The following is a 57,602-nucleotide window of genomic DNA, read 5'->3' as shown; positions in this document are numbered from 1 at the left end:
ATTGAGGTTTCAGCAGTCCTACATTCCAATCCACTTTCTCCAGGCCTGTTGCTGTCTTCACATCTTAAGTATTGCAAGATCAGCCCTCTTTTCAGTTCTCCGAGAGCCCTCCCTTGCCATTCATGGATGATTCATGCTGCAAGTTGTTGTTGCCGTAAGAGGGAATGACAGCAAGCAGAAATACCGGTGCTGTTGACATTATAACCCATGTTCAGGTAGGATCCCTCCCTCTCAAATGACTTAATATTTCAAAACAAAATAAATAAATTCCTTCCAGTAGCACCTTAGAGAACAACTAAGTTTGTCATTGGTATGAGCTTTTGTGTGCATGCACACTTCCTCAGATATTCAAATTCTCTTAACATTTCAAATATTTCAAATTCTCTTAACAGGGGAGTCCCCTGTGATGAATGTCTAACCACCACCCCACACCCTAGCTTGGGAGAAACTATCCAGGAGTTTCTGGAGACATGTTAGAACTTGGTGCTCTGGCTAGGCTACCAAAGCACTATTGTGACCAAACTTGGTATAGTTTGTTACTTAGAGGAAGGTGCTTAACTTGAAGGAAACACTTTTCCTTTTTTAGGTGCTCATGATGGCAGCTTAAGAAGCTGCATGATGACTACTGTACATTCTTTTCAAAATACTGGATTTCTAACCATTGCATGCAGCTACAATCAACACTCGAGCAACGTTGAAACCATCATTAATACTCTTTGCACACGTCAGGACACCAAATTCTGAAGCACTGGGCCAACTGAACACTTAAAACAGTCTGCCACAAGAAGCCCCTAGTGGTGATTGCTACTGCTACCCAAAAACCCAATTTTGCTTAATCCAGGAATAAGGGCAGTGTGTTGCAGATCCTAGTCTATTTCTGGACATGTCTTGCCTTACAGGCTAGCAGGGGTAGTAGTACTGTATTACAAAACTCCAGTGCAACATTATTTTCTGAGTTCTTGGTTAGTATAGCATTATGTAGTAACATGCTTTCATTTTATTCATATAAATAGGGCATTTTTCATAATTTGTTACGGTTAACTTTGCATGCTCTGACAATCACTAGCACTTGTCATGCTGCCATGTTTTAAACACTATATGGAAGCAAAGGGAGTATTTTCACAAAGCCCTCCAATTACATTTACCAATAGCATTTGGAATAACCAATACACTTAAGGGTTTCCTTATATAAGGCAGATATTCTAGAAAATGTTGGTATCCCTTAAGCTAGGTGTTGCCTCATACAACCCTGACTTACTTCTAATACACAAATGTTAATTCAAATCTCACTGAATTCAGTCAAATTTACTTCCACATAGAAACATTGTGGTAGAAACATAGTCCTATTAAACATGTAGTAGCCAGGAAAAGGTCATGGTGCTAAACAGTATTTTCTGCTCTATATACGGCATTCAGTGGCTTCCAACCATGCTTTGGGAGATTTCATTACTGAAATATTTCCAGTTGTCATCCAGGTGGCTTTCAGCAGGTATCAGTCGCATCTGGTCTGTGCTATTTCTGCAGCGAGCTCCTCGCTCACCCTGGGGATGTCTCAGAGAAAGAGCTGAGCCTGTCTTCAGGACATTTACTTTCTGGCTGTACACTTACTGCACCATCTGGAGAAACGTCCCTCCCAATCCCCCCAAAATCTATTTCCCACCCTTATAAACCCTTAGTGCCCTTGCACAAACAACAGGGACAAGAGGCTATTATATATCATGCTTTTAATACAAACTTAAAAAAATCTGGAACAATAGAAACTGTACAGATTTGATCAACCTTTGTTGTTTTTTAACTAAATCTCTAGACACGCCAATGTCCTGTTCCAAAATATTGCACAACATTCTGAATACAAAACTCTGATTGTATTCCTCCTTCGCTAGAGAAAAAAGAAAGAATAAGAACTAAAAACCCCTCAGGATTCCCTACTCAATGGCCCCCTGCATGTAAGAACCAAAAAACCAAACAAGAACAGCATGGACCTCTGCATTAAAAAACATACATAATTCTGTCCTCTTTGTGTCCATCCATACTCCAAGATCACACGTTGCTGATTCGCTCTTCAAAAAGGGTCAGGAAGGAGGGAAGCGAGGGGAGAAAAGGAGCTTTCACTGCTGCTTTTTTAAATTTTTCCTGAAAAAATATTTTTTTCTCTCTCCTCTAAGAAAAAATCTTGAAAAGAAAAAAGTTCAATTTTTTTACGTTAGAAATATACATATATTATATATACCTCTTACATTTTACAAATGTAGCAAATTATTCAATATAAACGGACAACAAAAAAATTAACACAAACCCATAAAAATAAAAGTTAAAAAAAATCTCTTCTTCTTCCTAAGAAACCAGGTAAATTAGTGCAGGTTTTAAAAATAAAATTGAAGCTGAACGTCTAACTCTTGAGACAACAAGACCAAAAAAGAGGCCGTGAGTTTCATTGTCGCCAGCACTGGAAATGCTTCTGAAGCACGGTATGTGTTCCTTTAGGAAATACAGAAGTTGGTCCTTCCCCTTTTCCTCCTTGTGAACGCAGACTTCTTTTCAAAAAGCAGTTAACAGGCTAAAGCAGTGTGAAACATCACATGTTGCAGGTGCTAGTGAGGTTCTCTCTCTCCCTCCCTTCAATATACTTAAGCCTGAGAAGGGTGCACAACCCCACCCAAGGCAGTGGCTCAGGGCAGCTTTCTGCTGCACGTGGAAGTTCTCAGCGGAGATTATGCTGGGCAGATAGGGAGCCAGCAGCTCTCCTAGGGAGGAAGTCCAGTGTAAAAGCATGGCAGTCTACAGTACATGTTGAGGAGAAAGAAGTGGGTGGCAGTGGTAATGTTGGGAGTGGGGGTGGGGGAAGACAAACAAATGTATTTGCTGAAGAGGTCTAACGTGTCTTGTTCAGGTTTAGGACTTCTAGCTTCATGAAACTTCACCACATTACTGCCCAACAGTATCTTCCCTCCTCACCCCCTTAGTGGCTCACAGAAAATAGGCAGAATGCAAATAAGTTTTTTCTTTTTTAGTGTCCTTTTCCTCACCCCAGCAAAGAGGCAGGGGTAAGAAGGGGTACAAAGAAACAAAAAAGGGTCAACTTGGGGATACCTAGAGAAGATCTCATGCATAAGCCACATCAATGTGGCCTGAGCAGGAGACATTTCCCATCAATTTCACCGAATGATCTCTAGTGCATCAGAGTTAGGCATCCTTCACAAGAGGACAGATGCTTGTGGCAGTTAAGGCTCATATACAGTCCTGCAGGGAATTCTCAGTTTAGCTTAAGTGGAAACGCAAGTCTCCAGGTCAAATCACTGGAGAGCTCTAGAATTGTAGCTTATTTATTCAATATGACTTTGCCAGAGAAGGTGCAAAAGCAACACTTTATACACGGTCCAAACCATGCTCTGTGTGTGTGGGGGGGGGAGCAGATAGTGATGGTAGAGAGAATATGCCTAGAGTACGTAATTCACAGCCACATCTATGTTATCTCCCCTGAAGCTCTCTCTCACTCCTTATCGCCAAAGATAAGTAAACTTTGGGAACCAGTAATTATCTCACAAGGCATAGATGGGGAAAGGTTTGCCAATCATCTGCCAAAAGAAGAAGAAGGAAAAAAACTCACTCTTGAAGGCCACTACTGTCCCTGTCTTCCAGGCTGTCCTCTCATGACAGAAAAGGGAGATGCAGGGAATACCATTAGGATTCCTAGTTCAATAGCAACAATAAGGAAGGAGAAACTACATTCTTATCAGAGAACACTTTCTTCTCACCACATGTTGAGCAACATTCTACAGCAAGCCCACTTCATTCCTCATGCAGAGTCTCGAAATGGAACAAGTCCAGACTGGACCTGATATGTGGGGCGCTCTTCCATACAGGAATGCCTGCTTCCTTTCAAATGAAAAATCATAAGGTTTTTGGTCAGAAGTCTTAAGAGACATGAGATTCAAAGTGCAAACCCTCATGCTTTTCATCCAGAAAGCAGTCTGCACTGTAACTCCCTCTTCCCTGCCCAAAAGTAGTGCTATCATAGTCAAGAGCAGGAAACCATTCTTTCCATGAGAATTAGTAACCAAATGCTCAGCTGTCAACAGAAGAGCTCAGAACCCCATAAACCAAGGCAATTGGTCCAGAGGAACATCAATGGGGGCTGCTCAGGCACAAAAAAACCCTGGAAGGCCAGCTCTCACTCCTACCCTTGAAAGAGAGTGCAATATACATGGATCAATTTTTCTCACAAGTCAGAAGTGTTTGCATCTAGAGTCCTATTTATACATCATAGCATTAGCAGCTGATCTAAGCTTCCCAAAGAGTACATCTAACTCCAGACTCTTAAGGGGGCTAAGGGGAGAGGAGGTGCTTACAATGGAAAACTGTAGGGGGGGGGGAAACCTGTCCAGATGCTACAATGCTGCCCCTTCCAGCATTCCCCTGAAGCTAGAGGGGCTAAGGCCTTGCCATCACCAGTTAGCGCAGGAAGAAACAGAAGCTGAGAACTTTGTTCTACTCCCATTTTGCAATAGGAATACAAAAACTGAGTTATGAGAAATGAATACATTTGCTCCACTGTCTGGGCCTCTCATTACACATTGAGAAGCCCAGGCCTACCCTAGGAAGTGCTTGAGACTTCACACATCCAGAAGCCATCTAAATCATCCCCCATCACTCCAAAACAGGGAGGGAGGGAATCAAGGTATCTGGCTGCAAGGGACACGACAGCACCCTGAAAAATGCCATCCTTGCAGTAAGCATATTTGAGAACCAGTTCCATGAAGCAGCATGGGACATAATATAAAGTGGCTCTGGCTCCCATCACTGCTGGGCTGGAACAATAACCTTCCTCATTAAGTGTACAACAACGGATAGGAAAGAGCACAGGAAACAAGTTTAAAAAAATAATCAGTGCTTCAGCAGCGCTTCCTGGCATGACACAACGAATCAGGATTTGTCTCTTTCCAAGAAGCTATATTTATAAGATTTCAAATATTTCTAATTATTTTTTCTCTTTTTTTGGAAGTTATTTTCCCCAGAATACTCTCATGGTGGTCAGTTGGCCAAAACCACTGGCTGGAACGACTGGCTGGGATACTGCATGGCGTTCAGATTGTAGCTGAGTCCTTCCACGAAGGGTGTCTTCTCCAGAAAGAGGCTGTTGGTGCTGCCCCCAAAGACCTGAGCCATGTCAAAATTGCCACCACCGCCACTGGCACTGAATTGGGATGCAGGAGGCATGCCGCCAGCCTGGTTTTCGGTGGCTACACCATCAAAGAAGAGGCTGCTAGCTCCTGGCGATCCACCATTGTAAACAAACTCCTTGGCATTGGGGGAGAGCTGAGATTGAGGGGCCGTACTGCCCCCAATGAAGTTCAGAGAATGCATAGAGAGGGAGAGACCTTTGTGCTTCAGCAGGCCATTGGTGGGCGACCTGGCCAGGCGCTGCTGCTGCTGTGGTGGAACCCCTGTGCCACTGGTGGCTGCTCCAGCTCCTCCGCCTTTCTTCATCTTAGTTGAGCCAAACTTAGTGGCAGCAAAAGTGGCAGTGGTGAAGGTAATGGGCTGGGCAGAGCGGGGGATGAACGTGGGGCTGGGTGACTGGCCAAACGATGGGGATGGAGAATTGGACAAGGAGTTGTCCTGGCTGCCAATGGGGACGAACACCTGAGCGTCAGGATTGAAGCTGCTCTTGATCTCCTTGTCCAACTCAGCTGCACTGCAGCCCTCGCTGTCATCTAGATATAGGACCTTGACAGACCCTTTCTCACCAATCTGATAGGAGACCTCAAATGGGTCAATCCAGACACTCAGTTCTTCAGGAACATTGGCTCGCACATCCTCCACAGCCAGCCCACTCCGCTTGGCTGCCATCTCGACTACGGGGTCCACCGTCTCCCCAATGTGAACACAGCGGTAGCCAGAACCCTTCAGGGGCTTCTCTGGGTACCAATGGCCTTCATATTTTTTCTTCAGCAGCCGCTCTAGCTCTTCACCAAACAAGTCGGCCCGCCTCCGTGGAAGCTTGTTGTACAGATATGAGATGATGAAGTTCAGAGCAACTTTGATCTCCAGATGCATACTCCCTTCACAGCAAGCAAGGTAGGGCAGTATATTAAAAATAGACAGCGGACACAAACATAGACGGATTTTGGCTCCAAACAATTCTGAAAAAGACAAAGAGAAATTAAATGTAAGGTGGAAATATTGTATCTTTAATACTGTTGCAGCACAATAGTTATACTTTTAGTTGCAGAAACTTATTCCTGAGAATTCATCATAACTGGCCATAATAAATCAAAGACTGTGCAAAGTACATTTGCACCTTGACAACTGTAAAGAAGAATATCCCTTTATACTTTTAACACATACACATTTCTTCGGTTCTTTGTATGTTGTCAAACATTATTATTTATTAGTTTATCTCTAGACCACCCACCATCCAAAGATTGCAAGGTGATATAAAACATAAACAGCTGTAAAACTACACAATAAAAAATATTATAGATCCTTTAAAAATCACAGTAAGTTAAATGTTATAAAGTAAATCAAACCAGCAAAATATATACACCCCTGGAGTGCTTGAACTTCAAGAGCCTCAATAAATAAATACGTATTTTTTAAAGTGCCTAAAATTGCTAAGGAGACCAACTGCACCTCTAATGGGAAGGATTATCATAACTGGGGTGCCACTAAAGAGAGGTGTTGCTATCTGGACAATGCCATTGATAGCACCACTAGCAGAGCTTTCAGGTAGTTGCTACTGTCTTAATGAGTCAAAGTTTCATTTTAAGACATTGGAGCAAGGCAGATCAATACATTTCAAAAGACTAGTTTTGTGAGAAACTAGTTTTGTGAGAATCTATTACGTGTTGCAGGTGGTGATTCATCCCACTGTGGTAACACCAGCCATCCTTGACATTGACATTGTAATGTTAAATAGATAACAAAAAGCTGAAAAGGTGTTTCTTCTGAAAATAGCTTCAACTCAGCTATAAACTCAGGTCAACTCAGATAAACAGAAGATAATCCTGGATGGAACTAACAGTAGCTTCTGATCCCAAGTGATATAAAAACAAGACATACGTTCATCAGGAAGACTCAGGAAGGTTAGCACAGTACTATGTGGCCTGGAAGAGTACTTTAGGTCAGACTTTCCCAACGTGCTGACCTCTAATGTTTTGGTGTACAACTCCCATCATCACTGACCACTGGCCAGCGATGAAACCCAAAACACCTGAAGACTGAAGACATATGGAAGACTGACTTAGGTTCCCAAACACCAACTTTTCTTCTTTATCCCCCCCTCCCCATTCTAGGAGACCTCCAATCATCACTGTTTCACTCATTCTATTAAATACAACTCTAAATGCCCCAGAAGAAGAAAGAAGAAAATGAAGGATATTTAAAATGAAAGCTTAGCAGGATAGAGACTAGCTTTTTGCTTCCTTAGGATCACCTATAACAAGTGCCTACTAAAAAGCAAGGGCAAAGGATACACTGCAAACTTCTGGCATATACCGTATGTCAAACTGCTTCTTCTGGTGTGGTGTTTGGAGCTAAGAAGAAATCTAGGCTTATCCTGAAGAAGGAACAAAGAGACCTCTAACTACAGCATTAGGAACAACAAAGGAAGCTACTGGATAAGTTTCCACCTTACATGCTGTTTCTGAACATTTGTGGCAGCTTATCTGCCTACAATGTTTGAGACTGCCCTGGTGTACAAACAGCTGGAATTAGACAAAACTGTGTGAAAGAAGGAATTAGCACACAATGACTGTACAAACTGTACACAGGTAAGATGCTGAATTTGCTACCCAAAAATGTGGTGATTAAAGCTGCTGATTCCTTAAAACCAGGGTTGCAGTCGCCAAAAAGAATGCCTATTTGCTTGAAAGTTGTATTTTTCAAAATGACTTTTTGGTTCCCGAAATTCATTCTGATTGTGCAAGAAAAATATAACAGATAGAATTCTACAGGATGTATTGCAAATGTGTGAAAACATTCAAGATCCAAGGATTCCCAGGCATACATCTCCAGATGGTAAAAATGTCAGGCACCATCCTGGCGCCCGGGCATCTTCACCTGGCTGCAAGTGGCTGGTAGCCAGCTGCAAAATGCACCTGGCAAATTTCAACACTGGCCACCACCAGTATTTGAGAGAGTAGACATTCATGGAGTAGCCCTATCAATGGCTAGTAGTCATGATGGCTGTACGCTATTCTCCAGGATCAGAAGCAACATGCTTCTGAAAGTTCCTGGGGAACAAGAGCAGGCTATTGGGCTTATGGCCTTATGCTGTATTTGTTCTCATAAGCATCTGGTTGGCCACTGTAGGAAACAAACTGGATTTGATGGGACTTTGGTTTGAACCAGCAGGACTTTGTGTTATTGTGTTTCACTAGTGTTAAAAAAACTAAAAAACTAAACTCTGCATTAAGTATGTCCCCAAAACCTGCCGATTCTATGCCTGCTATATTATCAAGTTGCAGCAAATAACAGAAGAGCACTCTAAAAAAATTCCTCTGAATGCAGTCTTACATAGTGGACCATGGCCTGACTGCTAACAGCACAGCCCAAGACCTTGGAGCTTGTTTTTCAGGAGTTAATAAACCGTGAGAAGTTTTTTCACAGCTATTTGAATGTGCTTCTTAAAATGGAAATTGCCACAGGAGAAATTTGAGTAAGGCAAATTTCTGAAAGGTCAACTAGAAGCAGAACATTTTCAAGCTAGGCAGTCAAACAAACTCTTTAAGACGGAGCCTTCCAATGGATTTCTGGCTAAAGAACTATTGTTAAAGCAATGATCCCCAACCCCCCCCCCGAGCTCTTGAGGGTCAATTATTTGTAATTTTATTATTATCATTATTTATTACATTTGCATACTGCCATTCATGCAAAGATTACAGGGCAGTTCACAACAGAATGCACAGTGCTAAATACTGTCTGATTTTTAATTGTATTTTTATTGCTTCTTTTCTTATATTGTTATTTTGTTGTACTAAAATTTGAATTTCATAGAAATCTATAGAATTCCTTCACCAGCATGCTGTGGAACACCTGAATGATATTCAATTTGTGAACCCCTACCATAAAGCACACAATCAGCTTGGAACAGAAGTGCAAGTTCAGCCCACACCTGCCTCAGTAAACAAATAGGCTTACTTCTGCGTTTATTCCACATATAGCAAAGTTTCAGTCTGCTGTACTGAAAGCCTAGCAAGCTTGAGAGGGTAATACATGACTGGCATTAAGAGACCTTATATTTCTATAAGGATGCCACATTTTGGAAACTAGCTACTATAATTCAGATCTGAAAGTATTTCTTTATAATGGGAGACAGAGCTGTCTACAAGTATGTTTTCAGGGGGGGGGAACAGTTTTTTTGCTTACTGCCTTGGTCAGAATATTAACTTACAGCTCACTTCAGAGTAATTATGCACAGGAGTAAATACCACAAAGTTGAAAGGGACATACTTGCAGATAAGTGTACAAAGGATTGCAACCTTCAGACCTAAATACCATTGTCCTGATTGAGGGGTGCTCTTTCATAGTATAGCTTTAAGACAGGCATCTACAGCTGGAGAATGGAAAGACTGTCTCTCACAGGAGTTCCCTTGTCCACCTGGCTCTCTCTCTCAGGGAAATAAAAGGAATGTATTATTTTTCTTCAAGCAGAACTTTGATGGTTGTCAAGTCTTCAAAGATAGTACGAAAAACTACAGATATCTCATTTTCTACTCTTTGGATATACCATGCTGCATTTATCACTACAGTGTTAAATGTTTGTGTTATAGCATCTATACCAGGCATCCCCAAACTTCGGCCCTCCAGATGTTTTGGACTACAATTCCCAACTTCCCTGACCACTGGTCCTGTTAGCTAGGGATCATGGGAATTATAACCCAAAACATCTGGAGAGCCGCAGTTTGGGGATGCATGATCTATACAAATAATAATAATACAGTAATAATAATAATAATAATAATAATAATAATAATAACAAAACACTAGCTGACCCCACATAATTTAGCACAACAGTCTAAATTGTTTTAGAAAAAAGGTCCACAAAGGAATATAAATCTAGCTTACATATCAACAAAATAAGCTTTATATCCATTAGGATTCAGTAATCCCTAGGCGTTAACATGGCAACCTACACAGGGGACAACTGCAGGTGGCAAACCACAACAGTCAATACAGAATCCCTGGTTTTCTTTGCAGAACTTCATCAATAAAGATGCACATTACCTCAGGAAAGCCTACGGTTCTGAAAATGTCAGAGGCAAGTAGCAATTTATTTTGCACAAGACAATTACAAGCACATGACACAATGTGGAATAATGAGCTACACAACATTTGCCTATGATTCGATACAAGAACAATCTCCGGCATTGGGGCATAATGTCTCAGTAATACTGTACAGCATTGTCAAGGTACATCACTTGCACATGAGGAAATTCTACAGTGGTTCGGTCATATTAAGTAAATACTTCAAATAATGACCTTGTCAACCAGGTTTCTGACCCTTACAAACAACAATTATTGGGGGGAGGAAAGCAGTACAATGCTGGCTTCATAAAGCCATCATTGCTTTATACCAATATAAGTCAGAATCTCAGAATAGTCTCCTAACATTTGCTTGCAAGCCACACCCAAGCGAAACAGCAACCTTTGATTTAGTTGACGCCACCTCACCAATGCACCCGATTTCAGAGGATAATCTGAATTAAGTACAGATGCATTACAAAGCGACGGTGCATGGGGAGGGGCAAGCCTGAGGAAGACACATTCTCGATCCACGATTGCACAACCCACTCCCTCTTCTCCTGCCAAAACCTCCTGCGTCTGTGGACGTTATTTGCACAGGGCACCTCCCTCCCAGGCCTCCTCGCGCACGCAAAACTGGCATTACCGTCCCGCACGGGGACCTGCTCTCTGCTCGCCTCCTGCCCCCACAACTAATAATCGCCTCCGCCAAGGTCCACGGATGAATGACCCAGCCAAGGAAGCCTCAACACCCATTAAGGCCTCCGCTCCCCCCCCCGCTCTGTCTGGACTGGGGTGTCCCGGGAGTTGTACTACGTAGCGAGCCCTGCTTCTCCTACACAAGATGCAGCGCCTGGGCGAGTGACCTACTTTGCCTTTTAACTACCCTTCTCAATATGCTTTGCGCCAAAGCTGGCCCAGACAGCGAGCGCCTGCTCAGTGGAGCACGGCAGAAAATTTTCCAAGGCGCATGCGCTCTCTGTGCTCGATTGCTCAACGCTCCCCCTACCCCCACCCCGGCCTCAACATGCCATCTTGCATTGTTGGATTTCTATGTGGAATAACTAATTTCTCGGCCTCTTTCTCCCCCGCGCGGAGAGGCGGCTTGCGGGGCGGGAGATGGATTAAGCGGAGGAAATTTCAATCAGGGCTTATTGTTACGGTTGCAACTCACATCTGCTCCTGCTGGGTAGCTCAGAAGTAGACATCCCCCTCCAAAACACACACACACGCAGAGCTGCTAGGCCTACGAAACAGAGACTTGGCCAGGCGACCCTGCAGTCCTTGCAATACTCGGAAGCAAATCCCCGCTAGTCCAAGTGCGCCTTGAGACTGACAGCCAAGGCAACAAGCTGGGAGATGCGGCCCGCACTGGGGGGGGGGGGAGGAGGAAAGGCCGCTTCCCCTTTTCCCTCCCCAGCCAGCAGCCGGCCTCCACCTCCCCTTCTCGAGGGATGCACGCGTCAAAGAACCGCCTGCAGCCTCCTCTTCCTAAAGTAAGGCCCGCAGCAGCCCCCCCCCCCCAAAGATGGGCGTAGGCCGAGGAGAAGCGTAGGCCGAGCGAAGGTGATCTGGCCCTGACCTTTACCTCCAGGCTCTGGCTCTCCCTTCAGGGCCACCCAAGCTTCTGGGTCACAGGAGCCCCCGCCCCATAGCTGAGCCTTCCCTCTCGAAAACCCCCCTTCTCAATAATGGAGGGCGGAGGTGACACCCCAAAATTAAATTCGAGGGCAGTGCAAAAATGTGAAGCGTTGGTTGGTTTTGGGCTCCGAGATGCCCCAGGCCCGCACCTGCAGGGCCCTCCGAGGCAGATCCCTGGGCCTAATTTACCTCACAGGGTGGCTGTCGCGTTGAATGAGAGGAAGACGGCAAAAGGCCCTTCCGACACCGAAAACTGCTCCCAAAACCAAGTCCAGTACTGCCGTTTTATTTTCCTGAGCCTCCCCCTCCTCCATCCCATTATTAAATCACTGCGGGAAGGAGAACAAGTTCATCATCCCACTTAAGCTTTGGGGCTGCGGGAGGCTGGATTTCCTCCCCCCCCCCTTACCCCGCACTATAATATAAATATATCTATATTTGCTTTGTTTTAGGCCTGCGTTTGTGACATAAGAAATCCTAAAGAGGCCCCCGGAGCTCTATTCCGAGGAGGGAGGGGGAAAGAAAGTTCGAGCACAAAACGGGTTGGAACCATCTTTTTTCCTGACAAAAGCCGAGCTTTGAGTATTGATCCGGATTGAGCGGAATGGAGCGAAACAGAAACCATCTTCCTCGCTCGCTCGGGTCCCAAAGATCCCCCACGGCTACCCCTTTCGGTCCAGCCCTGCTGGTGTTGTTGTTGTTACCACCAGCACCGTTTACATTCTTAAAAAGGATCGACATTTTCTCCCCTAATTCACACGAACCTGGGAGGAAGGCAGAGAGGAGGGTTTTTTGCACGATAGGTGGTCCAAGGACTCGATCACCGCGAATTACCTGAGGGATCTGGGGTGGCTGTTGTTGTTTGTTTTTAATCCACTCCGGTAAAATGAGTAAAAACAAAATGGTGAACCGGGGACATTTTTCAATCGTTCAACCCAAATGACTTTCAACCTCCCTCCAGCATGAAATGAAAAACATTAATCGCTTTTCGAGTGGGGGAGAGGGAGAGAGTGCCGTGTAAGAGAGACAGCGCTATTAAGACTAAGGCAGGGATTCATTTTTTCCTCCTTTCTTTTAAAGGGCCAGAGCAGATCTGCCTACGATGATTTGACTAGAAGCCAGCCCTTCTCTCCTTGAGAGAATCAGAAGCGGAGTTGGAAGACCGGCGGCTTCTGAAAATCTTATTAGCACAATGCGATTAATTCGTTCCTTAAAGGACTATACGAGGCGCAGCAAAACCCGAACGAGATAAACCGGCGTGCGGAAGAAAAACATCGTTAAAGAAAATGATTTAAATTGTGTGACTATGGAAATCGTTCCTCTTCTTTTACCCTCATTACCCCTCAATTCTAGCAATAAGCCATCACTTACTTCTTTTTTTCAGCACCAGGTGAGATGGTTTGGTGGCTTCTTTTTCTTTCCAGGGTGTTTCTTGGGAGTTCCTTTCTCACAAAGTGCTGATATGGTGGTGGGCGTTCGATTTTTTTTATATAAAAAAATTAAATGGATGCTGTTTTAGATAACTTCTCCCCCTTCTACAGGCCCAATCAGAAGTGGGGTGGGGGGATGTTGACTGGGGCGCCCCCTACTTCCTTCCTTCCCTCCCTGCGCAGGGAACCTGAAGCCACCCTCTCCCTGGCCCAAAGTGAGCAAAGTAAATGAAAAGTTTCACCCTTAGCAACCCTGCGCAAGGATATTTCCTTCCACACCCAGGGTGACGCGTCCTGCAAAGGACAAGGAAGGGGAGGGGAGGGAGGGCAGGCTGGAACTACTTTCCCAAACACCGGCTTTAAATTAACCCGTTCTGCGCCGGGCGCGTTACATTGTTGTTTCAGAAGCTTGGAAACGCCTCCCGTAAAAAGAGTCCGTCATTTGCCACGGATATTTATTTATTTATTTGGTACGTTTTAATGAATTTCCCCTCTTCATCCTGTGACAGGCAACAACTTATATTCAACCCTTCAGAGAACCCTGCTGAGAACAAACCAAAGAAAATTTAAATAGATTGGGCCCCTTTACTTACTTCCGAGTAAACCTACATAGGCTTGGGCTCAATGGGCTGCATGAGAGATCCAGCTTTTATACTGAAGACTTTGCCCCTTGTAATCTGAGTTAATTAATCTGGAATAACTACCAACAGACATCACCTTGCCGACAAAGGTCCGTATAGTTAAAGCTATGGTTTTCCCAGTAGTGATGTATGGAAGTGAGAGCTGGACCATAAGGAAGGCTGATCGCCGAAGAATTGATGCTTTTGAATTATGGTGCTGGAGGAGACTCTTGAGAGTCCCATGGACTGCAAGAAGATCAAACCTATCCATTCTGAAGGAAATCAGCCCTGAGTGCTCCCTGGAAGGACAGATCGTGAAGCTGAGGCTCCAATACTTTGGCCACCTCATGAGAAGAGAAGAATCCTTGGAAAAGACCCTGATGTTGGGAAAGATTGAGGGCACTAGGAGAAGGGGACGACAGAGGACAAGATGGTTGGACAGTGTTCTCGAAGCTACGAACATGAGTTTGACCAAACTGCGGGAGGCAGTGCAAGACAGGAGTGCCTGGCGTGCTATGGTCCATGGGGTCACGAAGAGTCGGACACGACTAAACGACTAAACAACAAAAAACTACCAACAATCTTGCTTCCATATACATAATCATTTATGGAGACAGAAATGTCCGTTCCCCCCCCCCCCCGATGTGCTGAAAGGGTGAGGAAATTCCGTATTTCCCACCCTTAAGCCTCACTAATGGTGTGAGTGGGTGGTTAGCAACTTTTCACCACCAATTAGTGAATGTGAAAATAGAGAGACAGGGTTTGGTAATTATATTTGATTCTACTCTGCTATCTTCAGTTAGGGCTGAGAAAGATTTCAGACTAAAGCCCTGGAGAGCTGCCAGGCAGTGTGGATAATACTGAGCTAGATGGACACATAGTCTGATTGGATATAAGGCAGCTTCCTGCATCTGACATATGAAGCAAGAAATATTGTACAGCCTGATGGTATCTATGCATGTTTATTTGGAATAAATGATGTTCAACGGTGCTTCCTTCTCCAGTAAGAACCGTAGCTTTGGCCAATATACACCTATTCTGTACCTCCTACTTTACTCCATTAAATGTTGATAATGTTTGTATGCTATCATACCAACGAAGGATATTTGAATTAGACTGAAACTGAACAATCTCTCCCACTTCCTACTGAACATTTTGGTTCACCCCGTCCTGTCAGACACCAACTCCAGCCTCAGACGGCACAGCCAACAGACAGGGGTGATGTAGTCCAGCATTAGAAAAATGCTCACTGCAGGGTCAGGCCAAGACATTTTGCAACCTGAGGTGAAGCACAAGGTGGTGTACTTCCATTTGATATACACAATGCAATTGGACTGGTAGCTAGATTTTATTTCATCACTGGCAATGGGGCAGTGGCCTCTGCCACACCTGTGGGAAGCAGGTTCATTTAGGGCTGCCAGGCCATGTGACAGAAGGAGCTCTTTCATCCAACAGAGAAGAGTGGATCTTGGAGCCAGGAGGAATACCTGTGAGGCTGCCTCTGTTGCCTCACTATGGCTAGTGGTAAGCATAGGCCCTGTACAAAAATTCGGTTCTGTGCTTAGATTTTAAAAAAATAAACATGCTGCAGAAATAACAGTTTATAAAATGACAAGCTAAACATGTTTAGGGTGGATTTGTAGAGTAGGGCAACAGCACTTGTACCACAGAGTAGAACCACTATTTACAAACACATTCAGTTTAATTAAGAACTGCTTAATGTAGGTTAATTCTAATAAAATATGGCCATAATTTTAGTCCACTAAATCAAAATTGTGCTCCTTCCCTCATTTTCATAAGCGATGGGCTTTTTTCAACCAGGACTATGATGACAGTAGCAGCTGGCTTAATTATGCCATAAAAGTGTTTCTGTGAGCTGATTCAGTGAATGGAGGATTATAGTCGAAATTTTGTTCTTATCAGCTCCATTGGCTCTTAGTATCTGTTTATATTACATTTACCTCTCAGGAAAAATCCACCTGCACTTTAAACATACAATATTTTGACAGGTGAAATTGACACTCTTTAATACTTGTGTCTCTGTAAATAAAATTAAATATCCATTACTGCAGATTTCACTCATCCTTTTCCATGCATCGTTCCCACATGAAGTGGGTGCAGAATACGCTTACCAAGAGAGAAATCCTATCATGTATAGTCAAAAGCAAGCCCCATTAAGTTAGATGGGACTTACTCAAAAGTAGCGTTTTCCAGACAGGTAGCTACCGTATGTTAGCTGGTTGCTGCAAAAACATCGAAGAACCTTGTGGCACATTAAAGGTAAACACTAAACACTATGGCATGAGCTTTCGTGAAAGAGAATCCGTTTCATTAGATGCAAGTGTCCACTCCTTTGGTGTGCAACGGATGACTTGTCTATATCTAGCATTGACAAAGTGGTGTTGGTGCGTAGCTCTTCGCGGAGCCATACCCTGCTAAAATAGTCTTGTCATAGCAGGAAATTGGATCCCCGACCATAGTAGGATCTCCTTCAAAAAATGGCAGCAGTTAGTTTCTTTAAAAGGGAGAGAGAGGAGGGAGGGAAGGTTTGCCCTTGCCTGGAAACCGTGGGCTACGACTTCACAGCTCTGTGGGAAGCTTAAAACTATCTGCTTTTTGAGTGCATGAACTTTCTTAAGAAAGAGCTCGCTTAAAATGCGTGAGGTAGTCTTGGCCCCTTCCCCTTCAATCACTCAGAGGCACATTGCGCAGGCTCAGGATACGCTCTCGCTTCACAACAACCCAGACCTTTTGCCAGCACGGAAAACAGATCCTGGGGCTGAAGGATCTCTGCTATCCATTTCCCAAATACCGTCCCCCACCTCCCGTTTTCTTGGGAGTTATGTATCTGCCCGTGGTTAAACCAGACTATTGAGATCTAAAGACTCTGCGTGTGTGCGAGCGTGTCCTATTCGTCGATCGACAAGCCCAATTTTATTTTTTTCGTTGGAATCCGAGCATAGAATATATGTTATTTGTAACACGGTGGCAGAAGGGGTTGGGAGTACGCCATCAGATCTCCCCACTGGCTGCCTTGCGTTAAAGCACGCGAACTGCAGGCTGCACCTCAATTGCCCTGTTTATTTTCATCCTTCAAATGCCGGAGGGTATGCAAATCAGCTCACAGCCCCTAAACAAAACCCCACAAGGCACGGATGTCATATGGCATTTTAACTATTCATGGAGCACGTTTCCCCGCTCTCAATTACAGGTGCTACTCCGCACGATTCAGGGACTACTTTTTCATCAGTGCGCCTGTGCATTTGCCTTCGTCGACGTAACTTCAGACGCAAGCACTGAGATAGGCAGAACAACCTGCAAGGTGTAGGAGCGCAGGCTGTTCTAAAAATAACAGCACCATGCTAGCAACAGCCTTCCCATTGGCTGGAGTCGTTAGGGGGTTCTGCAGATTGGTCTGCTGCGTTAACCAGTAGGCCAAAAGCGGGGTGGGGTCGGCGTGTTTTGTGTGTAAAACTGGATAGGCAACAAGGTTGCTGGGAAATGTAGTTTTTGCCCGTAGGCTCCCTAGGCCTAAAGTTGCCACAGGAAGGTTAAAAACAAGACTTAAGGTACGATGTGAAGCTGTGCTGTTCAAAATAAGGGATGTGTTGCATTTTATCTGCTCCCATGGACAAATATGCTGTTTAGTATGTGTCTCCATAGAGCATTTATGTAGAGACACATTCTGTGCATCTAAACCCTTATTAGCGCAACTATGGAATTTATTCTGTTTTTCTCTTGCCTGTCTGCATAGCACACTAGAAGCTCCAGATATGTAAACAAGCATACAAGTACAATTTTGCCAGTCACATAACAAGTTTAATCCTAACTGCGCTTACTCGAAAGTCCACATTTCAATGTGGCTTGTTTACCCAAAAGCACAGTTCAGTATTGAGCTGTAAGGCTGCATTCTTAAATATACATGCTTGGAATTAAACCTCACTGAAATTAATGCACCCGCTGGGGACATACCATGGATGATTAATTAATATGAAATGAAATATTACTTGTATCAATAGGATAATTTGCCCTATATTATTAAAAATAAATTTTGACATGTTTTAAATCTGGATTACTATTCCTGTTCATTGTGCTGCTCACCTCCATTCCACTCAGTGGGACGTTTGTAGTTTCCTATGCATAGTAGAAAAACTTGGTGGATTGTGCCCAGAGTGAACATCAGTTAAAATAACAATGCGTTTGTCCAACAGGAAGTTAGTAAACCTGCTAATCCAGACAACAGAAAAGTATGACAGAATTAATATACAATTATACCAATTTGACTTAAATGGGACTAAATATTATGCCCCTATCCTAAACACAATTAATGCAAGTCTTTTTAAGTTCAAATCTCATTGTCCAGAAGACTAAATGGAGCGCTCAAAAGGATATGTTTTTCAGATTTCATATAGTCAACTATTTCTATACACATTTACCTGAAAGTGTCTTATTGAATTCAGTGGGGCCTCATTTCTTCCATAAAAGTAAATGGACCTTATATGTAAATGTACAGTATATTCAGTAAGGCTTGTTCCACAATACATTGAAATGCAGCATACACATCTATTCTCAGATATATCTGTCAATGATTGCATCTATATTTCCACAATCTTTTCATCATTCCTATCCATTTGGAACTACATCAGGGAGAGTTAGGAAGAAAACTGAAATAGAAAACATTTTCAGCAAAGACACACAGGTTTATTATTATTTCCAGCAATTCCTTATTTTGCTTCTAGTAAACCAGCCTTACATTAGACTGACCAGTTTCAAACTGACACTGGAATTTATGTAGATTTTCTAAGAGTGCAATATCCTATACATGTCTACTCAGAAGTAAACTCCACTGACTTCAGTGGGACTTATTCCTAGGTGAGTATAGGATTGCAGCCTAAGATCACATTTTAATTATTGATTTTAAATTTTATGAAATTGTTTTGGCACGTTTTTATTTATTTATTTCCCAGGCACATGGGCAGCCCTAATGTTATTTTATTATATTATTAATTCATTTTTTAGTATTTAGTAATTTTATTATTGATTTTTTTTATCCAATAATAAAATTACTAAGTTGCTTTGGGACTTTTTAGTGGAAACTAACACACACATTTAATACACTTTAAAAATAATCTAGAAAACTTAATATTGCTGCCGATGACTGAATAAATCCTATTCATAGGAGAAAAACATTCCTTCCCTCATACTAGCTCTGCTGTAACTTTTTAGTACCAAGAAAGACCAGTCAGTCTATAATTAGGTGTAATTAGCACTTACTCATTGCCCAGCATTCTTTACCTTCTCATCACCTGACACTTACAACCCAAGGAAATTAGTTCTTTCCTGCCTTTCAAATGAAGAAACAGTTTGACAAGGAGCAGTTACTCACCTTGAAGGTGCAAAACACAATATATACTACAAAGTCAGACTTATTCATCTCAAATCATCCTCCAATTTAGTTCTCTATATCTTAAGACTGGAAGGCGAGGTGTGTGGACTTTTGTGAGGGGCGGAACAAGCCATTCTCCTCCACCCTCTTGATTTATGGCATTAGTAGGGCACTTGTGGCCATCCAGATATTATTGGACTACAAATTCCATCCCTCATGATGATTGATCGTGCTCACTGGGGATGATGAGATGTAGGCATCCAATTCCTCATCCCTCCTTTATGCAATTTCCCTGAGCTGACTTACCAAGCTGGGAATCATGGGGGCAACTGTTTTTCAGAGTCTTTATGCCTTCCCTCAAGTGTTCACCTGACTTGGGAAAACGTGACCAGGTAAGATAATTGCTTCCTTGACAAGTATAGCTGGGATGGCAAAGTCTGAGAAGCCATGAGACAGAAAATTACTGAGTTGATCACACCCATTTTAAGATAGTTACATGTAAGACTCAGGAAGATGATCAGGCATGTGATGCACATGATTAAAACATATTCTCAACACCACAGAGCGCAATTTACACAGACCTTCTTGCAAGTTTTGTTGTGTGTGTGTTGTTGTTTTTTTAACAAATTGTATTAGCTCACATTGTAGGACCAACATAAGTACAGCATCCATACCATAAATCTTTGATTCATTATTTCAATACAATAATCTCACAAGGCAGGCTCTTGGCTCCATTTTCAGAGGAAAAGCCAGGCTGAAATATAGTGACTGGATTTGGGATTGGTAAATGCAGGTTCGAAGAGACTATTCTCCCCAGAGGCTGCACTGGTTTTTAAGTCTTTTAAAAACACTCTTTAAATTTTGTAAGTGAAGAATAAGGAGCCTATGCCATTAGTGACTACACATCAAGTGGTACAAGCTTATGAGTGCCAAGGTCGCTAAAAGTAGTGCACACTGTACGGTACCTTGGTAACATTGGTTTCCCGGGAGATTTAGTAATGCAGGCCTGCATCATTTGTAATCCCTCAAGTTGGAAATAGCCCACCAGTCACATTATTGTGGCATGCCAAGCACTCCCCCATCCCAATTCTTACAGGTCCAGGAAGGAAGTAAAATCAAGTTTATTGAGCCCCTAGATGGCTGCCACATGTGGCTAGTGGAATGCATCCAGCTTGGTGATAAGACAAAAGGTTTAGTCTCGTAACAAAAAGTTGCAAAGAAATCAGAATAAAATTCTTATCTGAGCAGCCTGCTTTACATTTTCTATTTTGCTGAATTCTTAGGCATTAAACCAGTCTCTCAAACTTGGGTCCCCAGATGTTGTTGATACCAGGACCAGTGGCCAGGGATGATGGGGGTCGTAGTCCAACAAGTTTGAGAAAGGCTACATTACACAAATACATATCAAATTTAAGATACCGTATCTGTGCCAAGTAGAAGCAAAAATTCTCATTAACAAGACAGTAGCTCACATTAAAATGAATGTCACTTCCCTTTGTATCAAATATTTTAGTCTACAACATAAACAGTAGACCAAGACAAGACAGAATCCACAAATCATGTCACAAGTCATGTTCTGAACACTTTTCATGCTCTTTCACATCTTCTTTTTCTTGCATACAGTTTTCAGCTATTCCACATCATATACCCAATGTGGGGAACCTATGGCCCAATAGTCCTCTCCATTTGGCCCATTAGGTCATTTGGGCTAAGCCAGGCCTACCTGCTTTATACCTGATATACAGTGGAACCTCGGTTTATGAACACCTCGGTTTATGAATTTTCGGTTTATGAACGCCGCGGACCCATCTGGAACGGATTAATTCACTTTCCATTACTTTTAATGGGAAAGTTCGCTTCAGTTTATGAACGCTTCAGTTTATGAACAGACTTCCGGAAACAATTACACCCATGTTTCAGTTTATGAACGCTTCAGTTTAAGTACTCCGCGGACCCGTCTGGAACGGATTAATCCACTTTCCATTACTTTCAATGGGAAAGTTCGCTTCAGTTTATGAACGCTTCAGTTTATGAACAGACTTCCGGAACCAATTGTGTTCATAAACCGAGGTACCACTGTATATGATGTCTGGTGTAGGACAGATAAAGACATGGCTGTGCCAAACTGGGGTTGCAAGCACTACCACTACCAAACCACCAACCTTCTGGTTAACAGCCAGGCACTGGTGGCTACATGCCTGGATAGATTTGCAAGAAGAAGAAGAAGAAGAAGAAGAAGAAGAAGAAGAAGAAGAAGAAGAAGAAGAAGAAGAAGAAGAAGAAGAAGAAGAAGAAGAAGAAGAGGAGGAGAAGAAGAAGAAGAGGAGAAGGAGAAGAAGAAGAAGAAGAAGAAGAAGAAGAAGAAGAAGAAGAAGAAGAAGAAGAAGAAGAAGAAGAAGAAGAAGAAGAAGAAGAAAGAAGAAGAAGAAAGAAGAAGAAGAAGAAAGAAGAAGAAGAAGAAGAAGAAGCAGCAGCTTCACCTGCATTAACAAAATAGGAAAGGCAAACCAGCTATAAAAATCAAAATTCCAAAAGTAAGCTTTTGGAGCTAGTGCAGAGTAAGTATACAGGGACCTTTTCTAGTTATAGCATTTGAGAAAGAATGTTATTCATGGCTATCTTGTAGTGGTGTGTTAATATGCTTTGCCTAACAGGCACAGTGGACTATGAAATTGAATAAGGTCAGTTAAGAGTGACCTGTTTTCAGAAACCTTGGAAGCAAAGGCTGAGGTCCAGGGTTGCGAGTATGTAGAAAGCTTGCTGCTTCTCTTGCTGAACCTGTTCTGTGGAGAGTAGCTTTCTACCATGTAGAGGCACCTTGGTGCTTAGAAGTACATGTTTATTACCACACCTTTTACCACACCAACTGTTTCCCTTCAGAGACGACAACTTGTGGACAATGTCTGGCTGTGATTTGGAATCTGGTAATCACAGCTCATAACAATGCCATTTATGGGATGGAAGAATAACCTGGGCAGGGCAACACCCATCTTTTTATAGTCTGCTTCTCATGGGTCTTTGTCTGTAGCAGCAGTAGGATGTCATTTTCCTGCTGCTGAACTAGTTCTATGTGGATAATTGCACTAGAAAAAAACCTGGGTAAATCTCAAATGGCAGCTAGACTTTTTCAACAGTAGGCAAGAATGGAGGTTTTACAGCATAAGCATTTCACAATGATGCAAGACACATGTTAAGACAATATGAACTGCTGTTCTTTAAAGCCTTTCAGTGCTGTGGACTTCAAACTTGCCACTGTTGGAGGATATCATTTTATACATATCTAACAGAAGCCCAGAAAGATTCAGAGACAGGACCCTCCCTTAGAAGACTACTATAAAACTTTATTGATGCATAATTCACAAAGATGCTGTGGCTTGGTTTACTTCAGAGAAAAATAGGCGCGGTCATAACACTAAGTGAAAGGATTCAGTCAACAGAAATTTAAGTTGCTTATCTATAAAGGGGTAGATTGGAAGTCACAGGGGCTGAAATGTAAATCCCCTTCCTCTGAGACACAGATGCAATAAAAATGCTCAACTCCCTTGGTAACATTAGGGACCACTAAGGAATGGAAGGGAAGGCAGCAACCTCCAAATTTAGTTTTACATACTAGTTTCTGCAACAAATTTTAAGGACTAAGAACAAATGAGCTGCTTTCCAGTAAGATGGTAGTCCTTTTTTTTTTTAGAATCCTTGCAGTCTCCAGCAAATGTACCATGGTGGAGATGGGATCACCTTTTCTTAAAGCCATACTTCTTTCGCTCATAGAAGAGATCTGTTTTTGAGCTGCCCAGATTGACAATCTTGGGACAGCCATCTCGCTGAAAAGGAACAGAAAAGGGATATGGTTAGAAGAAGGGTAATGCTAATAAATGTAGCACACAAGTTATCTCACAGCTCAGATAGGGTGTGCAAGAAAAAAGTAATCATCACTCAACACTAGACCCGATTCTGATACACATACAGGCTAAAGATAGTTATGCCAACCTTCCATTTGAAGTCTAACAGAGATTCTGCCACAAAGGCTGCAATTCTAGATACCCTTAATTATTTCTGAGTACAGTACACTATTTTAGGATAGTGCTGCAATTCAATTTTCTCTACCAAGGGCATATAAATTCTACATCCAGAATAAGTTGCACAAAGCTCCTTTATTTAATCTGGCCTTGGTGTTCGGGGCTTTGCAGAATTTGGAGCGTTTTTGCAAAAACAGAGGAATTAAAAGATCAAAGTCATACTTGGTAGACCCATGAAAATCAACAGATTTAAGTTAGTGATGGCTGACTTAAGTCCATTGATTTAATGGGTCTACTCTGAGTATGACATGGCTACCCAAAGAAAGCAGGCATGGACAGTGAGAAATATTAAGAGCTGTACAGAGCAAGAAGATTAAGCACTTTGCAAGCCCAACTCAAAAACTTTGCTTCAGCTTTCTGCAGATACATCAGCATATTTTCAGATTTCTCTTAACCACCATAAGATCTAGAAAATGAAAAAGCAACAGAAAGCCAATATGTGAGCTCCTCGAGGAGTCAAATAGCATGCTGCTGTTCGGCGCTACAGAATTTGATGGCTTAAGGTAGTTCCTGAAGAAAGAATTTATGTTCTGAAATGCACTGAGCTATAATGAATCTTAGTTGGCACTTTTGAGAAGTTTCTCCATTTTGCATTCTTTCTCATTTCTGTGGCACCTTACAGACTGCTACTGGCATGCAGTGTTCGAAACTCCCATTGTGACAGGGAATTTCATTAGCACGAGCAGTTTCTGAGCTCTGGGTGCAGTACTGTGCCTAAGATTTCAGATTAAAACTGCAGAGTGGAAGGAAAGGAGGACCCTTTTCTGCCTCCCCACTTCCAGCTACTCTCTGAAGTCTGGTGAAGACACCCTCTGAAAAATATTAGGAGGGTAGGCAGGGGAAGGACTAGAGCACGTGAAAAATGAACATAATATTTTAGCTGCAGTTCATTCATATTCAGCTTTGTATGCTTGTTCTTTTAAAAGCGCACCTAGATATTCTGTTGTTGCACCCATAACATAGGTTTAAGGTGCCATTTAGCTCCTAGCTTTCATATCTCAGTTTCTAACACTACTGGCATGGCAGCTACAGGGTTAGGCAGGTAGAAGATCATTGCTGTTGAATATGCCAGGATAGTTTGGATTCAGGGTAGGCAGGGACCAGCTACTATTCCAATAGCTGCTGTGAAGGGATGAAGAAACAGAACGTGGTACAGTTACAGCTAGAGGAGCCCACCTTACAGATAATTTTCAGTTACATTTAAGCTAATAGATCTGAGAGCTTTTTGCAGGGTACTGGATTCTGTTCACCAACCTACCCGCTCAGCAGATGCAATATTTTCCAGTTTACACTTTGACACAGGAAATCAATAAATACCTCCCCAGTCTGAAGTGGCACATTTTGTGCATGCCCTATGCCAGTTTTCTGGAGGGGCACTTTCATCACTGTGTGATCAGATGCAAAAGCAGACAGGGTGCCCACACACAACTGTTAAAGGTGAAGGAGCCCTGGCCTCTTTTTCACCTGGCTACCCTATTGTATTCACTGGCAAACTTCCCACAAGTATAGAAATAGCTTTAAAACCAGTTCCAACTGCACTTCATGGCCTCGCCATTTCAGCATCTGTCTGATTTGGAGAGGATCCTCTTCATAGCATCCCATCTTAACCAGGTTGCAGCAGTACTTTATGCTAAAAGAACCCATTGTTACTGACCCATTTTCTTCATACTGTGTAGCAGCCCGAGTGCCTTCTTTTCTGTCTACAGCTGAGACGAGTTTATGCACACATTCAACATGCACTCAACTGTAGAATCCAATGTCAATTTACTCATAAAGCACCTATCACACCATAGATGGCTCTAATGTCACAGCATCTCAAACAGTACTTTTAAATGGAGGTAGTCAATACACATTCAACTGCAAATCATCAAGTAATGTATATGCAAATTCAAAAAGCCCTTTCCTTTTTAAAAACCTCCTCCTACCAAGCTCTTCCTACACAGTTAGTATCAGACAGAACAAAGCCAATTGTCAGCCACTCCATTTTCAAGAGCCATGCTCTCTACTTCTGCTTATTTTTCAACTCAAATGCAAGATGGCTGGGTAGGAACAAGGTCACTTCTATTGTCCTTGTGTAGCAACCAGCAAAACAGGTGCATTTCACTTTATAGGTAAATGCACTTCTGTGGTACAATTGGAGCAGCGAAGTGAAAAAAGAGAGGACAGGAGCTCCTGCACCTTTAACAGATGTACCTTCCCTCTTCTCTACAACTATTAAAGATGCATGAGCCCTGACCTATTTTTCGCAAGGCCACTTTAGAGTCAAGGCATTTTTTTCTGTACTCATTCATTGTTAAAACAGTCTGAATCTGCTCTTACTGTAAGGGTTTCTGGTACAGAAGAACACTAGCTCTACTGTGGCAACATTGTAATACCCATCCTCAGACAAAAATATAAGGTATCCCAAATTCATAGAAGGGACCCTGAGGGTCATCTAGTCTAACCGCCTGCAATGGAGGAATCTCAACAAGTCACATTACAGTCATACCTCGGGTTGCGTCCACTGCGGGTTGCATTCTTTCAGGATACAAACGCAGCAGACCCGGAAGTGTTTACTTCCGGGTTCCCCCCCGCGTGCATGCACAGAAGCGTTCTGCGCGCTTCACGCATGCACAGGAGTGCTCTATCGCGCATGCACTCTATCGCCGCTTGGGTTGCGGACTTTTTGGGGTGTGAACACCCCGGAATGGATTGGGTCTGCAACCCAAGGTACAACTGTAGAAAGGAATTTGTAGGAGTGTGTCACTGGAGGGAAAATCTGATGCCATTGCAACTTACAAACCACCCCACCCCAAGACTGCTAACCCAGATTGCTGTTTAGAATATCAGTACACTACAACGGCTGGTAGTTGATACTAAAATTTTCTATTAAAGGTTCAACTGCCGATGCTGATTTTTATTTTTTAAACCTCTGTCCTTGATCTCTTGTAATCTAAGGCATGAATGAAATCTATCTACTGGTTTGCAGCCATACGCTATTTTAGAAGTTTGTAATTATAAATTATGTTCGTTTTAGGGCCCTTTTGAAAGAAACAACTATGAATATGCCTTTATTGAAGGTACTGGACATGAGAGCATATAGATATTAGAATATAAGTATCCCAAGCTTCAGATGTTTACCAACGCATGGGCCAACAACAATATTTAAGAACAAACGAATGCAACTTAGAGAGCGGAAAAATCCAAACCCCTGTAACAATCTTACGTCTTTCTCCTGGATGGTGCATTCTTTACAGTAGTATGCATCAGAGACACCAGGACCTCCACATATCACACAGCGCCCTTGATAAGACCCATAGTTGCACTCATCACATATGCGCACCAATGTGCAGGGCCGCACATAAGAGTCACAAATAACACACTTGCCATCACCTGCAAAATAAGTACACATATTTCAACTGAAAGAAAAGATGCAGACAAGCCACCCACAGAAAGAATATATACAGCATATTAGATTACCCACAGAACATGCTACAAAAGCAAGCCATCAATGGGGCTTGCTTCCAGGCAGATGTGTTTAAGGTGGAGTTGCCACACCCCAAATACAATGGCTTGAGTTGTTTACAGATTAAAGCCCAAGGCAATTGGCATTTGATTGAACTTCTCCATAAACCAGTCTGCCACATTTTTTGAATTTTTTAATCATATGTAATACCAAATCAGCATCTCTTTGCAGGGATGAACACAGAATGCAGCATCACAGATACATCAATCATATAATGCCAATGAAATCTTCTACACTTGAAAGGTATATTCAGTGAACTTCTTTTCTTAATTTGGCTTTAGGAAAGGCTGAAAGGGCAAGTGCACACATACATAATTGAAGCCATTATCGCTGTAGATAGCTCTTGAGGTATGGAACCAAAGTTAGCAAGTACTGGTAAGTAAATAGCCAACAGATGGCAATGACAAGCACTGCCAGCCTGGACCATATCCAAGCAAATGACCTAAAGACAAAGAGCTTCATATCCCATTACCCTTGTCCATCTAATCTTTATTCCTACTAAGGACTTGTTTAACTTGCTCTTTCTTTCGGAAGGTGAACAAATTCTTTTTAAGAATGCTGCTGATAATCTCTAGGTGACAGCTACAATAGACCATCTCATAGTCGTCGTCCCCCAGTACTGCTGTATTTCTAGTTTCGAGGATGGGGCAGGAGTAGGGAGCCATTTCATTTGTGTGGCAAGAAGCCCTAGGAAGCAGCACCTTCTACTCTCTTACTCTGCATCCCTGGGCTGAAAAAGCCATCTCTTTCCTGTCTGCAATAGCTTGTGCTGTTATCCTGTCCTTTTATGACCAGGAGTGACAGCATATGTTACCCTAACAGTGATATTAGGAAAAGCCATAATCTGCCCATAACTTCATCCTTTCTGACATCCTTTACTTCTGCCTAGTTTCACCTCAAAATGGACACTAGCTAGCCTGGTCATTGTGTGGCCTGAAATTTTGCTTTCACTTTACAGGTACCTGTGCTTTTTAAGAACCAGAGGAACAGCTGTAATAGTGCTTTCATACTTCTTCTGATCTTTGAAGAAGACCCTGGAGTGCAGGGTGTGTGGGGTGTGTGTGTGTGTCTTTTTTCAACCCCAGAGCTGTATTCCTTTCCGGGCAGCCTTCCTGGGGCTACATGCCAAAGGTGGGTGGGGTGGGGCAAAAGTGGGCATGGCACCAAATTTAAATTTTACCTTTGTAAAGTAGCCTAGTTTCTATGCATACTCAACCAACCCTCTCTATCCTCCATCCATGAGTACAAGAGGAATTATCAGAGTTCAAGGACACATTCCAGCCAGGCCAGAGCTCCTGGGTCTGTGAAACAGGGTCAGTGAGGTGTGTACTGGGGAGAGTTCCAGGGGCCAGGCAGAAAGGCCTGGAATTTGGCTCCTGAGCCTGAATTTCACTGCCCCTGATACAGTGATGAATGTGTAACTGTTACATCTTAAAATACAGTACCAGTAAAGACAGCTGCAGCATATCAGGAATGCTAGGAGTGTCTTCTGTGGGCTGGATTGGGCAAAAGTCCCAAGCATGATGTGGTGCATCAAGAATCCTGAGGCTGGTGCACACCTTCCCTCTGTTCACAGGTGCCTTGCTTTCCTGGTCTGCTTCCTTGAAGTCTTAAGTTGTCTGTGTCAAACTATGGTTTAACGCAGGCATCCCCAAACTGCAGCCCTCCAGATGTTTTGGCCTACAACTCCCATGATCCCTAGCTAACAGGAGCAGTGGTCAGGGATGATGGGAATTGTAGTCCAAAACATCTGGAGGGCCGAAGTTTGGGGATGTATGGTTTAACGTTACATCTGAAACAGCCCATGGTCTCTTCAGACATTCTAAGGTTGAGAAAAATGTAGCTACAGTAGTACTGTAGCAACACAGACATCCCTGCTTAAGACTGTAAAGCTCTTAGGAAGCATGAAGTCAAAGAGGGATTGGAGGGAACAGCTGCCATGTTTTGATACATTTTTCAACCCTTTTCTTTCTTCACTTAAACTCTTACCAACTTTTTTCACCTCTCTTACAATCTATATAGCATTGATCCACCATGACTTTATTTTTACATGATCTAAAGTAAACATATAGGTATGTTGCCAATTTTTAAATTCCATCTCTTCTCTTGGGTTTAGATTCAAAAGTGTTTCAGACATGTTTAGGTGAAAAGGTGGAGTTTCTCAAGTCAATGGCAAGTCTTGAACATTCAAACTGCAGTTCTATACTAATTTGCCTGGGAGTAAGTTTCAGTGAATTAGGGACCCAGGTGGCGCTGTGGTTAAACCACTGAGCCTAGGGCTTGCTGATCAGAAGGTCGGCGGTTCGAATCCCTGTGACGGGGTGAGCTCCCGTTGCTTGGTCCCAGCTCCTGCCAACCTAGCAGTTCGAAAGCACGTCAAAATGCAAGTAGATAAATAGAAACCGCTACAGCGGGAAGGTAAACGGCGTTTCCGTGTGCTGCTCTGGTTTGCCAGAAGCAGCTTTGTCATGCTGGCCACATGACCTGGAAGCTATACGCCGGCTCCCTCGGCCAATAATGCGAGATGAGCGCGCAACCCCCGAGTCGGTCACGACTGGACCTAATGGTCAGGGGTCCCTTTACCTTTAAGTTTCAGTGAACATAGTGGGGAAATTCTGAACATGCAGGGTTATACTATAATAAGATTATACTACATGTGTAGCTAGAATTTTAAACTTAAAATTACATTATACCCAGTGCTTGTTTTCAGGGGGTACTCAAGAGTACGCACAATCGACACCTCTTTTCGTTGTTAAAAAGTGTGGCACTTACTGTAACAGCTTCATGGTGAGTACTGGCACCTATTTTTCTAGAAAAAGGCACTGGTTATACCTATAAGTTTAACTGCATTTTAGAAGACAGACTTTACTCAGCTTGGAAGAAATCCTGATTCACAATATTGGGCTCCAAATCACAGAAGACACACAGTATGTAAAAAGCTATACTCACATTTTTCACATAGTCGTCCAATAGCTGCAATAAAAATGGAGAAAAATTAATAACATTCATTTGGAAATTCTGAAAGATCTACATTATTTCTAGAATCTGTACTACTCTTCAGGGTTAACCTCATATTCAGGTGGGGATGGGTGAACTATGAGAGAATAATAAGTTTTAAAGGCACTTAACTAAAATGTTTAATAAACACTTAACTGTTGGTATTCCATAAGAAGATCCTATCCAGACTGATATTCAGGGCTGATCCTATCCATGCTTAGTCCATGTATGGTAGTCCATGTATAGTACCATCCATGTATGGTAGGAAAATCTTGTAGCAAGTATGATTTTTTTTTAAAAAAAAATCCTTGCAACTAAGAAGCAGTTAATAAAATATCAGTTAAAAGCGGGAGTGAATGGGACATAAATGCAGGACGTTAGATGTGACTATGTGACTCACATAGGAAACATGTAAAGCTGTTACCGTGTTTCTCCAAAAATAGGACACCGTCTTATATTTATTTTTTCCTCAAAAAAACACACAGTGGCTTATTTTCAGGGGATGTCTTATTATTATTATTATTAAGTATGGTACAGTTTAACCTACAAGGTTAAAGCATGCATGCACAACAAAGCTCATACCTATGACAAACTTAGTTGGTCTCTAAGGTGCTACTGGAAGGATTTTTTTAATGTAAAGCTGTTGTACTGATACAACATTCATTCCACTTTAAGCAAGTATTTGGTTGCAAGAGGATCTCTTCTTTTGCATCCCATCTAGCTGAAATCCTTTTAATTAGAAATGTTAGGGATTGATCAGAACTTAAGTGTTCTAATATTATACAGCAGGACCTAAATGCCTCTATCTAAAAGCCACAATGATGCAGCAGATATATTTGTTTTTCCCCTCTAGGGCTGCTTATGACAGCTGCAAGGTTGGTAGACAAACACTGCACTGTGTTAAGTAGTATTTGACAAGGGGGGTGAACAGTGATGGGCTCTAGAGATGCATTTGTGTGTAATGAACCATCCTAAGGATCAGCTGGCAACTGAAGGAAGGGAGAGCCACTAAGGAGCAACAATGTTATTCTGTACAGAACTTATGCTCTGAATTCAGCTATCACGGCTAGCCCTAAAACGGACTAGACCTCGTCTGATTTAAAGCTCATTCTAAAGCCACCTAAGCCTGCGACTATCACGGCATCTGAGGGCACGGAATCCCCCGAGTTCACTGCCGCTTGCGAGATGAGGAGAAGGAGGTTTCGCCGGTCCGTTTCTGAATCTCCCGCCGATCAATTTCATTGGGCGGCTCCGACTTCAACCCCTACGAGCGAGGCCCACGCGCTCTCAGTCCACCTTCTCCGCGCCGGTTCGCAATTCCGTTTCAGACGTGAGGCGCCGCTGCGTTTTACCGTTTGGACCAGGGCAGAAGTCAGTCGAGCCTCCCGCCTCGGGGACCCGGACTGTATGGCCTTCCCGGCCGCTGCTCTCCGCCCGCCGCCCGCCGCAGCCCAGGCACCCAGAGGCTCCCGGTCCGAGTGAAAGGGGGAAGGAAGGGGGGACCTCACCCACGCCCGCCTGCTTGCGGCAGAAGATCAAATCCGGATGGTGCTTGGCCATCCCTGGAACCCTTCGCCTCGCGCCGCTGTCGTTACTGGCCTTTCACCTTTGACCCCTTCAGGTCCTGGGGTAAGCGAAGGTCCTACACACTCGCTCACCTCCACACAAACTGGCTTTTAATTTCCTTTCGCGCGCTACCGCGTCTGGTTACCACACTCGAATATCTTGCAAATAAATAACGTGTTTCTTCGTAGCTCTTAGAATATCTTTAGAAGAGGGGAAATGTCGGCAATTTACAACTCACTCTCTCTCTATAAGGACCTGGCAGAGTACCGCCCTCTCGACTGACGTCATTGGCACGCTAGAGATTGAACATTTTTTAAACGGGCATTGTAGTTAAACTTGAAATGCTTACAGAGGCCTCAACTTTCTTTTGCTTTCGCTCTCTAAGGGCGGAGGTGAGAGCTGCTCATAGAAATTTGGGAAGGAATTCACGATGCTAGCGCAGCAACCCGAGGCAGAAATTACCTAATACTCCTAATGTTGCTACTTTTTTGTTTTGTTTCTGGTGAACGCGCTGCAGCTCCTCAGTCAGCTATGCTAAACTAATAGACTTCCTCATTGATTTGTACAGGCAGCCTTATTTTCTGTACTCTTGTAGCGGGACAGAATACGTATTCCCACGTAAACCCGGAAATTTCCAATTTTTTAAAGGTGGACTTCTCTGTATTTCTCATCACTGTGTGCTATGTGCTATGATTGACGAGAAAACCGGTTTCCTGTGGAGAAGTCACGCCTCCGGAAGTACTTTTTCCCCACATGCCCGCTTCCAGGAAACGACGTCCGAGCTTTAAAAGAAGACTTGATGGGCACGGCTTAGGCCCCGCCTATGAGGCACGTCCTTTAAAAGCCCCGTGTGACGCTATCGCTCGGCGACTTCATCTTTGTCAGTGAACAAAATGGCGCCGTACTGTGTCCTAGTCAGTCGGTTACAGGTGAGTCTGATACCCGTAGACTCGGTTATGGGCAGAGCAAGCGGTAGAAGCTGAGTGTAGCTCGCGGAGTCGGTAGTGGGGGTTGAGGCCTGCGCGCCCCTCGCCGCTCTTCGGGCTCGGCATTCCGCTTCCACGTTGTAGGTCAATGTGTCCCCCATGCCGGTTCTGCCTGTGACGCCCTGCAAGCGAGGAGGGATGTTTGCTTGGCAGTACCGTAGAAAGCCCTGGCATGCCATCCCATGTGCACTAGCGATGGCTTCGTGCTGTCTCCGGGGCTGGTGGGGCCCCACTCACGAACTCAAGGTGAGGGCAAGGTTACCGGGGTTCTGCACCGCCGCTGGCTTCCCTCCACACTCGGCATTTATAAACGACGCATTGTACCGATATGCATGCAGTCGTACTGACAGATGAATTTTTACAACCTACACAAGGTAGGTGGCATAGGAATTCACTTCTCAGCAATAGGCCTCTTTCCTGTGGCTTGTTTCACACAAATGGTTCCCCAAATTTTACGCTACAAATTATGCACAGAACTTCTTTTGGGTAGGTAGGACTTAACCTCTCTAGTCCTACAATCCTGTATACACTCTTATTTGGGCGAGACACTCCATGGGGTTTCCTTCTGAGTAAAAATGTAGACAATTTGCTGTAAAACGTATGCACCAAATAGTCGAGCTGTAAATGTTAGATGTACTGTATTGTTACTTTTTGTAATGTTTTGTAATACCTTTTTGTTTTAAAAAAATTGGTTTGTTTCAATCAACCAAATAGCTGAGGCTTAGGCATGAGATGGACATGCATAACTTTTGTATGCTGCCTTTCTGTAGTTCAAACCATGTGCAGGACGGTTTGCAACATAAAAAATACATAATCACAAGCATAACAAAAGTAGACACAAACAATAAATTCCAAAAGCTCGTGAACAAATTAAACAATTTCCACATAAATAATAATATTTAAAATAAAGATACAAAAAAGTTGATTACAGCAGCAACTCCACTCAACAAAACCCCCTAAATAGTACCCCAGTCCAAGAGTCTGTTCAGCATTCTCAACTTTTGTAGCTGGAATCAGTCAGGGTCCTGCCCTCCCAGGCCAGGTGGGTAAAGGCCTGCAAGGCAGGGCGCAGGTCTTCCATGACTCACAGCCAAGATGGACACCAACACTGCAGACAGGATGAACTTGAAGCTAAGATTGCTGGCTAATAATAATAATAATAATAATAATTAATAATTAATAATAATTTATTATTTATACCCCGCTCTGGGCGGCTTCCAACAGAAAAATAAAACACAGTGATCTATTAAACATTAAAAGCCTCCCTAAACAGGGCTGCCTTCAGATGTCTTCTAAATACCGTGTTTCTCATATTATAAGACATGTCTTATATTTATTTTTTCCTCAAAAACACACACTATGGCTTATTTTCAAGGGATGTCTTATTTTTTTCCTCCTCCTCCTGCCGCGGCCGGCATTGCTGCTGCGCCTATCACTATGTCTTATTTTGGGGGTATGGCTTATATTCCTTGAATGCTTAAAAATCCTGCTATGGCTTATTTTATGGGTATGTCTTAAAATATGAGAAACAGGGTATCTGGTTGCTGTTTTTCTCTTTGACATCTGATGGGAGGGTGTTCCACAGGGTGGGCACCACTACCAAGAAGGTCCTCTGTCTAGTTCCCTGCAACTTGGCTTCTCGCAATGAGGGAACCGCCAGAAGGCCCTCGGTGCTGGACCTCAGTGTCTGGGCAGAATGATGGAGGTGGAGGTGGAGACGCTCCTTCAGGTATACTGGACCGAGGACCATTTAGGGCTTTAAAGGTCAGCACCAACACTTTGAACTGTGGGTTTATGAAAGAGATACTATGTGCGTAAGGGAATACTTACATTGGGGCCTTAATGGTGCTTGTTGATGGGTTCTGAAGACTCAAGAGATACTGTTGCTAATACCAGCCTGTATGATACCTGCCTTACATTTTCCCCAAGTATAAGTGGGAGAAATTGATTTCTCGGCACCCTACTTCATATAGCCCTCTTCATTATCTCTACTTGTTGAAAAGTCTGCTTGCTTGACCATAATAAAGAACGTTGCCCAATCCACATATGTTGAATGTTTTCCCTGAAACAGTATCTTTCAATATCTTCCATTGATAAAGTCAGGTCTTGTTAGGGACACTGAAGACCCAATATGCAGCATACTGAAAACAGTTATTTTCTTTACCAAAACTAGCTCCCTGCACAGTGATGCTTTGTTTCCCCCCACTCAATTTATCCCTTAGTCACTTACATTGAGTAAGGTTGTATGGAGGGAGCACACTCTGTGATTAAAGGTAAAGGGACCCCTGACCATTAGGTCCAGTCATAACTGACTCTGGGGTTGTGGCGCTCATCTCACATTATTGGGAGCTGGTTGCTAATACCAGCCTGTATGATATCTGTACAGCCTGTACAGCTTCCAGGTCATGTGGCCAGCATGACAAAGCCGCTTCTGGCGAACCAGAGCAGCGCACGGAAACGCCGTTTACCTTCCCGCTGTAGCAGTACCTATTTATCTACTTGCACTTTGATGTGCTTTCGAACTGCTAGGTTGGCAGGAGCTGGGACCGAGCAACGGAATGCTACTTCTGAACAGTCGGTCCTGGGGGAGGAACTTGTGCTGCATCTTCTGGCTGTTTGGTGCATCAGCTGCTAATCAAGTATAAACCCTGCTGCTGAAGATGCATATCAAGTGGTAGATCATCAATGAGCACACTTATACTGTTAATGGATACAGGCTGCGACTATGTCACATGGGGGTTCAATTCCTAGAATCCATGCACATCGGCAGAGCACATATAAGCTCAAAAGAACCTGTGTCTCAGTGATTGTGCATCAATTGGACATTTCTAAAATGGTTGCTGCCTGTAGAGTTCCCTTTAAAAGTATTGGGAAGCTGCTTGAAGCTAGCTGTATTGTGACTGTACTACACAGTCAGAAGTATACTGTGTATAGTAGCAGAGTGAGGGAAAGCATTTCTGTTCTGGACAATTCCAATTTTATTTAAGAATCAAGATACTTGCTGGAAGTGGTGGCCAGCAGAAAATAGAATTGGAAAAGGAACAGCTGTGTCAGAGTTTTGAGAGGTATATGCTAACTTCAAGTAGGAGAGATTGCACACCGATAAGCTGACAATGGAATGAGGCTTTCAAGACCAACTCTGAAAGACTGCTGTGAGGACTGAAAAATCTGTGAAGTTTTGGGTTGCATTTTAAGATTAAAAGCAGTATTTATTTATTTTATTAAAGATTTTCTTGATTTACAAAAATATGTGCAATGTCTCTCGTAACATATTTACAAATCAGTTTCATTTGTTGAGACATTGGGAAGAAAAGGGGAAAAGAGGTAGATGGGGGAAAGATGGGTGGGAGTGGGGTCGGGTGACGATGTTTCTATTTTACTTAATATATGTGCTGGAGCTATTACAAATATTTCCCATATTTCTCATTGTAAGGTCTACATTTCATTGATGGTGACAGCTAAGCACTCCCTTGTCTGTTTATTTCAGCAAGCCTTGAGTAAAGGTGTTCGGAGGTACCATGCCTCTCGTGTCCTGTGCCAGAGGGCCAAAGTGGCCATGAGTCAGTTTGAACCCAGTGAATATGTGAACTATGAAAAGCTTGAGAAAAACATCAACATTGTCCGGAAAAGGTAAGAGTTGAGCATGAAAAATGTCTTATTAAATGGAATTGGCTGGGAGGAAAGTAGTTATTACAAAAATACATTTGTATGCAAGATCTTGTAGTGGTAGTGGAATACGGAATATTTCTGGACAGCTTTCATGTATTGAGGCTTGAATGCATGTGGTGGCAAAGTTTTTTAAATTTCAGTTTCTTTCCCCTTTTCCTTAAAACTGGTTCAGTTAAAAATATCAGAAAATATTTAGGCTTAAAGTGGTCTTAAATGCACAGGTTATTTTAATAAGTGTTTGCTTATTTCTATTACTTCGTTTAAATGCTGCCATTTTAACTGAGCACTCTAAAGTGATGAGTGAACTTGTGGAATTCTGTTGTGGGGGGCATATATTTAAAAATATAAAGCTTCTAGAAATACTTTCTGTTATGGATAGTCATTTTTGCATCTTCCAAGTTTTTGGTAACCAATCTGAGTATGAAAATAATTGCATTAACTGGTTCCTCATGAGTAGTCCTGGCTGCGAAGCTTTTAGGATCAAAGCAAAAATGACCATTAAGCGCTCTCGCCTTCAGAACTGTGAGGTGATTATCGCCATAGATCCCATAAGTCATTCCACCCAAACTGTAGCATCTAGGAAACCTAATCAATTCATGCAAGCTGTTATCATTAACTAGTTGATATTTTAACCCATATGAAAAACTGAGTGAAAAACTGTTTCGAAAGTCATACAAATTTGTATTTATTTTACAAAAGGGGAAACATCTCAAATGAGAAATAAAGAAGCTAAATAGAACAGTTAGGATTCAGTTCTGGTATAACATTCCTGCTTTTTAAACCCTGGTTGAGCAAGCAGCTGTGGGCCACAGGATTCTTTGCTTTCCGTCATGCCCTGAATCTTCTGGAACACAAATTCCTCTTGTTAGCTCTAACATTCCTTTGTTAGCTCTAACATTAGAGTGTATGCAGCATCAGGACTGACTATTTCTGGCCATTAGCTCCTGAAGCTCTTTCCTCTAGTGACATACTTGCGTGTAGAACCTGACAATGAGCCTTCACCTGTGATGGAACTGGGATAAAGTAATGAGCTACAATAGGGGTGGAGAACTTCTGGCCCTCAAGTAGTTGTTGGGACTACAACTCACATCATTTTTTACCATTGCCAACACTGGCTAGGACTGATGGAACCCTACCTTTCTGGAGGACCATAGTTTCCCTACCCTGGCACTGCAGACAGGACCTTTAAGAGTCTCATGTTAACATTTTGAAATATGTGACGTGGTTAAAATGAAGGAGCTGAAGACATAAATTTCCCTGTTTCCTTCCCAACAGATTGGACCGTCCCCTTACCCTGTCAGAGAAGATTGTATATGGCCACTTAGACGATCCTGCCAAGCAGGATATTGAGAGGGGCAAGACATATCTGCGTCTGCGGCCAGACCGTGTAGCCATGCAGGATGCCACTGCCCAGATGGCCATGTTGCAGTTCATCAGCAGCGGGTTGCCCAGAGTGGCAGTGCCCTCAACCATCCACTGTGATCACCTTATTGAAGCTCAGTTGGGTGGCGAGAAAGATCTCCAAAGAGCAAAGGTCATTTATTTATATTTTACACAAGCATTTTATTTACTGGAAGCTTGCAGCCACTTAATTGGTTTGTTTAAATCAATATGTGAAATTTCAGAACACCCCTCTTTCTTTTTGACCTATGGGTCGCAATGCTGCAGTCTTATTAGCAGTCACTGCCAGAATTCCCGTTTCAGACCTAGCAACCACTTTGCATGAGGTTGCATCTAAAATAGAAGTTAGGACTAAACGGATGTGGTGGTACAGAGCAAGAGCCTCTAAACTGCCATTAAACTAATGAAAGGTAAGCCTGTAAAATACAGGGAAAACCTTCATAGACCCTAGCAAGCCATGAGGATCCTGCATATTTTAATATTTTCCACTCTTGCCTTTTAAAATAACTTTCCATCTTGTCACTTCTTCCTCTGAAATGTTTACCTTAGTTTCCAAAACAGTAGGACTTAGAGCAATACTCCTGTAGTAGACACTGTTGTAGTTATGATAAAGGTACCTCGTGTGATTTCTTGGGTTTGAAATGTTCCAGCTCAACAATCTTTTTGCTCGTTAAGTCAGCAAAGAAATATCTGGAGAGTAACCAAAAAAGCACGAGCACGCAGTGATTTTTAAAATTTGTTCTGCATTTGGACTGTTGCATGTCAGGTTGAATAATGTAACAAATGTGCCCTCTTGATTCATAGAAACAGACCACTGCAGCATTTGCGGAGAAAATCATCCTTCATGCATTATAATCTTTGGCGTGGTTTTTATGTTTTAATTGGCTCAGCCTATTACATTGGTGGGATGTACACAGCATCTCATTTTGCATGCGTCTCAGAAGAATGTACAGACATATATATATATATGTTTTCTGCAGGAAGAGTGTGCAGTGTTTGGAAAAGAGTCAATTTGTATACAATTGTTTATATTTGTCCTTTGCTATTACTGTACAAAAAAGAAAAGAAAACTGAATAGATTTGTATACAACTCATGCAAGCTATACAATTAATCTCTGGATGCAGACTTTTTTAAAGAACACAACAGACAGGATTTGGTTATTTATCCTGCTTGTCGACATATGCCTAGGAAAATTATATCTTATTGTAAGTTGCAACCAGCAAATTAAATAAAGACCTAACTGCTTGGTATCTGACTGGGATGTCATTCTCAAAATCTAATCTCTGTACAGAGTAAAATCAAGGAATTAAGGTGAAGAGTGGGGTGGCTGGCCTCTTAACTATTTGGGGTAGAAACCATACCAAGATCTTTACAGATACACTTCATTTTTGTCTGTGTATAAACAGGACATTAATCAAGAAGTATACACCTTCCTAGCCACAGCAGCTGCCAAGTATGGAGTGGGTTTCTGGAAACCTGGATCAGGAATCATTCATCAGGTAAACTCTTTCTTCCTTAGCATCAAGAACAGATCTTTAGTACATATGGTTTAGGAACATAGGAGGCGGACTTGCATTGTTTTAGACCGTTGGTCTGTCCAGCTCAATACTGGCCACCTTGACTGGCAGTGACTCTCCAGAGTTTCAGGCAGAGGTATTTCCCTGCTCTACCCGGAGATGCCTAGGCATAGCCCATCCCCTCCTTCTTGAGAAATAACTCTCTGTACTTTGTGACATCCTTTGTGTGGGCCATTTTCAATCTTTCATATGAGAAGAACTTGCAGGTTCTCTTCTTTTTGGACTTGTGGTCCTGCAGGGTGACTAATGTGTGCTGCTCTGGACAGATTTTCCAGCTGTCCATTCAAGGTCATGCTGATCAGAGTGTACTGTAATTTGATATTTTGTTTTCTAGAACACCATTGGAAGGGTTTTTTTTGGGGGGGGGGGTCTCCAAAATCCAGTGTTTGTTCCCTTGTAGTAGCAAATTTAAGAGACAGTTGACAGGTTAGACTTGCAGAGTTGGACACTGCACCATGTCACTTGCATGTTTTCCCCCTGCTGAAATTCATTGTTGAAAGCAGGGACTTGAGAAGGGGCAGCAATGGATTTGTGCTCTCCACAGTTAAACTGTGGCATTTTCTGTGCCAGAACTCACTCACTCTTTTAATGTAACATTAATTTTCCTTTGGCCTGTTAGAGAGGGCTTTAATATATCCTATTAGATTTGACCTTGAGGTTAACTGGTCATAGTATTTTTTGAGCTATTGGTATTCTTATAATTAAGTATGAATTTTTAGAGAGCAGGAGTTCAAGGGGAAACTTAAGCAGATGGAAGCCTTTAAATTCATATGATTGCGTCAGCAAGCTCCTCTTGTGTCCCTTACTGATGGCTTCTTTCTTCCCTACCCTGATGAGCATGACTCATAGCAAGCCCAAACTGATTGACCCTTCTGAATCTGCTTTAGCACTAGAAAAGCTTCCAAACCATTTTGGTAGTTATTACATCACCTTAGAGTCCTGCTGAATTTGTCTACATAAATCTCTCCCTCTTTCCCAGATCATCCTGGAGAACTATTCCTATCCTGGTGTTATGCTTATTGGCACAGATTCCCATACCCCCAATGGTGGTGGCTTGGGTGCAATCTGCATTGGAGTTGGTGGAGCTGATGCAGTTGATGTCATGGCGGGAATCCCCTGGGAGCTCAAGTGCCCAAAGGTGAGACAGTGGAGCATATAAACATTGCCTCCATGCAGACAGTTGGGATAGGTGAACAAGAGGGTTATTTCTAAAGAAAAAAAAGGGGGGATTTTACAATATCAAAACATGCTGGTGTAAATGTATATCTATTGCTTGCAAGTGGAAGCTCTGAATTTCCACTCTTCCCCTTTTCTTATTCTTGCAGCTTGGAGGATACGCTGATGCCACTGACTTTAGTTAAGCATACCTTAGCTTAATAGCAGATAAGGAATGTGAATCTCTGCTCCAAGAGTCTCTCTTATATTTGCAATAAGGATATTAGTAAACAGCCATGTGAGAAACTGAATCTGCATACTTATTTTTGGAAGTGACTCTTTCTGCTAACTCATTTTATTTGGTTCTTCAGGTAATTGGTGTAAAACTGACAGGTTCGCTGTCTGGCTGGAGCTCTCCTAAAGATGTGATCCTGAAAGTGGCTGGCATACTTACTGTGAAAGGTGGCACAGGAGCTATTATAGAGTATCATGGGCCTGGTGTTGACTCCATCTCTTGCACAGGTAGGGGGAAAGCACCTTAGAGCTAGGAAATTTTGGACCATGAAGGTTTGGAAACTGGTGGTAATGGTCAGATCAGTGACTGAGGATGGAAAGAAATTGTTGGTCTTTGGGAGCGGAATTGGAACGTGACAAGCAGCTATTGGCTTAGTAGATCAGCAGTGTGAGGCAGAAGAATCTGTGTATTAGTCCCTAATTTAAACATTATCAGTGCAGTAATATTATAACATAGCAGTTGTAACAATATGTTAAACGTAAGTAAACATTTACTGTATCAGTTTTAGAATTAGACCCATAAGTAGTAGCAGTTGCCAGGACATTGCCATGTTCACCTCTACATAGCTCCAGCCTTATTTCAGATATCGTGATCTACTGAAATATTGTGGTGTTTAGCTGTGATATATCGCAATGTTGAAAACCAGATATCGCCCAGCCCTAGCCAGGAGTGGCAGTTGAATAGGACTGATGGCTCCAAGTGGCTCAAGTGAGACTTGCTTTTCTGTAAATTCAAGTCATCATGCCCAAAGAGGTGCTGTCTAGAAGTGGTACACGGGTGGTTGTGTTTGGTCACTACCTGGGTCCTGTACTAAAAATACATGTAAATCTATAGAATATGTTTTTTAACGGTTATTGGTAGTAAAATGTGACTTGTTTTCTTGGAAAAAACAGGGATTGCAGTACAAGTAGTGTATTAATCAAACTATCTAGGTTTTTACTGCATAGCACATCTCTCTTTTTAAGAGAGATTTTCCTATCCATCGAGCAGTAATATCTGGCTTTTGGCTGTTTATAAACTCGTAAGTAAAATGGTGGACTGTAATAGCTCAGTATACTGACTTGCGAATGGCTTTAATTACTTTGGTTCGAATCTCACTTGTGGTTTGGATAACTTCTTTCAACCACAGGAATGGCAACTATCTGCAATATGGGAGCAGAGATTGGTGCCACCACTTCAGTCTTCCCTTACAATAACCGGATGAAAACATACTTGTCCAAGACTGGACGAGCAGGTAAGAATTTGTGGAAAGATGTCAAGGGGTCATACAAAACGGAAGGCATTTTTCCTTCACTGTTCTGCCTTGTGTTAAATTACATCTTTCATTTGCTGGCTATTTGTCTCTTATTCTAATTAAATGGATTTTAATTTCCAACATATTGCAAAGCCAAGAGGACTTCTGGGAAATACCTAAGGAAATGAAGCTCTAGAAGACATTCATTCCATGAATTAATGGGGTAAAGCAAATCATGATTTCAAAGGGTTGCTCCCTTAAATTGTTTAACTGAAAAGAGATGGTAGGCTATTGAGAATGGGGTGGGGAGAAAGAGAATAGAACTGTGTCATGTCGTTTAACCTGGTGCAGAGTTGCAGCGTGTGTCCTTTCCTCAGTTCATGTTTGTTTTAGGCAAACATGAACTACTCAGGGATCCTGTAGAAGGTAACTTATGCTATGCAGTTACAATACTCTTAAGTTAATGTAACTAGAATGAATTGGCTTCATTGTTGATTAAGACATAACTGTGCCAGTTTTATAAACCACAACTCAGAACTACAAACTCCAACCTTATGCCCTCCAGCTGTTGGTGAACTAAATCTCCCACCAGTCCCAGCCAGCATGAACAATGATCAGGGATGATGGAAATTGTAGTCCAACAACATCTGGACGGCACCAGGTTGGAAAAGGCTCGTTCAGATTATTGGAAATAAACCATAACATATACCTGGTTTGTGTGCTGCCTCCGGCATGAGGAGAATGGAAATGTCCTTATCCCCAACCCTTTTGGGCCTGGAGGCACATTTTACAGAAGGAAAATGCTTAGAATCCCATCCCCCCAAACAAGCACAACATCTACAGTCCCCTAAACAGATAAAAAATAGGAAAACCCTCCCCCAAAATAGGCAACCCTCTCCCAACCAAATAGCTCCAGAAAAGTCCACAACTTAAATTTAAAAGGGGGGGGAGGACAAGGGGTCTTGTTGGCTACTGAGAGGTGTGTCCAAGGGTTACAACCACACTGGGGATCTCAGATCAAACTATAGTTCTATGTTGTGGAAAAGCTTCATGAAGCTTGTTTCATTCAAGTTACCCAAAATAAGGAAATACAAAGCCCAACCTCAAATGATGAACCAAAATGCAAAATTGGGTGTGTTGTTTATTCGTTTAGTCGTGGCTGACTCTTTGTGACCCCATGGACCAGAGCACACCAAGCATTCCTGTCTTCCACTGCCTCCCGCAGTTTGGTCAAACTCATGTTACGGTAGTAGCTTCGAGAACACTGTAAAGCTAAAAATAGTAAAAATTGGGTACGAGTGTATAGATTTCCAAATTAATATGCAATGTGTATAAATGTATATAACTTTAATCTCTTTACATAAGTTAAATGTACAAAATATGGTGAATAATTAATATCAGTCCAGGCTTGGAGAGCCCAGTCTAGGGACCTGTTCTTTACTGCTGACTGCCTTTTGGTTTACTGTATCTCTTCTTGACCTCTGCGTTCAGCTTTCTCCCTCTCTGATTTCAGCGATTGCTAATTTGGCAGATGAATTCCAAGAGCACTTGAAGCCAGATCCTGGATGTCCTTATGACCAGTTGATTGAAATTAACCTCAACGAGGTAGGATACACTTATTTTTAAAGAAACAGTTCATGTAGGGGACCTAACAAGGGCATTTTAAATGATATATTCAAATGCTAAACATTGCTCAAGAGATTTGACATACAGTGGTGCCTCGCTTAACGAATGCCCTGTAAGACTAATTTTTCGCTAGACGAATGGATTTTGCAATCAGAGGTTGCCTCGTAAGACGACGAGGTTTTCTATGGCTACCGCTTCGTCTTGCGAAGCGTGGCCATAGAAAAATGAACCTCCGACTGCAAAGTCTGCCGTGTAGCGAGAAATTGCCAGGGCTTTTTGCCACCTGCCTTCCCCTTGGCTTCCCCTTCTCAAGCCCCATAGGATCCCCGCTGTGTGACAGGCGGGATGGGGGGGGAGCGCAGGATCTTTCCTCTGCTTCCCCCCCATCCCGCCCGACACATCGGGGATCGGCGGGCGCTGCTTGGGGAAGGCAGGCAGGAATTCCTCCCCTTCTTCCTGCCACCGCCAAGCCAGTCCCGGAGCCGAATTGCGGCGTGGCGGGGGCTTTTCGCCATTTGCCTCCCCCTTAGCTTGGGGAAGGCAAACAGTGAAAAGCCCCCCCCCCCACGCTATTCGGCTCCGTCCCCCAGGCGCTTAGCTCGGGGAAGCAGGCAGGGAGATGGCAACAGCCCGGGAAGCTGCGCGCTGTTGCCGTCTCCCTGCCTGCTTCCCTGAGCCGTATCGCATCAGGGGACAGAGCCGAAGATCGGCGGGCGCTGTTTGCAGGGGTTGACAAGCCCCGCAAGCAGCGCCCGCCAATCTTCGTGTGACAGGCGGGGCGGGGAAAAGGCGGAGGAACGATCCTCTGGTTCCCCCCCCACCCCGCCTGTCACACAACACAGATCCGAAGATCGGTGGGCGCTGTTTGCCGGGGTTGACAAGCCCCGGCAAGCAGCGCCCACCGATCTTCGTGTGACAGGCGGTGGGGAAGGCAGGCAGGCAGGCAAGAGAGCAAGCGCCTGCCTGCCTGCCTTCCCCGCCGCCAGTCCCCCGGAGCCCATAGGAACGCATTGATTAAGTTTCAATGCATTCCTATGGAAAACCGGGACTCGCTAGACGAAAAATTCGTTACACGAATTGACCCGTGGAACGAATTAATTTCGTCTAGCGAGGCACCACTGTAATTCCTTTCTAAAGTTTAGTCTGTATATCAATAGGCAATACAGTCATACCTCGGGTTACGAACTCCGCAAACCCAGAAGTATTTTCACCGTGCGCACGTTCTGTGCAGAAGCGACGTGCGCAGAAATTGTGCTTTGCGCATGCGCAAAATGGGACTTCGGGTTACGACCATTTTGGGTTAAGAACTGCGTCCCGGAACGGATCGTGTTCGTAACCCGAGGTACCACTGTATTGACTTGGAAACAAGACAAGTAAGTTATTGTAGAAACTTGAAATAAGGAAACTGCATATCTTGCTGACCTTTTCACTTCTAAAATCTAGCCTAGACTTAAATTTTTCATTTATTCTGCTCTTCATGGTCCATTCTTCCTATATTTAGATTTCTCTTCTCAACTAAAAGTGCCTATTTAAGAACAAACATTTTAAAGTGCTTCTTTTTCATGAAAAAATCCTGTCTTGCCATTGTGTATAAAAACCGTGTTCTTGCAATGTAGTGGTGATTATTCAGAACTTTCTCAACTACTTGTGACATTTTTTCCCCTTCCTGAAGCTGAAGCCCCTGATCAATGGGCCCTTCACTCCAGATCTGGCACACACTGTAGAAGAAGTTGGTGCTGTTGCCGAAAAGAAGGGCTGGCCAGTAGATATCAGAGTTGGTGAGTAGCACTTTTCCCTTGCTAATGATTCTCCAGGTACCGTAGCTTTTCTCTCCACCTTGACAACTGAGGTAACATTACTTCAGCTGCCTCTAAGCGTGCTCTTCATAAGTATCAAGCCAGTTCCTGGAAGGAATGCTCTGTCTATCAAGTGTACAGGTAGCTCCAGTCTTGCGTGTTGGGACTGTAACAGAGCTTGAAGGTCCTCATTGGCTGTGGTCTAGATGCAGAACCCCTGAAACTCTTGTGACAAACCTGTTCTGTAAACATGAACATTCAGTATCCCACTAGGAGTCTTGTTCCTTTCTTCCTTTAAGGAGCATGCTTGAGCTATTTTACTCTCAAATTTAATTTCAGGGGGAAGCCGGCTGTTTTTCTCTTTAAGCCTTGCTCTGAGATACTAGAGGTTAAGCAGAGAGCCTAGCTTGGAAATCTCTGGCAAAATAATAATACTGTACTGATATGTTACACATTTCTTTAATTTCTTTTTCTTTTTTAACAGGTCTTGTGGATGAGATTAAACATTTGGAGGTCTGTTACTGACTTTTCCTTTTCATGTGCACAGGTCTGATTGGTAGCTGCACCAACTCCAGCTATGAGGACATGGGGCGCTCTGCCGCTGTGGCAAAGCAAGCGCTTGCTCACGGGGTGAAGTGCAAGTCTCAGTTCACCATCACACCTGGATCAGAGCAGATCCGGGCCACCATTGAGAGGGATGGCTATGTGAGTACTCTTGTGATGGCGCATCATGGCCAGATATGCCTCCTGAAGAGTTAAGATGAAGACCGCCGCGTAGTTTTCTATTGGCTAATTCTGTTCTTTACCTTCTTCAGTCGAAAATCCTGCGTGATGTTGGTGGAGTGGTTCTTGCCAATGCTTGCGGGCCATGCATAGGCCAGTGGGACCGGTAAGAGGGAATGCATTTTACTGATTTCCCATAAGAAACTAATTCTTTTGCATTGGAAATGAAATGAGTGCATTGATGCAGATAAAGCAAAAACTTTCAAGCAGAGATTGTTCTCCCAGATCTCAAATGAACTGGTTAGTGGGAAGATGTTTTAAATTGCTTTTCAGCACAGCTTTGAGAACGCTGGTTGCAGAGCAATACAAAACTTTGCACATGGGCAGTGAACAGCTAGCTGTTCATAGCTTCAGGTCTCACATTTCCTGTAGATCTTGACAAGCCTTTCTCTTTTGCTTGACTCTGCAGAAAGGATACGAAAAAGGGAGAAAAGAATACAATTGTTACCTCCTACAACAGAAATTTCACTGGTCGCAATGATGCCAACCCAGAAACGCATGCTTTTGTAACTTCACCAGAGGTATAGTATGCATCAGGTTTATTCTACAAGGGGAGAGGTAGGCATCAGAAACTGGATCTGCTGCATTTCCTTTGGGAAAAGGATAAGTGGGCCTTTGAAAGCTCCAGGGAGAAGTATAAGAATTGTGGATAGCTTCCTTGTGCTTTAAAACCTAAATGAGACTACAAATAGTTGTTCACTTGAAATTAAGGTGAGGAGATTACACGGTTTAGTCAGGGTTGCTTTCAATGTTGAGCAGATAAGTCTTCCTTGTATCCTCACATTTCATGCTAATAGTAGGCTTTCCCCAACAAGTATTTCCTTGTGAGACGTCTGAATTATGGTAAAAAAAAATTAGATTGAAATTTTTAGAAGGACAGACAGAATAGCTTGAAATTTAGGGAATCTTACCCATAACAGATTAACCCAGCTTTTACCATGGGTTTTAATAGGTTTAATAGGTTTTATTGGTAATCATATTTGTAATGTATTTTTGTTGCTGTTTGCCCTTTTGATGCTATGGCCTGTCGGCTATGCAAATAAAGTTTGATTTGATTTGACCCATAACAGATACTTTTTTCAGATTGTAACCGCTCTAGCACTCGCCGGCACCCTGAAATTTAACCCGGAGGTAGACTTCCTGACAGGTTCTGATGGAAAGAAGTTCAAACTTGTGCCACCCGATGCTGACGAGCTGCCCAAACTGGTAATCTTCCCACTTCTTGTCAAACCTGCTCTTAAGGTGCTGTGCAGAACATGAGTAGTAATCCCACTGGACAGAGACCGTTGTCTTATCTGAGTGAGATAGATGTGGGAGGTGGGAGCAGGCAGTCAACAGTGATGGCAGAAAAGAGTTGAAACTAGGGAAGATCACATGATTCAAGGAACATCTGAAGATGGCCGAGCAGAGAGATGACTGATGGGGGAATTCCTTGAGATACCCTTTCTTTGTGATCCTGAAATACAAAATATGTGGCCTTGCACGAACACTATGAATTTGGGTTTTTTTCTCTTCTGGATAAGGTTGGCTTCCTCCTTACATCCCTTTGGTTTTAATAATAATTTCCTTCAGGAATTTGATCCAGGACAGGACACCTATCAGCATCCCCCCAAGGATGGCAGCAGCCAGCATGTGGATGTGAGCCCCACTAGTCAGCGCTTGCAGCTCCTTGAGCCCTTTGACAAATGGAATGGCAAGGATCTTGAAGACATGTTGATTCTCATAAAAGTAAGGAGGGGGGGAGAGCCTGGGTATAGGGATGGGAACTATTAATTGTCCACTCACAGCTGGAATTGGGAATGCCTGCTTCCAAGGGTCCAGTGTCACACACTTCAGGGATGTTCTGAGGTATTCTTGTGCTGCAGATCTCCATACACACTGCCTAGGCTTGCACCCCGGGGAGGTCACCTCGGAGCTGCTAACACAGCAGTTTGGCTTCACCCCGGAGGCATACACCTTTGTCTCTCAGGACAGACAGATGCCAACAATGTGTGATGCCTAAATTTCCTACCAGCGGAATCAGTCTTCAGGGTAGATTTAAACAGTAGAGCTTTTACTGGAAGATTTTTTTAAAAATGTAATTGTGTTACATATCTAAATGATCCTGGCAACTCACAGCCCATAATTTATAAGGTGGGTCCTTGAACTTTATATCACAAGCACTATGACTCATAACCACAGTATTCAAGGGTAAGTTCCACTGATAATTTTCAGCTAATCGCTTGTGATTATGAGCTTTAAAGTAGCTTTTAATGGAAGATCTAGACAAAAGTTTAGTAAGTTGGGTATGGACGGGATTAAACATATGGAATCTCCACATTGGCATGAAAATCAAAGGATGCTAAGAATACTGTACTAAATTGGGGAATTGGAAACCCCAAAGCTTGTGGCGGTCTTCTATATAACTTAAAACAAATCTGAATAAAAAAACATATCTCCTTTTGATCCTATAGGGTTGTATTCAGTGTTAGTTCTACTCAGAGTTGAACCCTTGAAAATAATGACCATGAACTAGGTCCCTTAATTTCAATGAGTCTGTTCCGATTAGAACTTAGTTGGATACTAACACAGAAGGCAGCAGCCAGGCTGCTGACAGGACCAGGCTGCTTGGCAACATGTCGCTTGATGCTGAGATAGCTGCACTGGTTACCAATTTGCAGCCAGGCAGGTTGTGTTAAGCCACAAAGCCCTAAACAACTTTGCCTTCAAATACCTTAAAGGACCGTCTGGTTTCTGATGGTGACCAAGGTCTTCCGATTGGGCAGTTTGGTGGTCCCACATACCCCTGAAGTTCAGCTAGCCTCTGCTGGAGACCAAACCTATAGTGCAGCACACACTGTCCTGTGGAACCCCCTAGCAGTAGAGGTTCAGTAAGAGTCACGCTTGCTTTCAGGCATCTTCTGAAAGCTATTATTCAGGCATGCCTTTCAAATGTGAGATTCTTTGCTAAGCCGCTTGTACTGATGTGTTTTTTATTGTCTCATTCTGTTCTTAAGTTGCATACCACCTTGCAATATTTTATATGAAAGTGCAGTTTTAAAATATTTAAGTAATATGATTCACAATTGCTTTAGATCTCGGGTTAGAGGTTGAATTTTGCACATTTCATAAATAACATGAAAGGTGATGGGAATCCAGGCATTGAGAGTTTTGCTGCAGAGTGAAGTCAGTAAGTACTACAAGCCAAAAGCTCTGCCTCACGTTTGCACCTGACTCTGACTTAGAAACTCTGCATAGTTAAGGTGTTTTACTTCTAATCCTATAAACTTTAAATATGCTACTTCTTGATCCAGGATTTACGTTTGCAGGGATCAAAGCCCACCGGCAGCAGATCCAACCTCCTAAACTGGTAGACTGCTTTTACAATACAGTTGCTGCCATGTAGCCTTCTCTTGTCTCATAGGGTGGCGGGTGCATGTTTAAGACAGAAGGATAGGATATATACAGATAGTAACTTATCAGTAAACAGCCCAGAAAGTGGATGGGTTGGAACAGCCTCTTCACATTTCTGATTGGACTTCAAGCCCAGAGTTCTGTGCTTGTATATAGAGAAACAATGGGCTCCCCACCAAAAGAAAACTGTAAGGTGTTAAATGTCATTCATTACATATAAACATTTTGAAGCCCTTGAACAGAAACATGCCTCATGTTGTCAAAATGCTCATCCTTTATACTGAGTTTCTCTTAACTTGTATTCCAGGTGAAAGGTAAGTGTACCACTGACCACATTTCAGCAGCAGGCCCCTGGCTCAAATTCCGTGGCCATCTGGACAACATTTCAAACAACCTGCTGATTGGAGCCATAAATATTGAGAACGATAAGGCCAACACAGTGAGGAACGCATTAACCCAGGAGTTTGGAGCTGTTCCTGACACAGCCCGTTACTACAAGGTGAGACTTCTCTAAGCACCGCGGGGGTATGGAGGTGAATAGTTCCTAGCCACATTCTCACAAATAGTATTGCTTCCTTCTCAAAATGCATTTCTGCACTTTAAACACCATAAAGCAGGAATAAAATCTCCTCTCAACTGTCCTGCAATTATATAAAAGCCACCATATACTGCAGCTAAGGTGGTACCTTGGGTTACAGATGCTTCAGGTTACAGACTCCGCTAACCCAGATATAGTACCTCGGGTTAAGAACTTTGCTTCAGGATGAGAACAGAAATCACATGGCAGCAGCGCAGCAGCAGGAGGAGGTGCCATTAGCTAAAGCGGTACCTCAGGTTAAGAACAGTTTCAGGATAAGAACGGACCTCCCGAATGAATTAAGTTCTTAACACGAGGTACCACTGTACTGTGTTTCAGGCACAATGTTGTGTAAAAAAGGCTGCTGTTCCATTTCTAGACACTAGAGGATGCTCCGGAGCCAAGGACTCCAGCCGCTTTAGTCAGAACTCACAGTCGTACAGTTATATCCAGGGCCAAACTACCATCAACTGTCCTGTAATAAGGATCCCATGAAAGGAAGGAGAGGAGTCTCCTTTAAGAGGGAGGGTATAGGGTATAATAATATAATAATAATTTATTATTTGTACCCCACCCATCCGGCTGGGTTTCCCCAGCCACTCTGGGCGGCTTCCAACAAAGATTAAAATACATTAAAATGTCACACATTAAAAACTTCCCTAAACAGGGCTGCCTTCAGATGTTTTCTAAATGTCAGGTGGTAGTTTATCTCCTTCTGAGTACTAAAGGTTTTGTGGGTGTGCATCTGCTTTGTTCACAGAAAGAAGGTATTAACTGGGTAGTAGTTGGGGATGAAAACTACGGTGAAGGCTCAAGTCGGGAACATGCAGCACTGGAACCACGGCATCTTGGAGGAAGAGCCATCATTGTCAAGAGCTTTGCCAGGATTCATGGTGAGAACCTCACTTTTTATAGAGCCAACTGAAGTGATACGGAGGTTATACACATGGTTGGGTTTTCATCCAAATCCAAACATTTGCTCCCTTAGGAACTTGTGGGTGCATACATGCTTAGATCCACATCTATGCACTAGTGGTTTTCTGTAAATGTGTATCACCTCCGTTGTACTCAAGATCCTCCCACCATATATATCAAAACTTACATGTCCAAAGTGGAGAGTAATCAGATTAGTTTTTGTGCTTTAGTTACATCAGGACAGCTCAGAGGGATTCGCTGGAGGAAAGCTGGTGTCGCTGTGAACAGCCAGCTGTGGAAACCCTGGAGCATGTAGTGTGGCATCTCTGTCTTTGTAGCTGCCCTAAACAAAATTTAATAGCAAAGTGGTACGGGGAGAAAGGGACCGTGAGGATAGGATGTACTGGACTTCTTGCTGACAAACCAGACCCATAGGATTATGTATGATCTAGCTAGTTTTCTAGTTATGGTTTTGTCTAAAAAGGAATGGGCTGAATCCCATATGGTAGACTGCCAGCACAACTCAGAACACTGAAAGTGGATAATGGGTGCCAGACAATAGGGGGTTACTAATTTTGTGTTGAAGTATTGAGTTAAATTATAAGTAGTAGCATTTTACCTGTTTTTGCAGCTTGCTATAGTTTATTATTACTGTTGAAATGCAAAATGTTGGATGCTACAACACAGTGTGCTTCTGTTTTAATCATGCTCTGAGTCATCTACTTTTTATGGCATTTGGTAACAGATTTGGACCTCTAAATGCTTATATCCAAATGGCTAATGGTACCTTCTGTGTTCACTGATCTCATGTATGGAATCCAACAATATAGAAGTTAATTTTCTTATATTCTGTCTATTTTGTTGAACTCTCATTGCAGATAATTGTGTACAGTACACATATTAAGGGGAAAGAGGACCCTTCCATGGTTATTTTGTTGTAAAGAAATGGTCCCCAATTCAGGGAGTTCCTTATTCTGGTGTAAACTCCTCAAACTATAATCCTAGGCCTTTAGACTAAAATTTCTTCTGTATACCTTCTCCCTGGAAAACTGTTCATGTGTCAGTGGCATGTTAAAGTAACAAAACTATTTCTATTGGCTGCACATTTAGAAAGCTGGAGTAGTGCATGCAAGCGGGTGAACAGTTCCAGTTGAAAATCTTAAATGATTTGCCTTTGGGATATAGAGACTTGCTTCCCTTTGTTTCTTCAGTCACATTTAATAATTTTGCTTGCTAGGATATCTGTTACTGCTTCTGTAGATGAAATATAGGCTACATTGAAAAACCATTCAGTTACTTCTTGCAACAGGCTGCTAGAATGTGTCTTAAAAGTGTTCTACTGACTGTTTAAGTCCAATGTTCTTAATAGAAACCAATCTGAAGAAGCAAGGCCTCCTGCCACTAACCTTTGCTGATCCAGCTGATTATGACAAGATCCACCCTGTGGACAAGCTCAGTATTGTGGGTCTGAAAGATTTTGCTCCTGGAAAGGTAATGGCCACAGTTTCTCAGCAAGTCCTTCCTCTCCCTGCTTTTCTGCTGCATATTTGTAGTAGACAGCTGTATATATCAGGGCTATTGTTCCACTTGAGTAGATCAATTTCTAAAGAACTTATAATTTTTTAAAAAAATGCAGTTCAGATATTCTGGATTTCTCAGAGGCACCTGAACAAGCAATATACAGTAATACCTCCGCGAACATCCGCCTTGTCTAGTGTCCATTCTGGCAAACGTCAGTGGCAAACCCAGAAGTACCGGAATGGGTTATTTGTGGGTTTGCCACTCGCGCATGTGCAGAAGCGCAAACCGCTCCGTGCGCATGTGCAGACGCGGTGCTTTGCCCTGCGTCCTTTTTGGCCAGCGGCTGGGGCTCCGGAACAGATCCTGGCCGCAAAACAAGGTACAACTGTATTAGAAATCTGGAATCTTGGCTACATTGAATGGATGGACTTCTTTACTTTGTACAATATCCAAGTGTTTTGCTGTGCTTATGGTTCCAGCTTCTTCTTTTCCCATAAAATGGTGCAAATATTTTGCTGCAGATCAAAGTGTAAAATCTTGTAAAGACAGACCTTTTTGCCCTGACTTTCCCTGACCCATAAGACTGAACTCTTATATTACCAAATTCTGTATTTATAATGCTATGTTTGCTGTTTTGCTTTTTGTTCTATTGACACTGTTTTACTGTTGTAGTTTTGCATACCACTTAGAGATTATGAAATATCCAGCAGTTCATAAATGCTTTAAAATAAAGTCTTATCTGGAAAATGCATAGTTTATTTTGGGACAGATTTTTGGGTCTTTTGCATAGAATTCTTGCGTTTGAGCTCGGATCTTTACCCATAACTTCTAGCTAATGTTAACTGGATACATGATCTGCAATACAAATAAGTAGGCAAGTCATGTTTTATGTAGACCTGAGTTGTGAATTATGTTAGCTGAATGGATAGTCTTTTAAAACAAAAGATCTGGGTATCTCACCTCTTAGACTTAATTCGGCTGGGGGGGAAAACTGGAAGAAAAATCAAATGCATTTTTAGACCAGAGTAACTGATAAATGGCGCCTTTAGCAGTCTGGCGGAACAAGCTGAGATGCTTAACCTACGTAGTCCTAGACTTCTAATTTCTCTCCTTTCCTTCATAGCCCCTGAAATGCATCATTAAGCATCCTAACGGGAGCCAAGAAACAATTGTTCTGAACCACACCTTCAATGAGACTCAGATTGAGTGGTTCCAAGCTGGTAGCGCACTCAACAGAATGAAAGAGCTGCAGAAGCACTGAACCTACACAAGTACGCACATCCAGTGGACCTGATGACTGTCTCTATAAAAGTGCAATTCCACTACGATTCTTGACAATTAATGTCTGTGATCAAATGTTAACTTAGCTTCCCCTTTATTACAGTACTCACATGCTGACACTAATGAGAGTACTCATTTTTGCATTATCAGGTTCTGGCTTCCATAGCTGCCTATGTTTGGTGCATTTCAGTTGTCCCATATTGCTTTGTATTTATATTTCCTGATTATTTTTCTGCCCGATCATTTCAGTGATGGCAAAGGGATAAAATATTAGAAGATTATTGTTCTTGTGGAAAACAAAATAAAGATTGTGACTGACTCATCTAGTCTTCATTTAGTATTCCTACTAGCACTCTGCTCAGCTTTGTAGTGGATAAAGGCTTTAATATGTGGTTGAGGAGTCCATCAGGAAGCATACTAGAATGTGGCCTCTATGTATAATCTAGCTTTTTGTGGAATCTTCATTTTAGTTAGAATTTTGTTTGTCTTAAAGGTTTCAGTAAATATATTGATATAGGGCGCAGCACCTGTTGCAATATTGAACCCATACAGTATTAAGATTTCCCAATACCAGGGGATTTTACTCCTATTTGGCAAGAATTTCCATACCTATCCTTGTTCTACATATCTCTCTGCTCCTCTTCATGCTTTCTTATTTTGATACTTTCTTAAATATCTGGTTTTAAAAGGAATAAACAATTGTACAATAAAATTGCAACATAATATAGCACACTAGATAAACCTGCTATCAGAGTTTTCCCCTGACCTGACTACAACTATTCAAAAAGGGGAATGAATCCCACTAGGTTAGAAATCTAACATACTTGCTAGACCTCTGCTGGGACACCCATTGGATATTATAATATCTTGGCTTTGGGATAACAACTGTACATTGGGGTGGCTGTAATTTCCCATTGAGAAAATAACAAGTTTGCAAAAAAAAACCCCACTGACAGCTAAGGATGATACCCCTCCCAATTCTTCCTTCAACTGCAGTTAAATGTTTTCAAATGTAATGCAGTTTTGAATTACTGCACAGAAAATGACTTAAGATTATAAGACCAGTACTGTGTCTAAATCATCTCTGAGGTCCCCCATGACCTGGGTTTAAGCGATCAGAAGCTTATTCATGTACAACAACAAAAACTCAGGCTTCCTCCAACTTGGCCCTCCAGATGTTTTGAGACTGCAATTCCCATCATCCCTGACCACTGGTCCTGCTAGCTAGGGATCATGGGAGTTGTAGGCCAAAAACATCTGGAGGGCCGAGTTTGAGGAAGCCTGCTGTAACTGATCCAAAGACTATTCTGTAGTGACCCATGTAGTTGTCATATTCAGAATTGCTCTGTCAGCTACATTAAAATCAGCCAGCTTTCACAATAGCTGCCACAACCTTGCTCCTTCTATAGCCAAATAGAAATAGTTCCAGGGTGTACATAGATAACTGAATTTTAATTGATGCAGTGCACATTTCTTGAGTCACTTCCTCACATTTCTCTATACTCCCCTATGATCTGGGAATACTAGTTAGAATGCTATTATGGCTTTCTGATATGCAGGACTTATATGCTCCGTGCTTTTGATCAATCTCACATTCAGTTGTTGCAAAACCACAAAGATTAAGTGCTCAAAATATAATACACACTGGGAAGCTGCCTAACTACTATATTATTCTTTTCCTGAGTTCTCAGAGGCCTGCGATAATGTGCCCAACTAATGGAGTAGGGATTTTTTTCCTCCTCCTGCAGCACTTAAATACAAATTATTCACTGCCATATTAAAAACAAAATGGTGAGCATGAATGAGTCAATACTCACTGTGCACTTCTAAGAATGGGTTCCCCTGCTTAACTAAAATGAACCTGTTCCTTGCTTCATGGATGGAGGATTAGTACCCCTCCAGATATTTACAGGGCTGCACCTCCCATCATTTCTGACAATGAGCAATGATGGCTGGGACTGATGGAAACTGCAGTCTAGCAACCCGGGGGGGGGACACAGGTTCCCCACCTCTACAGCAAGGTTCCTTCCACTCACTTGTCAGTCAGATACATTGCTACTCTTCTGCATCTGGAACAGGAGAAGAACCCTCCTAGAGGTCCATCTAGTTCAGCATGTGGTTCTCACAGTGGCCAGCCAGAAGCCGAAGGGAAGTCCACAAGTAAGATGAGTGCAATGGCATTCTCCCTTGTGATTCCCAGCAACTGGAGTTGCTGCACTAGTCCACTGGAGATAAATGTGGTTGGGACATAATAGTTAGTTTTAAATTGATATTCTGCCCTTCATCTGAGGATCTTTCTTTGACGATCACTCATAGCCGAGTAAGATTGTCTTCCATAAACACATTCTTAACAGCGAGTCTCTTAAGTGACTGTGGAGGCCAATTCTGGATCCCCATGTCCTTTCGCAGTGGGGGTCATAGGTTTCCAGGTGGGAGTTGATCACAGTGAGGGTTTGCCAAATGTGCCTTCCTCTTAGCATGTTTCTCCTTTTAACCCTGAGTTCGTCCTTATTCAAAGTCCATGACACCTTTGGTAAAGGCTGTTCTCCAACTGGAGTGCTCACAGGCTAGTGTTTCCCAGTTATCCGTGCTTAATATGTTATATTTTTTTAGATTTGCCTTGAGAGTCTCTTTAAACCTCTTTTGTTGTCCACCAGTATTTTGCTTTCCATTCTTGAGTTTGGAATAGAGTAGTTGTTTTGGAAGATGGTAATCAGGCATCCGAACAACACGACCAGTCAAACAAACTTGATGTTGAAGAATCATTGTTTCGACATTGGTGATCTTTGCTTCTTCCAGTACACTGGCATTAGTTCGCTTGTGCCAAGTGATAGGTATTTTTTCCCCGGAAACACCATAGATTGAATCTTTCGAGGAGTTGGAGATGGCGTTTATAAGTAGTCCATGTTTCACAAGCATACAGTAAGTTTGTTAGTACAATAGTTTTGAAAACAAGCATTTTGGTTTCCCTTTGAATGTCCTGGTCCTCAAACACTCTGCACTTCAATTGGGAGAAAACTACACTCGCAGAGCTCAGGCGATGCTGGATTTCGGCATCAATGTCAGCCATGGTGGAAAGGTAGGAGAAGTGATCAACACTTTCCAACGTTACACCACTGAGTTGGATTTGTGGCACTGCAGAGGGGTTGTTTTGTGCTTGTTGGTGCAGCACTTTGGTTTTATGGATATTGAGCAAAAGGCCAGGTTTTCCATAAGTTTCTGCGAAGACATTTAGGATAGTTTGAAGGTCATCCTCTGAGTGTGCAAACATGTTGTCATCAGCATACTGAAGCTCTATGATGGAAGTTTTGGTAACCTTACTCTTTGCTTTCAGCCTTCTCAGATTAAAGAGCTTTCTGTTTGAAGATCACAGGGCAGTTAACACTATAAAAACCACAAAAATTGATAACATAACAAACCAGTAAATCCCACCCCCAATTTAAAAGGCCATCGGTTGTTTAATTAGCCAAAGGCCTAGGAGAAGAGGAATGTTTTTGCCTGGCACCTAAAGATATGGAATGGACATAATTCTACAAATGGAGAGCCATCACAGAAAATGCCCATTCTTGTGTTTCTATCCTCTTGAATTTGAAGCTCCCATGGAGGGGGCACACAAAGAATGGTCTCAGATAATGATCACAGGGTCTGGGTTTGTTCATATGGAGAGAGGTGGTCCTTGAGGCATTGCAGTCCTGAGCTGTTGAATGCTTTATAGGTCAACACCAGCACTTTGAATTGGGCCCAGAAACAAATTGGCAGCCAGTACAGTCAGGAGAATATTGGTGTTATATGCTCAAACTATCTTGTTCTGGTGAGCATCCTGGCTGATGAATTTTGCACCAGATTGTTTTGTTCAGAACTGATGTTCAGTCTCTGAGTAGAACTTCCACGTGCCTTCAGAATTTTTTGTGACCTTGCACTGTCTT

General features: G+C 42.7%; 3 protein-coding genes across 6 annotated transcripts; 1 reads left to right on the top strand and 2 right to left on the bottom strand.

The window, feature by feature from the left end:
• Positions 1-1,707: 1,707 nt before the first annotated feature.
• On the bottom strand, positions 1,708-13,533 carry TOB2 (transducer of ERBB2, 2). Of its 2 annotated transcripts, none has more exons than XM_035127467.3 (2): positions 13,258-13,533; positions 1,708-6,143 (listed from the first exon to the last, which is right to left on the bottom strand). In XM_035127467.3, exon 2 carries the CDS (start codon positions 6,055-6,057, stop codon positions 5,032-5,034), a length of 1,026 nt encoding a protein of 341 aa, XP_034983358.1. In that variant the 5' UTR covers positions 6,058-6,143; positions 13,258-13,533; the 3' UTR covers positions 1,708-5,031. The 2 variants fall into 2 exon arrangements, with proteins under 2 accessions (XP_034983358.1, XP_088532745.1); XM_088676619.1 differs by lacking the exon at positions 13,258-13,533 and adding an exon at positions 11,420-11,713.
• Positions 13,534-22,642: 9,109 nt separating this feature from the next.
• PHF5A (PHD finger protein 5A) lies at positions 22,643-31,481 on the bottom strand. The gene is made up of 4 exons (XM_035127484.3): positions 31,409-31,481; positions 29,853-29,876; positions 26,604-26,770; positions 22,643-23,143 (listed from the first exon to the last, which is right to left on the bottom strand). Exons 1-4 carry the CDS (start codon positions 31,458-31,460, stop codon positions 23,054-23,056), a joined length of 333 nt encoding a protein of 110 aa, XP_034983375.1. The 5' UTR covers positions 31,461-31,481; the 3' UTR covers positions 22,643-23,053.
• Positions 31,482-32,334: 853 nt separating this feature from the next.
• On the top strand, positions 32,335-53,998 carry ACO2 (aconitase 2). Of its 3 annotated transcripts, none has more exons than XM_088676618.1 (19): positions 32,335-32,395; positions 34,038-34,181; positions 35,940-36,082; positions 37,397-37,655; positions 38,930-39,022; positions 40,080-40,238; positions 40,627-40,777; positions 41,680-41,784; positions 43,298-43,389; positions 45,083-45,188; positions 45,754-45,911; positions 46,022-46,095; positions 46,399-46,510; positions 47,073-47,195; positions 47,562-47,717; positions 49,690-49,881; positions 50,720-50,852; positions 52,244-52,365; positions 53,519-53,998. In XM_088676618.1, exons 2-19 carry the CDS (start codon positions 34,149-34,151, stop codon positions 53,654-53,656), a joined length of 2,349 nt encoding a protein of 782 aa, XP_088532744.1. In that variant the 5' UTR covers positions 32,335-32,395; positions 34,038-34,148; the 3' UTR covers positions 53,657-53,998. The 3 variants fall into 3 exon arrangements, with proteins under 3 accessions (XP_088532744.1, XP_060135775.1, XP_034983373.1); XM_060279792.2 differs by having other exon boundaries at positions 34,038-34,216; XM_035127482.2 differs by lacking the exon at positions 34,038-34,181.
• Positions 53,999-57,602: the final 3,604 nt, after the last annotated feature.

Source organism: Zootoca vivipara, chromosome 9 (genome assembly GCF_965207765.1).
Source record: "Zootoca vivipara chromosome 9, rZooViv2.hap1.1, whole genome shotgun sequence".
In the NCBI taxonomy this organism is placed as follows: domain Eukaryota; kingdom Metazoa; phylum Chordata; class Lepidosauria; order Squamata; family Lacertidae; genus Zootoca; species Zootoca vivipara.
Note: the sequence above shows the minus strand (reverse complement) of the source record. Positions and strands in the feature narration are given on the sequence as shown.

What these genes read in the sequence shown, in the direction of transcription:
- TOB2 (XM_035127467.3), bottom strand. Translation starts at nt 6,057, where the DNA reads ATGCATCTGGAGATCAAAGTTGCTCTGAACTTCATCATCTCATATCTG.
- PHF5A (XM_035127484.3), bottom strand. Translation starts at nt 31,460, where the DNA reads ATGGCCAAGCACCATCCGGATTTGATCTTCTGCCGCAAGCAGGCGGGC. An exon ending in TGGACGACTATGTGAAAAAT is followed by an intron (nt 26,771 to 29,852) that starts GTGAGTATAGCT and finishes CTTATTTTGCAG; the next exon opens with GTGATGGCAAGTGTGTTATT. An exon ending in GCACCATCCAGGAGAAAGAC is followed by an intron (nt 23,144 to 26,603) that starts GTAAGATTGTTA and finishes GTTCCTTTTCAG; the next exon opens with CGAGATGGCTGTCCCAAGAT.
- ACO2 (XM_060279792.2), top strand. Translation starts at nt 34,097, where the DNA reads ATGAGGGAACCGCCAGAAGGCCCTCGGTGCTGGACCTCAGTGTCTGGG. An exon ending in CTTTTGTAACTTCACCAGAG is followed by an intron (nt 46,511 to 47,072) that starts GTATAGTATGCA and finishes TACTTTTTTCAG; the next exon opens with ATTGTAACCGCTCTAGCACT. An exon ending in AAGATTTTGCTCCTGGAAAG is followed by an intron (nt 52,366 to 53,518) that starts GTAATGGCCACA and finishes TTTCCTTCATAG; the next exon opens with CCCCTGAAATGCATCATTAA.